Here is a 71,103-nt window from a genome sequence, read left to right on the forward strand (position 1 = left end):
TATATATACACACATATATATATATATATATATATATAAAATGATAAACTATTACATATTTTAGAAATGTATAGTTTGAAAAATGTGTAAATTAATACCATGTATAATTTGAATAGTGTAATTGTTATTGTTTTTAATTGTACCTATGCATATGTACGGGGTTGCACACTAGTATATATAAAAGCTGATATCTCATGTTGAAGAATATAAGGTTGTGTCAAGTGGCGCATTACTTGAAATTCTCTTTATTTAGGCTTCTACTTTAACAAAGTTTACATTTATATCAAGGTATTAGTTAATTGAATTAGTCAATAAAGTAAATGTATATATTAATTATCTATAGTTGTGCATTAGTTATTTATATTAAATGAATTTATATGATTATTTTTATAAACTCTATATAAGAAATAATTTTTAGTTAGAATAAAAAAAAAAAATAGAATATGACATTTTCCCTCATGTTTAGTTGCTTTGAAAACAATTGATGCAAAAGTCTTTAAAATTAAATATTTATGATTCTAAAATTAATCTTAACCGTTTAAATTTTCTAACTCATTTCAATGACATGTTATATATAACTATGTGTGTGTGGATTGGGGATGTGGGGAACTAACATTGTAGTATGTATTCTATGTAATTAGATAGTTTACTAATAGAATAAATATGTTTATTTTGTTATATTAATTATTTCTAAGATTTATATGAGAAACAATTGATTTTTTTTTTTTTTTTTTTATGTGAGAAACAATTGATTTGATATATGGTATTTTTGCTCAAATTTATTTTTTTTTTTTTTTTTTAAATTTTTTGAAACAATGGCCAATAAAAAGGGAAGAAAAATAGTAATACACAATCAAGAATGTAAAAAAAAAAAAAAAAAAAATTAACTGAAGAATATTTGCATTTTTTTTTTAGTAGGCATGAAACATGCCTATCTATATTAACCACTATGTCATGCACTTTTCAATTTGTAAACACATATATATTGTATGATCGAATCACTACACGTAATTACTTTTAGTATCTTTCTATTTTGTCTATAAAATAACTAAATATTACAATTTTTTACAAGGAAAATTATTGAAATAATTTTTATTATACATTAATAGTTGGGGGTGGGAAATTTGAATTTTGGATGTATTTGTTAGAAATGTGCTAACTATAGTTAAGTTATTGGCAAAAATTTTGAAATATTGGAAAAAACTAATAATAGTTTTCGTCCACAAAATTCACACTGAAGCATTTAGTTTAATTTGAAAAGGGATATTAAAAGTATCTATGCAATAAAAAAATCAAAGAAAGTAATCAAATTGCATACCAGTACAGAGATGAGGCATGCCATCCTTGCACATTAGGCCGTAGCCTAGTCAACCCATTTGTATTTGCAATCACTCTCATGCAGTGGCAATAGATTGGTACTCTTTCGAGAGAGCGTGACATGACTCCAATTTGGCTTAAGTGAAGAATTTTAGAGTGAAAGAATGATTAGGGTGAATGAATGATTTTTGATGGAATCAACTAATATATTTAGTATATAAATATATACAAACTTAAAGAATGAGATGATGTGTTATATGCTTATACGTTATAATACCATCTTGCTTATTATTCATCATGATGATCATGAGGATGATAGTGATGATGCTATTAGCTATTACTGGGATATAGGAATAAAATAAATTTGGCTGATGATCATGAGGATGATGGTGATGATGCCATTAGCTATTACTGGGATATGGGAAATAAAATAAATTTGGTTGATTAACTGAACAACCACTTAAGATTAAAAGTGAATCACAAGTAATCGTTTTGAATCTAAATATAAAACATAGATACCTTTCCTCTTTTTCAATACAAACAACAGTTGTGATAATGAACACAATATCCAAAGCTAGAGTTGGTGCAGCCAAAGTAAGGACTAGCAGGCAGGATAATTATATACATGGGAAATTAAATACAAAAATAAATGAAATGAAATGAAATTATTATTTTACCAAAAAAATGAAATGAAATGAAATTAAAGTACTTTGTAATATCCATATAACCCATGGAAAATTATTAGGTACTCCCGGAGTACCATAAATGCGTATTTCCCCTCACATAAATGGTGAGTCCCACCATGAATTTTATTAGTGGGACCTACCATTCATGTGAGAGGATGAAATATGCATTTATGATATTCCGGGAGTATACAATAATTTTCCATAATCCATATATATATATACACACAAAAAGAATTCTAAATTGTTTGACTGGATAATTATACAAATTGATTGTGGGGTCATTAGTGGAATTATCTATGTTTGAAGGGGTTTTCTATCATCTATCATATTAATAATGAAGTGCATCTAATTAAAAAAAAAATAGTAGTAAATAAATAATCAACAAGAACAACAAAGTGATTATGCAATTACCAATTTGATATACGTTCATAGAAAATTCTAGATGAAGAGCTTCTCAAAATTTTTAAAGGAAGATTGAAGGCCAAATTCTCCACTCTAGAGTTCAAACACAATTCCAACACAACTCATTGACGAACTTAAAGGAAATAGTAAAGAAACCACACTCGATGCTCTCTTTGATGGACAGAAATTAAATTGTTAGCTTCTGGGTAGTAAACCTCGAATCCACGAGATGTTCCTTGAATCTACAATATGATAAACTGGAATCCACCAAGAAAGAAAATTTGACAAAACGTCTGTGTTCATTGATAATAGTCTATTCTGCCTTTGATAGCTACAAAACAAAAATGTCTAAAACCCTAATTCACATTAATTACACGATTAAGTATATGTTTGGATTTAGATGAAAAGCCAGCGTCTACGTCTGGCATTTTTTTTTTTTTTTTGATGCACGCGGATTACACTGTTCAAAAGACATTATGCACTGTTCACGGGACCCACAACCACTTTATTCAGAAAAAATATTAAAAATGGGTCCTACGGCACTATTCACACATTTAAAAATTATTTTACTACAGTGTTTTCAGTTTTCAGCAAAATAAGTTGTATTCAAACGGACCCTAAGTAACAAAATACCAAAATTTACCAAAAATAGAAAAATTGAGTTAAATGCAAAATCATAAACTACTGACCTTAAGGGTCGTCCCAAAATAAGCGAGACCTTATTTTGACTTTTGAGCAAAAAGTTATTAACTAAACAAAAATTACTATATATGGTAAAATCATAGTTTTCTGGGCCTAATGAAGGAATTCGTCATTTTCAGGGAGTACTTTGTGGCAAAACCATGACTATTACTCAGAAGGTCATTTCGCTTTAGCCTACCAAATTTCATGCGATTTCGACTTCGAGGCCCATGATTTCTACTAGTGTTTTTTTGCCTTGTGCAACGATTTTCAGGCACACGTGAATGTCCAGGAAGGCTATGACGGTTTGTTTTACATCATAAGACTAATTGTTTTAATGAGTTAAAAAAAATAGTAAACTAAAACCTAGGATGCACGGACATGGGTATAGGTTCGGGTACGGGTACAATACCACGACAAGAGCAATTTTTGAGAAATTATAACATAATATAAATTGAACGCCGTTACGACATGAGTACGGCACCTCAAATAAAGTGTCCGTGCATCCTAGACTAAAACTCACCATGATTATCTCCTCCCACTAGATCACTTGAGTTATAATAAAACTTTTGAGTGGAATACCTCATGTAAAAACTAGCATTCAAGACCCTTCCTTCTTCCTTTGGAGTACATGAACCAATGTTAGAGACCGACTTGGCCGAGCAATCCCGCTTACTGATTCCCAATACAGAGCCAACCCATAAACCTTTGTAAGCGTGAGCAGTGGGAGCTTCAGGTAGGTCACACTCACACAGAGTGACAGATCCAGAAATTTTTTTCAAGTTGGGGCTGAACTGTTATGTCTAAAAAGTGTTTTATTTTGTAAATTAATTTTAAGTCAACAAAGTTGTGTGTATTAAAGTCATTCATAATTTATGCTAAACTAATTTGTTTGACAATCGCTTTTTCTTTATTCACAATTAAACAATCACTCAAAAACTCATTCTCCATCTTGTTCAATAATAATAATAATAATAATAAAACTAAGTCTACAATAAAACTTTTACATGATAATTTATATGTTGAATGTTATGTTACATCTTTCCCCTTCTTGGGCTGAAAATTCTTATAGACTAATTTGCGACTTCAAATGGAACTAGAAGCCCAACATCAGATTCTATGAAAATGGAATTTTCTCTATACTGGAGCACTATGCTTTAGGCCAATGTGGACTCACCACCTGCACAACCCGTCAATTCATCAAACAAACATTCAATATATCCATTTAAAAAAAAAATCCCACAAACATTATTTTGGGACACCAAAGAGAAATGTTCTTTCACTTGTGCGGTTGATCTATTATCACATTTGAGTGGAGAACCTAATTTAATGTCATCAACACAAATGGTTGGAGCAAGGATCATAATACTCCGCAAAGTAACTTTTAACATAAACCAATTAATTAACAGAGAGGATAGATCGGTAACATACAGAGTCTAATGCATTGATGTTTCTTCTTATGCTAAATCATTAAAGACAGTAGACCTTAGTTATGTCATCATTGATCTTCTCCAGTTATTAGAAAAATGAGATACAGATAGCTAACCTCAAGTGTGGTAAACACTAATCGCATTCGGCTAGCAACAATAGATGGCTTCTCAGCTCTACCTACCACTGCCATTTGCTCTAGTTGAAGAGTCTTTACCGGAAGCCTTCATTGAACATATGAAAGAATTAACTAAATGTTGTGCCTCCACCAAGGATTTTAACATTATACATCAGCCAATATTGCTTGAAAGCAGATTAAAAATACCAAGAGGAATTAAACAAGTATATTCACATATTGAGGTAATGAGCAAAGTTACAAATTACATGCACTGGTGCACACAAAATATTAAAGATGCTGGTTTAAGTGCAAGAGTAATAACAATGTAAATAATTGGCAGGTAATAAGCATTATCATATCTAAGAGAAATAGTAATATAGAATTTCATTGGCTTGGTGCTCCATCCATTTTAGAAAGCTCCCTGCCTAAATACAACAATACAAGAATGCTTGATAATATTCGTGCAACTAAAAGAGGAAATGAAATATGCTAAAAGCAACACACCATGCCATTCCCCTCACAAAGTATGCATTTGCTATAACAGCACAAAAGCCTTTCCACAGAAACCTCATGTTATCTGACACCGGAGGTGTAGACGACCATCTAACAATAGTAGGTTGTGGTGTACACAAGACGGTGATGAATATAATGCTCAACCAGAGAATGCACTCATCAACCTGCATTGTGAATTAGAAAAATGAGATTCCAATTCCAAAACCATTCAGCAGATTTAGTGACCACCTAAATAATCGTAACAAATGTTGCCTTTTCATCACAAAGGGTGGAGTTTGCATCTAGAATACTATATCATGATTAAATTTAAAAATGACATACTTCTATAACCCACAGTCTACAAAGATGAACCTCTTTGCTTCAAACGAAATTGAACAAAGTTCTTAAGAACTTCATAACCATAATTTTTGGGACAATAACATATCCTGTGACAGTAATTAAGCTCAAGAGCCATGCTTTGACAAATATTTCAAGTTCACTAGGAAGAAGTGACTTACCTCCTCCAAAATAATCTTGGATTTCAAACTGGTGGTTCCGCCATAACTTTGCATTGCTTCAATTTCAACACCATATTCCCTCATATCATTAAGTTCTTTCCGTAATCCTTCATCAGTACATCCCAGTGCATATGCATTCACCCCAGCACTTATGAACTCCTGGTCCAAGTAGCTAAATGTGTTATTTGAACTAGATTATAGGACTGATGTTGTAAGTAATGGTTCAAGCAACCAAAGTATGTACTTTTAGGTTGTCACCTCCTCCCCGCTCAACAGCATTCTTGAATCGCTTAAACAAACTGATTGCTATGTTGCGTGATGAACGGTACTCAATCATCTGCAGGAATGGAATCATGCAACCGGCACTATGATGCATAGGACAGTAAATATATCAAGCACTGAATTACAACCCCAAAAATTGAGTAAAAATGTATTAGTTCAACCAGCAGTTGCAACACCATGTACCAGCCATCTCTTTGAAGCAGTGTGATGCAAAACATGATGTCTTGTAAGTTGATTACGGCCTTTCCAAGAAAATGAGGAATTATGCAGTATATTACTACAAGGGTTCCTTAATAGGTTGGGACAGGTTGAAGTATTAATCAAGGAATTCACATGTGTAATCTTGCACTGAGATGCTTCATGCAATGTATTGGAGTCTAGATATATCTGGCACTTTGTTAAAGCTCCCGGAGCATACGCCATCAGCATGATTGAACCATGATAATATCACCTTTAAAAGGAAAAAAAAAAATAGAGATAAGCAAACACCAAAATGAGTACAGGGAATATATCAGTATCCCAAAAAGTACGGAATTCCGTTATGAGAAAAATTGCTACAACTATCCTACAATTGTGATCCAAAGTGTGTCATTCAACTCCTTTTGGACTCTCTTAACGTAAATTAACTTAAAATACAAGTGAAGTGAAGGGAGAAAGGAACAAAGGCCTCTGCAGACCCAGTTCACAAAAATCAAACTAATCCACTTGATTACATCTTATGCAATTAATTTCCAATAAAAAAAGTTGTTTTTTTCTTTTTTAGTTTGCTTAGATAAAACTTCAATCCCTTTCTCTTCTTAATTCCTCAACTTAGTTGGCAACTAGAAACAGAAAAACTAAAAGTATGCAGTCAAAAGTCATCATATTCCTATGATTCTATATTCCCAATTCAAAACAAATTATCCAAGAACACACACAGCTTATTTGTCATTTGGACCAACGCTAATCACACATACAGTAAAAGTATGCAGTCAAAAGTCGTCATATTCCTGTTTGCACCTTGCACTCGGTTTTTTTTTTTTTTCTTCCTCGAACTTTTTTTCAGGACTTGAGAAAAACAAAACACCCATATCATCACTGATAACAACATTAACAACAGCCCAGTTTTTAGCTCATAATTTTGATCACCATTCTTAATACTAAGCTCAAATCATATTGTTATTCCAAACCCACCTCCCAAAATAAAACACATCAGTATATTATATTTTAAAAAAAAAAAAAAAAAAAAAAAACAGAAAACAATGTGAATATGTCTTGCCGTTTCAGGGTTTAGATAAGCTCATTTGGGAGAGAAATGCACCCAAGACAAGGTTTTTAGAGAGAGAGAGAAGAAGAAGAAAGAGCACTATGAAGAATAGAGTAATAGTGTATGATGAAGAATCTTGTAAGGGTGTGGAACATACTGAAGCCACCAATCTTTTGAATGGTCCCAAATATTATTGCTTTTGAATCAAAATTGAACCTTTAATTTTTGGTCTTGGAAATTATTTGGCACGTCTATTATTTTACTACTACGTTGTTGCTTTCAAGTTTTTTAATGATTTCCATTTCTTGCTTCTAGGCATAAGAGTTTTGTTTATAGATAAGATAGAATTTCAACCTATGATTATCATTTGATCAAGATACTAATTAGTTTTTGCAAGTTTGAATTCACCCAGATCTTTTATTAGAGGCTAACAAATTTTACCAGTTGAGTTAAATGGAACTCGCAGATACCCTTGTACACATAAAACATAGGACATCTAAGTGACATTTTAAAGAGAGAGAGGAGGGAAAGAGTGAGATGAGGTGTAGTCTTCTTGTAGAACCACTACCACTAACTAACGATGAGGTTTTGGAAGAACAGAAATCCTTTTCTTTTACCCACCACATACCCAACAACCAACATTTTTTTTTAATTTATAAATTCCCATTTATTTAATTAATTTAACAAATAGTATATCAGATAAACACAGAGTATATATATATATAGAAGGCAGACTTCTTTTTATTTCGTGTAGATATGCTTTTTTGGATCTCTCTCATATTTGCTTGTTCTTAAAACAGCTCAGAACAAAGAAGAAGAAAACCAATATCTGTAAGTGCCCTCTTCCTCTCTTTTCTCATTATTTGTTTATTTGAAATCATCATATATGTAATGGGTTTATTTATTAACCATTGATCTCTGCTTCAATGTTGTTATATTTTGTTCATTGGTTGCTTACTCTTACAATGTTGTAGATAGAATTGAATTGTGTGAAAGAACTCTCATTCAATCTTCATACACGCATAACCCACTTCATCCCAAAATCACACACACAACTCACTGGATCCACAAACCCCATGGCCTTCACTTCACGGATTTTTTAATTATTTTTTGCATTGGCAATAGATTGATTTAGTTTCTACAAAAATACCCTTTAGGAATTTTTGACAAGTTTCATTTTTATTTCCAGAACTCATTGGTAGCTCATTTTTGTAAAAGTAACAAGTGAAAAGTTGGCATATGGTGAATATTGTTTTTCATGAATTATAGGGATAATAATCTCTTTATTTATTCAGTATAAATTTTTTGCGCATTTGTTTTAATGAAGGTGCTACTATGAGTTATGCTGGCAATGAGAAGCCATTGGTGCTTTGTTAGAGACTATTTGGATTATTCTATTTTGTTATCTGAAACTTCCTCAATTTCCTCTGATCAGGTATTTTCTGCTAAAAGGATGAGAGGGGCTGGTTTGTGGCAACTTGGGCAATCAATAACCCGCCGTCTTGCTCAGTCTGATAAGAAGACTGTAGCTCGTCGATACTTTGCTTCAGAAGCAGAGCTCAAAAAGACAGTTCTTCATGACTTCCATGTTGCTCATGGTGGGAAGATGGTGCCATTTGCTGGATGGAGCATGCCCATCCAGTACAAGGACTCAATCATGGATTCTACTCTAAATTGTAGGCAGAATGGTAGCCTTTTTGATGTCTCCCATATGTGCGGGTTGAGCCTCAAGGGGAAGGACTGTGTACCTTTTCTTGAAAAGCTTGTCATTGCTGATGTTGCTGGGTTAGCCCCCGGAGCTGGGACGCTAACTGTCTTTACAAATGAAAAGGGAGGAGCAATTGATGATTCAGTGATTACAAAGGTGAAGGATGATCACATATACCTGGTCGTCAATGCAGGGTGTAGGGATAAGGATCTGGCTCACATTGAAGAGCATATGAAGGCATTTAAGGCTAAAGGTGGGGATGTCTCATGGCACATACATGATGAGAGGTCTCTTCTAGCTCTCCAGGTCAATGCTAGATTCCTCATTCCATGTTCTCCTATGTCTTAAATTTTTGCCTTGGAATATGCATGTTAACTGCTACAAGCTTAATGCTTTTTGTTTCTTCAGCTGCTCAAATTTGTTCTTATGTATGTCTATATATAGTATATAAGGAAGCTGTAAGGACTTATTTTCTTTTCTCCCTAATATGTAGTTATCCATATTACATGGGTTGACTTCTTATAACATGATTTGGCCTGCTCAAATGTTATGACAGATTATTGACATTAAGAGTACTCCATAAATTGTGTTTTTCCTTTGTTCCTTCTTGTTCTTTTCCTTTTTTCGTTTCTCCTTAATTATATAAAAATTAAAATTCTCCTACAACAATATCATAAATAGTAGAGCTGAAAGATAGTGGGGTTGATGTTGAATTGAAAGATGAAACTTATATCAAAATATGAATATTTTCTGGAAAGTCATTATCATTACAACTAAGAGATACTGGGTTTTAAGTTCAATTGAAACATGAATTATATTTGTGTATGAGCCATTTAAACCATATTGCTATGATTATGAGAAAGAAGAGGGCTTATGGTTTTACTTTGATTGAAAGATAGTGATTGTTTAGTTGGTTTATTTTTCCATTAAGTGAAAAAAGAGTTCTCTTTGATTTCTATGGTGCAGGGTCCTCTAGCTGCTCCAACTCTTCAGCACTTGACAAAACAGGACTTGAGCAAGATTTACTTTGGGGAGTTCCATATCTTGGATATCAATGGAGCACATTGCTTTCTAACTAGGACAGGGTATATGTTTCTTTTTCAATTTCTTTTCTCTATTGACAATTTGTCTATCGATTTAGTCCCACAGTGATTAGTTACTGGGCTTTTATGCATTTCTCTATTGAATGAGAAGATGAATGAAGCATGATTAAGTTTTGTTTTGTACCTATCCATCCAGAAATCATAACAAAACATTGTTATTGAGAGCATAAGGTTGCATGAAAGATAGATGATTATCCTTTTGTCTCTCTTATGAGATTTTCAGGTACACCGGTGAAGATGGTTTTGAAATCTCTGTGCCTTCAGAGAATGCAGTAGATCTTGCCAAAGCAATTTTGGAGAAATCTGAAGGGAAGGTAAGGTTGACTGGTCTAGGTGCTAGGGACAGTCTCCGACTTGAAGCTGGGCTCTGCTTATATGGTAATGACATGGAACAACATGTAACTCCTGTAGAGGCAGGACTCACATGGGCCATAGGGAAGAGAAGAAGGGCTGAAGGTGGTTTTCTAGGTGCTGAGGTGATACTTAAGCAACTTGAATCTGGCCCACCTGTCAGGCGTGTTGGATTTTTCTCTTCAGGACCACCTCCCAGAAGCCACAGTGAGATTCAGGATGACAAAGGAAAAAGCATTGGGGAAGTCACCAGTGGAGGATTTAGCCCTTGCCTTAAGAAGAATATAGCTATGGGGTATGTGAAATCTGGATCACACAAGGCAGGCACCAAAGTTAAGTTTGTGATTCGAGGAAAGGCCTACGATGGGGTAGTCACGAAAATGCCATTTGTACCAACAAAATACTATAAGCCGGCTTAATTTATGCTTGGTATATCAACTCTAGGAATTTCTAATCGGTTCATTTTTTAACATGTTTTTGATAAACTCGACTGCCAGTCTATTGTAACTTCTATTTTCTATTTGCAATAAATCTGAGATGAAATACAAAATTTTATTTTTGTCATTGCTTTATGAAGTTTTGTAATTACCAAAATGGTGTTATTTGGGATTTATAGAACATACTAAAATGCTGTTGGGGGAAGGGTAAAATACTAAAATGCTAGAGTGAGAGAGATGTCAGGCTAACCAAGAATCCTAAACTCAACCCAGGAATATAATATAACAAGTCTAGTATATGCCACGCTGGTATTGAAGAACTTGCTGACAGGTCATACAACTGAAAAGCCCGCCACTGAAATTGATTTATGAAAGTTAAATCCTTATCTCAACGCTTCACCAAAACTAAATACAGCTTCACAGGAAAGGGATATCAGAAAGAGTTTGGGATTCTATCATGAGCTTTTGTCTAGTATCTGGTCCTAAGTCAAACTAGCAGGAGTTGATCGATTGGAGTGTGGTTCACCATAAGGGAAAAGGCTTTAGATTAGTTAGAGTAAGTTAGCTTGGTGCGCAACTGTGTACCATTTGTGGAATCAAAGAAATGCTATCATCCATGCAAGGGGGTTCTACACTAAAGAACAACTCATTAGAGTCATTAAGAAAGATGTCCAAGGACAAATTGAAGGCCAAATGTTATTGAAAGACTCAATATTGAACTGTGTTCTTTGCTGTAGATGGGGGATCAATACTGCCTTGTTATACAGAGGCCCAGCTGGTGTTAATTGAGTATCTGTAGTTTGAATTATAATCACTTAATCAGTCCACTGGTACTTGTTTGGTTCTGTTCACGTAAAGTGTGTGCCTGTTCACAGATTGGTGCTGCAGGTAGCTTCTGCAGTAGTGTGGTTCTGTTTTCCTGTTGGTCTGTATTGGTAGGGTATCTCTGTTCAACGAAATTCTGATTCTTTCAAATATGTAATATCAGATAAAAAGACATCTAATGGTTTAATTATTAGACAAAGTTATCATATTACTCATAAATGTTATACATACATCATACTCTTCATCCTTGCCTAAAAAAAAAAACGCTTTTAAGGGAAGAAATACAGATGAAGCAAACACAAAGTACTAGAGTTCAAAATGTTCTGCATATACACCTGATGTTTTGTTTCCACCATATATTCAAACAATTTCAACAGCTAAAGGCAACAAATTAAGGAACAGATATTCTTCTTCCAACTGAAGGTTACGAATTACAGAAAAAATGTTATTCTCCGGGGATCCAGTATGCAAATCCAGAGCTGAGAGCTCCATGCCATTTTGCCATTCATCATGGAGTAAATTCCACAGCACCTAACATATAACAAGACAGTCAAGCATTGCATTGCCAAACTCCCTTATTGACAGAGAAATTTTATAGTCTGCACTCAGATCAGTGTTCAGTGCAAGTGTAACCCAATATTCAGGTTAAAATATCGTTATCTGCCATGTGCCAACCAAATTTTGGAAACAAGCCAATCATATACACATACACATACACCATTTGTTGTGCTCAACTGCTAAAGACCCAATAAATACCTACTACTATCTTCATTATTTGAGTATTTCATATTTTGGAGCTAGAAGATCTTCTTCTTCTTTTTTTTTTTTTTTTTTTGGGGGGGGGGGGGGGGGTGGGTGTTGTACTTATAGATGTGTGTATCAATTATAAATTGTATGTAATTACTTTAACTCTAAAAAGCACATAACTACAAGCTTAAAAAAAAACTAACACTATCATATATATGTAGAATAATTTTTTTTTTGTAAGCAAATTTATACCTAGAATAATTTTACATTTTATGTACTTATTAAAAAATCTTTACATGGAAAAGAATAATATATAAGTGTGTATATGGACTGAAACTGATTGAAATTAACCAAATTGGACCGAAATAAACTAAATGGATTGAATGGGCCGAAGTCGACTAAATTGGACCAAAGTGAACCAAACTAGACTGAATGGACCGAAGTGAACTAAAATAGATCGAATTGGATTGAAATAGACCAAACTGGACCAAAATGCTACGCTGATGTTGCTCAACAAGACAATAAATTATATTATATGCTTAATTTTTAGATGTTATATAAATATAGATTTCTAAAGAGTATGTATAGAATGTGCAATAGTAAGCGTGGGGAAAATGGACTTTTGCCCTTATTTTTTTAAAAGTCTAGTACAATGTTCTTATTTTGAAACTATTTAGCAAGATGTCCTTGTTTTTGAAACTCAATTTTGACAAAATCGAGTTTTGTATAAAATTTGATATCCTCAAAATCAAGTTATATGAAAATTTTTAAGTGAAACTTGACTTTGCTAAAGTCGAGTTTCACTTAAAAATTGTAACTTGATTTTTTAAAAATTGACTTTCAAAATAGAGACACGATACTTAATAGTTTCAAAATAGAAACATTATGCTATATTTTTTTTTAAATAAGGGCAAAAGCCCATTTTTCCCAGTAAGCATATATAATAATATTTTTCCATAATACAATATTGTGGAATATTTAGCAAATTGTGTATTATTGCTCTCGCGCCTAGTAATTTAGCCAAATAGTACTCGGTATTTACCATTTAGCCAAATAGTAATTTTATCACATTCACTGATAATATGTGCAAGAATCTTGAAATGTACTGACATTCAGGCCCTTAAGAGTTAAGAGTCTTCAATAAAATATATAAGAAAAGATAAAGTTTGAAGCAAACTCCTATGCTAGGCATATGTAACTAAGAAAATATAACACCTTTTCAAAGTTATCCTACGTTTCCAACTCCTCTACTTTCTTCTGCTTATTCCTTGGATGCTATCTCTCAACTATTTACCACCCTAATACCATCTCGTGACTTGTGCATATAATTGTCACGAATTCACAATGCAATTAAGAATTTAAGACCAACTACTTACATATGTAAAGGAATTCAAGTTCTTTAATAAGAAGATTCGATTTTAGCCCACTATTAAAACTAGCTTGTGAGGGTGGAAATCATGATGAAAGGAGCAGCACAACTAGTAACCTAACCACAAATCAATTTTTGGTTTATATATATATATATATATATATATTTTGTAGGGGTGATAGGCCCAGGAATGCATATATATATATATATATATATTGAGTTAGGGGCCCAATCCGAGGACATTAAGTAGTCCGAGGATGGGTAAACACCTTCCTAAGAATTTGTGTTGGTAAGTAAAGAGGTGAAGTCTAATTATGATCATCCGAGAAGGCTATCTGAGGAGGAATACTTTCTCAACTGAGTAGAGCAGAGGTCATAATGTGTGGTCTGACACCAGGAGCAACGTTCCGGACAATTTCATTGATGAGGATAAGTATCCAGAAGGAACAAGACAGAGGGAGGTCATGAAATATCTCAAGGGAAAACTGCTACCATCGCATTAAATGCTTTGCAGCTAACTTTCTGGCTGCATTAATGTGGAGAAGATCCCTGAACAGTGCTGCCTTGACTACCCCAACTCACAGAGGGCCTAAAGGGTGACCAATGGGATAAACATTCAAGTAGTGGCTTAGATGATCAACAAGTGGAGGGCCAAGATCGTCTAAAGGGAACTATATAATATAAGAGATCCTCCATGGAGAGGGGATCAAAAAATTAAGAGAAAAACACTGTAGCAATCAAGAGTTGAACTTGTAATCAAACTTGAGAGAAATATAATAATTGATCTCCTTGGACTGTGCCGAGGACGATTTTCTTTAAATTAAACCAGACTGTTTTCATTTTCTTGTCATTTGAACCCACCTTATTTGTTGTCTGATTTATTAAAATCTAGTTTTCCAACTCACTCTCTAGAAATTCATTGTATTGGGCTTTTTGGGTCTAGGTTCATTCATCATTTGGGCTAGGGAGCCAAATTTGGTCCTTACATATATATATATATATATATATATATATAAAGACAAAACTTAAGTACCGCATTTTAAGTGCTGTTCTTTTGGTTCTCCTGTTAAGATTCAACCATATAACTACTTAACTAAAAAATGCATTTTTATCCCACATGACAGAATTTTAAGGAGAAAACTTAAAAAACAACACTTAAGTACTGTATCTAAGTTTTTCCAAAAAAAAAAAAAAACACCAACAATATTAAATATGATTTATACTTAAGGAACAAATTGAATATTTTTGAAAATAATTGGTAGTGTTTGGATTTAGCCCAAATACTAGGGGTGTTTTTCTATTTAATCTGGTAAAAGTACAACTTATATATATAACTAGTTATGGCAGCACATGCTTACTGTGAAAAAAGAACAATGATTAAGGTCAATTTTAGATTTTATTTGTATAAAAAAAAAAGATATAAACCATTTAATTTTTAAAGTAGATAAAGATTTACATTATTTAAAAGAGACATTAATTTAAAGAATTTTGATAATTATGTTATAAAAAGTTAATCTCATTCGTATAAGAATTTCGATTAACCACAAAGTTATAGGGTAGCTATTAAACATATAAATATCTATTTTACTATAATAGTTTTTTAGTACCTATTTGCTAAATTTAATATATTCACTCACTAAAAACTTTTAAGAATGATAATGAATATCATCATCTTCTAACAATGAACAACTGAGTTTTGCTAAGAAAAAAAAAAAAAATAACAAAAGGCATGTGTCATCGAATTTTCCATTAGATAAATTATAAGTTTCGAAAATTTAAACGAAAAAAATCAATGTTCTTTAGATAAAAATTGTTGGGGAGACCATAATTTGACTCCCTACAACCACTCTAAAAACAGGCCCGAGTGGCGTGATGTCGAATGCTATAAAATATTTGAGTGTGTCTTCCTCATCATCAATTGGTTTCGAGGTAGAATAGCACAGCTCACGGTCTGACAAATGGTATCAGAGTCAAGGTCATGGTTTCGAGTCACGGGAGTATCATTGTGAGGGAGGGATTGTTGGGGGGACTATAATTTGACTCTCTACAACCACTCTAAAAATAGGCTTGTGTGGCGTGATGTCGAATGTCATAAAAGATTTGAGTGTGTCTTCTTCATCACCTATTGATTTTGAGGTAAAACGGCACAGCTCATAGTCCAACAAAAATAAAACACCTTATATCATCCTTCCAAATTTTCAAGAATTACTACTATCTTAAACTCAAAATATGTGAATTTTTTTTTAGATGTTAAAATTTAGTGGGAGTATTCTAAACATTACACAATAAAATATTTTAAGAATCATAAGCTTTTATTAGGGTTTAGCTGAGAGAATAACAATATATATTTGCTATTTTCCAAAATATAAAGGGAAAAATTGCTAGAATTTAAAATTTAAGAAGAAATTGTAAACTACCTCAAACATAAAGGATGAAAAGTTTTTTTTTTATGCTAAGTTTTTGTTTTTGTTTTTATGTGTAAAACTATGTGGTTTAACTTAAAAATGGTGCGCAAAGAAAAAAAAATTCAAAAAGTCAACCTAAGAAAATTGTATGTGAAACAGTGAATTTTGGCTCAACAAAGCTAACTAAACCAACAAAAAATTTCTAAAACACAACATAATGGCACAACATTTTATATTACCTTTATAATTTTTTTATATTTTATTTTGAATTGTAAAGAATTGACAGCTCAATAGTTTTGAAAATATTGTGACGAAAACAAGATGTCTTCGCATTTTCACAAAAAATCATAAGTAGTAGATTGTTATGGGTTGTTATTGGCAGGCAAAAAAGTTGTTTCATTGGTAAGTTTAAATTAGAACCAAAAACAATATACTACCTATAATTTGTAATTAAAGTATTGTGAAAAATATTGTGGATATAACACTTTTTTTTCATAATAACTTTATTTTTAGTTGTGGTTGGTTCTAATATGATATTTTATCATTTAATTTCTACTTATAAAGAATTAACATCTCAACAATTGTAGAAATATTGTGCCAATTTGTTGTTTAATATTTTATTATAATGTGAAATGACGCGAATTGGACAAACCAAAAATAATGTTTAATAATCATCAGTAAATATTAAATGCCAGTACTTTCAGAGAAGAAAATTCTACCCTCTTTGATTTTAGAGTATTGCTACAAGTACAAACTATTTTACAACATTTTTCACAAAGTATTGATGTGGTCAACCTTTTATTGGTTTTTATCTAAATTCACCATTAATTTTACTTTTTTATTTACTAATAATCACTTAACACATCAACTTATCCTATTTCTCTTGGGAAGAGGAGGTATCGTCCAAAGATTCCAAACTACAGCATTCAATGGTCACTGTAGGATCAGTTTTGTTCTTTTCGCATCCCTAAAGATAAAATTGTCCTATTAATTTGGACTTATTCAACAATTTAAAAATGAAGGCAAATTTTTAATAGGCAAAGTTATCCTCCAAACTGATGTAGAGGAATGCCCTTCAACTCGACTAATAAAATAATTCACATCAATATAGTCCTGTGTGAAGCCAATCTAATGGTCATTGTTGCTTTCAAAATTCTTAACTCCTACTCCATCTTTTCTTCAACCAGCTATAAGTAGAAAAGTGAAATAAAACAATGTCACTGATAATCTTTTAATTTATTTTTGTGGCGTTTTTGCTGCTAACTATCCTAGTTATAATGTGGGCTATTAAGAATGTTTAAAAACCAAGAATTTATGGTATAAACAAAACAACCTCATTCAATTAGATGTAGAAAAACTCAGAGGAGAAGAAGAAAAGGGAAGGGTCCATTAATTTTAAGTAGAAAGAAGCAATAAATGAGACACTGACAGAGCGTGAAAGAGAGAGACCGAGAGACTTGAGAGAGAAGAGAGACCGAGAGTCAGTGAGAACGAGAGATTATGTGGGTGTATGAAAATTACACGGTACTTGACCTTGCAGATATAAAGTTTAAAAAAAAAACACCACGGTACTTTATCTTTCAGATCTAAAGTATTGTTAAAAAATTTCGCGGTACTTCATCTTTAGATATAAAATTTTGTTAATAAATACACGGTACTTTATCTTTCATATATAAAGTATTGTTAAAAAAATTACACGATACTTTATCTTGCAGATATAAAGTTTTATTAAAAAAAATACCATTCTTTCAGATTTAAGTTTTGTTAAAAAAATAACTGGACCATTTTTAAGTTTTTTGGGGTAATTATCATATTATATGGGCTGAATCGCAGTTGTGGACGGAACAAACTCAACAAAGCACTGCTATCAAAAAAAAAAAATAAAAAAAAAATAAAAATTCAACAAAGCACTGATTTTACAATAATGTAACTCACATTCAACACTTTTATTTTTTTAAAATAAAATTGGATTCAATTAAAACTTTCATTCAACACTTATATTGTTTGAACTAGTTATGGCAGCATGTGGAAGACACTTGCTTGCCGTGAAAAAAGAACAATGATTAAAGTCAATTTTAGATTTTATCCGTATCACAAAAAAAGAAGATATAAATCATTTAATCTTTAAAGTATATAAATATTTACATTAATTAAAAGAGGAATTAATTTTAAGAATTTTGATCATTTTGTCATAAAACATTAATCTCATTCTTATAAGAATTTTGATTAGCTATTTAACATATAAATATCTATTTTACTATAACAATTTTTTAGTACCTATTTACTAAAGTTAATATATCAACTTACTAAAAACTTCTAAGAATAATAATGAATATCATCATCTTCCAACAATAAACAACTAAGTTTTGCTATAAAAAAAAATAATAAACAACAGAAGTCATGTGTCATCGAATTTTCTATTAGATAAATTATAAGTTTTGAAAATTTCAATCTAGAAAATCAATGTTCTTAGATAAAAATAAAACACCATATATCATCATTCCAACTTTCCAAGAATTACTATTATCTAAAACTCAAAATATGTGAAGAAAATTTTTGAGATGTTAAAATTTAGTGGGAGTATTTTAGACATTACACAATAAAATATTTTAAAAATTATAAGCTTTCATTAGGGTTTAGCTAAGAGAATAACAATATAACATATTTGCTATTTTCCAAAATATTAAGGGAAAAATTGCTTGAATTTAAAGTTTAAGAAGGAATTGTAAACTACCCTAAACATAAAGGATAAAAAGTGTTTTTATGCTAAGTTTTTGTTTTTGTTTTTGTGCGTAAAACTATATGGTTTTACTTAAAAATGGTGCACAAAGAAAAAAAATACAAAAATTCAACCCAAGAAAATTGTATGTGAAACAGTGAATTTTGGCTCAACAAAATTGACTAAACCAACAAAAAATTTCTAAAAACACAACATAATGGCATAACATTTTTATAATACCTTTATAATTTTGTTATATTTTATTTTGACTTGTAAAAAATTGACAGCTCAACAGTTTTGAAAATATTGCGACGAAAATAAGATGTCTTAACATTTTCACAAAAAATGCTATGTCTACGACATTTTCCACAACAAATCATAAGTAGTAGGTTGTTACATGTTGTTATTGGTGGGCAAAAAAGTTGTTTCAATGGTAAGTTTAAATTATAACCCAGAACAATTTACCACCTATAATTTGTTATGAAAGTATTGTGAAAAATATTATGGATATAACACTTCTTTTTTCACAATAACTTTATTTTTAGTTGTGGTTGGTTCTAGTATGATATTTTATCATTTAATTTAGACCTATAAGGAATTAACACCTTAACAATTGTGGAAATATTGTGCCAATTTTTTGTTTAATATTTTATTATAATGTGAAAAAGCGCAAATTGGACAAACAAAAAATAATGTAGTAAATCTATTGCAGATTTACGCATTCACAAAAAAAAAAAAAAAGTGGCCAGCTAAACAATGAAAATTAAACAAGTCAAAACTACTGTAGTGAAGCTATGGTAGCTTTTCCCATTCACTCTTTTTATATATAGATTACTAAATTTGACTAAACCAAAAAAAAAAAAAGTCCATGAATTCAACAAAATATTACAAAGTTTCCACAATACCTCTATTTTCAACCTTAGTGGATCTTAGTCTAATATTTTGTTATCTTATTTTGACCTATAAAGAATTTACACTACAGTAGTTGTAAAAATATTGTAATAACAACAAAATGTCATGACATTTTCACAATACGATACTATTATTTTTAGTTGTGTTAGATCTTGGTATGATATTTTATTATTTTATTTTATTTTGATCCATAAGGAATTGACACATGTGTCACTCAACATTTTTACAATATCTCTATGTTTACATTGTACTTACAACGTAAATTTATATTATAGACACATAAAAATTGGAAAATTTTGTACACATTTGCAAAATTTGTATAATATTTACCACTTTTTTTTTCCTTTCAAATGTGTATAATATTTGCCACTTTTTATATGTCTACGATGTAAGCTTACATTGCATGTATACAATAAAATTTTAAAGATCCTTAAAAAACAAAAACAAAAACAAAGCTCAAACCAATTGTGTATTTGAAGGGGAAAAAAAAAAAGAAAAAAAAGGAAAAGAAAAGGTGCAGCTCACCAATTGAATAAACCAAAAACACTATTCATGGGCCTATTACCTCTTTTTATATAGTTAATAGAAATAAATTAATTACTTAAAGAAAGTTTTTAATATTTTCAACCATTAGTTCTTTTGGGTGTAGTTATTAACTTATAAAATCTTGAGTTTGAATTGTATTAGATGCTTGGTTTTTAAACTTTGATTTTAATTATTAGTAATTTAAATTTTTTTTATAAAATATTTACATATTTATGTTATGATTTTTCATACTTTTTTTTTTAAATTTTTTATTTGCCCTATGATTTGACCACTATTGATCCAGTAACCCAACTAATAGTATATGTTTGTGAAGCTCCTTTCCTGGAGACTTAAACCTCGGCCCTTGCCCCCCATATCTTATAAGCACTTATACTTGTGAAGTGACTACCGCACTACGAGTGTGCGGTGATGAATATTTCATAAAAATTAAATATGAAATTCCTGGAGATTTAAACCCCGGTCCTTACTCCCTACATCCTACAAGCACTTATACTTGTGAAGTTACTACTGTACCAAGAGTGTGCGGTGGTAAATATTTCATAAAAATTAAATATGAAATACTCTATATATATATATATATATATACCCATTATTTATTTATTTAATTTTTGGGAGAAGAATATACCCATTAACTAAAAGAACCGTACAAATAAATTCTACATAGACATGAACATTGAACAAACAACTGACCTCAAAGCTTTCCTAGCTTCGCTCTGTTACTTTAAGTCAATCTCTGTCTCTCTCTCTCTCTTCGAAGACTCTGAGTTCTAAACCCTAACCCTAAAATTCCAACGGAATCGAAAAAATCGTCGATAATTCACAGAGCTCCCACGTTTGAATGCGCACAAAGCTATGGAGATGCAGTTCACTCACACTCTATTCGAAAGGCGCCCCATTGTCAAGTCCAAAACCCCCGCTGTTAAATGGTTCAAAGAATGGTAATTTTATATGACTCTTGCTTCTATTTGTATTACAAGTTTTTTACCCTTGAATTTACTGTTCTTTGTTTGGTTCTTGAGAAAATTTGTGTAAATTTAAAGAATGAATAGGAAAGAAAAGGAACAAATATTGGATTTTTTTGTTTTTGGTTTTAAGGGTTAATACATTGAGTATTATAAATTATATTCATTGCAAGGTTGTAACTTTGAATCTTATTTGCTGTTTGGTAAGGTTTCCAAATTATGAAAAGTAATATCTTAAACCCAAAGTTTTCTAAATTTTAAGACAGGTTAGAGGGGTATGTGAGAATCAAATGGGTAATTTGAACAAGGGACATAATTTTCTGTTCTCTATATATATGTTGGAACCAAAGGCATAATTAGGAATAGATTATATGTAATATATGTATAACATAAATCTAAGTAGTAGTGCCAATATATATATAGTAAAAAATGATATATCAATTAAGGAAGTGACAGAGAGTATGCCTTCTGATTTAGAATAGAATGGAATAGTTGAGAAGAGTACATGTGCATGTGGCCAGCCATGACTAGTTAGTTTAGGAGCCTCAACGAACCTAAATTTTTGGGACTAAGGCTTGGTTGTTGTTGTGCACAACTTGATTGGTTTTTCCTATTTGCTGTTTTTCATGTGGTATATGCTAAATATATGACTGTTATTTTTTTTCTTATTAGGGTTCCCCAAGATGTTGTAGCGACTGGTGGGAAATGCTTTGTCATGAAATGGGTCACTGGTAAGTCTTATTACTTGCTCTTGATCTTGTCTTTGTCATCTTTTAAAGTTCTTTTGTGATTATCTTTTGTTAAGATGATTTTTATGCGCTTTTAGTATTGTTGGATGTTTATGTTTCTTTCCAATTTTTTTAAACTGAAAGAAGTTCACATTAAAGAGGTGTGAAGTTGCATTCCATGTGAAATTTCAACTTCAACTTCTGGTGTAGATGGATTTATGAATTCTAAATGGAATTTATCTTTAATTAAAGGAATTGAAAAACTACGTTTCAAATTTCTGAACGCCAGTATGTGAGGTTAAATGAGTCTACACCAGAAGATCAAGTGCAAGCTCATGTATTTAAATCTAAGATGAAGTATATTTTAAGTGAATTGGAATTTTGGCTCATTCATAGAGAGTTGGGAGTTGAGAGGCTAATGGTCTGTTCTTTTGGGCTCTTTTTGAGGTGTTTTAGTAATTACCCCTTGAAAAACATGGTTTGTTAGAAATTGAATAAAATCAGGTTCTTATGAATGGAAACAGACATGCAGACTTAATTTAATTGCAAGGAAAAATAACTTGTACAGATTGTCAATTTTATATGAAGAATGGTGAGTGGGCATTTGAAAAAGAAAAATGAAAATCTAGTTCGGATACATTTTTTTTCCCATTTGATTCTTAGATTTCTATGTATGTGCCCAACTAATAAGGTCTTGCATTAGCATGAAGATTGGTAAAAAGTTATACAAAAATTTCCATAGGTACTTAATTGTCCTAACATGCACAGCTCTTAGTGTGTATGTGTATTTGTTACTAATGATTTCACACTTCCTAATTTCTTTCTTTATGCATGTTAACATCTTCTGAAGATCAATGGTTACTGGTTTCTATCCTGAAAACAATTTCATTGTGTTAGAATACATTTGGATTTTTTAATCTTTTGGATTATGGTCTTTGCATTCTTATCTTCTTGTGCAATATTCAACTGATGCCTTTAGTTATGTATTTTATTTGATAATGCATGAATTAAAGTTTGGGCTTATTATTGTTTCAATCAACAGATGAGTTTGGGGAGCCATCTTGGATTGTATATTAGGATGACTTAGCTCTAGTTTCTTTTTGTTTGTATCTATTCCACACCCTCCCCTAACCCCCCCCCCCCCCCCCCCCAAAAAAAAAAAAAATTCCCTTATTTCTTTTATTTCTTTGTATTATGGTTTAGTAATCTTTCTCTTTGTTATGCTTTGTTTAGAGGAAAGCTTGAAGGCCTTGAAAGAGAAGGCAAAAGAGCCAGAGCCACCAGAGCCAGAACCAGAACCAACGACTGAAGTACTTTTCCTTTGCAGTTATGAAGGCTGTGGCAAGACCTTTATTGATGCTGGTGCTTTGAGGAAGCATTCCCACATCCATGGAGAGAGACAATATGTTTGTCACTATGAGGGTTGTGGAAAGGTATTGTATTTAATGTTTTTGCTTTGACCTTTATTTTTATTATTTATTTTTTGTCTTCCTCGATATTTGTTTTAGAGTAAGATGGCAAAACTGTGGGTTATCTGGCTGTGATCGAGTCCAGTCAACATTGCAATTTTCAGTAATGTATCCTAATATAATTTCCTAAGAACAACTTTGTTATGTTGTCCAAGTGTTCATCCTCATGCTTCATCCCTTCATTGTTTTTTTCTATTTTCCTTCTTTATCACAATTATTTAGCTTTCTTAAAAGAGTTGTGTTTATGTTGCAGAAATTTTTAGATAGTTCAAAGTTGAAAAGGCACTTTCTAATTCATACGGGAGAAAGAGATTTTATATGTCCCCATGAAGGCTGTGGCAAGGTGATTAATCTGTCCACTAAGATTCTTCTTTTTGTTTCTAGGAGGGAAATTTGGAAAAAAAAAATTATCAAAGATTTTGCTGAAATAATCATTTTAGTTGATCAGATTTATATGTGTGCGTGTTGTTTTGAGATGTTAATTTTAGACAATGTATTGGATATGGGAGTTAGGAAGGTTGTTTTCTTCCTTCCCTCCTTTTGTCCTTGTTTTGTTCATGTGCAAGGTGTCACAATTTCTGAATACTGTCCACCAAAAAAAAAAAAAACTTGAGGTGTTAGTTTCTGTGTAAATGTATCTGTCTCTGGCTCAAGTTGTGTATTAAAAGTTTAAAACTGAGATGGGATATGAATATGATCCTTTTTGTTGAACAAAATATTATTCAATGAAGAAAGGATTTACAGACATTGGCCCATAGTCAACTAAGCGTCTCCTTTATTCTTCAGCCTGATTATCAATGGAAGATTCTTGAATTTTTGTTATGTAATGCTATATACCTTTTTGTATTGTGAGATAAGCTCAGATTTTAATCATATTTTTATTTCTGCTTCAAATAGCTTCATTAATGTGTATGCTAGTTTGCAGTCACACATGCAATCGAGTGTGCAAGTGCAATTCTCACGCACACATTTTCACATGACGTTTGTTTATTCTAAAATATTTTAAATGTGAAAATTGCAGGCATTTTCCCTGGATTTCAACCTAAGGTCGCACATGAAAACACATTCACAGGAAAATTATCATATATGCCCATACCCAGATTGTGGAAAGAGATACGCTCATGAGTACAAGCTAAAGAACCACATTGCATCTCACCATGAAAAGGTTGGTGGTACCACTCCCTCATTATTGTTGTTTCTGACATTTTTGCACTATCTGGCTTTGCAATTTCTTTATTTGATCTTAACAAGACATAAAGCATATTTGGTCTTTTAGAGCATCCATCCACGTTCGATAATCTTGAAGTATAGGTCAACTTTTCACTACTAATAGTCTTCTATAGTTGTTATTCACATGAATGCTATCTCAACTTAACTAAGCCTCTAAGTCTATTAAATTGGGGTTCCTCTTTAAATAATACATGTCTGCAATTATACTCTTTTGTCTCTATCCTAAATAACAAATCCTTCAATACGGAGACTTGAATTCATATATTAGTAAGATGACATATTTTGTACAAAAATAATCTTCTATGTTATTTTCTTCGCCATAAGTATAGACATTTGATTACTAATCTCTCAATGTTAATTCACAGAACGTGCCTGTGGATGTGGCAAAATACACCCCACCCTCAGAAAAGCAGAACAAAACTCCTAAGCCTTCTTCTGGGGTTTATGCATCTGCATCATCTGACCGCCCTTATGCGTGTCCTTACGAAGGGTGTGAAAAGGCCTACATCCATGAATACAAGCTTAAACTCCATTTGAGGAGAGAGCATCCTGGGCACACATCTGATGAGAATGCAGAGAATGCTGCTGCTAATGCTGATAATGAGATGGATGAAGCCAGTGATCAAGATGCTTATGTAGGAAAACGTGTAAATGGAAAAAGTCAGAAACAAAGCAGGCCCAAACCAAACTTGAAGTTGCCTCCTGCAAAAATTACACAGCGCAAAGGCTCGACTCCATCTCCTGCACCTGTAAATGTAATTAAAAAACCATGGCCTGCCAAAGAAGAAGCTTATGAGGAAGAAGATAGTGAAGAAACAGAGGAGGACCGTGACAATGTTGAGGATGGTTGGAGGTACGCAGAAAATAATGAGGATGATGATGAAGAAACAGAGTATGAAGACTAGATCTGCGCACCTGTTATGTAGCATACTTTTTCACCCTTTTTTCCCCTCTTTATTTGTTTATTTTTTTGAATTGGCAATGGGCATTAATACCCATTTTCTGTTCGAAGCATATAAAGAAATGATAAAATACGAGTAAAATTATAATTTTAAATTGATGTATCATACCATCCTCCCCACCCCCTTTTTCATACTTTCAAGAATTTATGCTATGTTTATATTACATTCCTGTTCCCGGCCCTAAATTTTCTCCCCTGTTTTTGATTCTCTGAAATTGGCTCATGTTTGCTCAGTGGTTATACATGAAATTCTGGATGTTGGAATTGAGTGGTCAAATTATTGTAGTCATGGGGTGTAACTACTGCCTGTTATTGAACCATGGATTTGAATGAGCTCATAGCGTTAATTTTAAGTTTCAACAGATTCTAGTACTATATTCAATAGGTAGGCTAATTTGAAAGATGGATGAACATTTGATTAAAGTACTTTTGTGGTGATTTTTCAGCAAGTTGAACCATTTTGATTTTTAATACCTGAATTGACTGCTACTGGTTAGCTTATAGCCTGGCTGAAAATCTAGAGATGGATTCTCACATAAAACAATATTATTGGGGTGTTTGTGTTCCATTAAAAAACCTCTAGGTTAAGTATTACTCGATTAAACCTTTCATATTTTTTTTTTTATATATTTTATTTTAAATAGGGGTATTACACAATCAATGGTTTACCAGTAAAACAATATCACATAGTGTTTAATTGTTACATTCAAAACTTTAAAAGTGTTTTATGTTGTCGTGGAAAATAGTCATTCTATTCATCTCCATGACTGATATAAACAAAACAATGTTGTTTTTATTAGTTTTGCTCTCTAAATAGCCAAATTAATCACAAATATAATATATGAACGGTTATTTTGAAAACAAAATTAAAGTTAGTGAATCAAAATGAAAACAATCCTAGACAGTTTAATGTAAAATATACTTAGGGTATTCTCATTAATAGCTTGAAAAGTGCTTTTATGTTTAGAATCACCAAACATTCATGCCTTATCATTATTATTTTGATTGATAATAACATGGCCTATTTTAATCCCTAAGATTAAATTTTTTTTTTTTTTAATGATTTTTGTAAGGGGTAGCTTTAGTTTAGCGAGTGAATTTTGATAGAATATTTTGTACAAGACTATAGCTACGAGGCACAAAACCCACAAAACAAAACATAAAGACATAGAGGAGGTTTTTGTTTTGAGAGTTAACAAGAAGGCTTTTTAGCAAACAACAAACAACCTAAGCTTAGCAAAAGTAGCAATCAATGGCAGCTTCTGCTTCTGCTTCTGCTTCGGCTTCGGCTTCGGCTTCGACAGTAACATCATCGTCAGTGTCCGAGGAAGAGCTGACGCTGACAGTGAAATGGAGTGGGAAGGAGTACAAGGTCCGAGTTTGTGCGGACGACTCAGTGGGCGAGTTGAAACGCCGAATCTGTGAGTTAACCACCGTGTTGCCCAAACGCCAAAAGCTTCTGTACCCAAAACTCATTGCCACAAGACTCGCTGATGACTCTGTGTTGCTCTCTCAACTCCCCCTCAAGTCCTCTCTCAAGATGACCATGATTGGGTAATTACATTTACATTTCACTACCTTGATTTCCAATCAATTTCAAATAGAATTTTTTTCTTATTGAATACAAAGAAGGGAAAGTGTTTGATAATGGGTTTCTTTTACTGGGTCTAGATGGTATTGTTTTTCTTGTAGCAATTGTGGGGGGGTTGTTTGTCATTCGAATTGAGCAAGTTAGAGGCTCTTTGCTACCTGGGTTTCTTATTTTGGTTGGTTAAATAAATTGGTTTTATTTTATGGGCAAAGCTTAGGTACAGTTCCTTAGGTGCTATATCTTAGGTTCCCCAATTGAATTCAAACACAATGTTGTGTTTGTCCTTGGGAAAGATAAAGTGGGGTTTAGAAGCAACTGGTGCATAATATTGTGTTTTTGACACTATATTGGTGTAACATTTTTTAATTTTTCAAAATTTTTTTTGTTGATTTCCAGAACATTACTCCAAAATTACATTTAAGGTGCTATTAAAATTGAAAAATAAATTAAAGTAACGACATGTATAATTGTTATTGATATAACAATTATACATTTTACCTATCAAAAATGTATAATTGTTATTGATGAGCCATTCAGTCAAGTGCTGACTGCTGAGATTTGCCATGTCGTTTGGATTTTTGAACAAAGTAATTACTTTGTATTGATTTTGAGTTCAACTGAATCTCCAGTACCATTGAAGATGATCTACTTGTGGAGCAAGGTGACTCTCCAGAGGTTATCGATGATTTCAATCTTGGGAATGAGGAAGCTGTTGAAGTTCAAATTAAAGATAAAGATGTGAATAAGCAAAAATTGAGGAGACGTATTGATCAATACAAGGTCAGTTATTTTATTTTTGTTCCCCTCTTCCTATAACAAATCTTGTTGCAGACACAAGTTACAGGCCTCTAATTGCCCATACATATGGGCATGGACACAAAAAGAAAATGGCCTGACTTGTGGCTTATAGATGGAGCTGTTAATAACTAGGCCTAAGGCCTATTGCTTAATGATTAGGGTTATTTTATGTGATTGGTTATTCTCTTTTCCTATTTGGCTTAGGAATATAATTCTTTTTCTAGGTTAGTAAAATTATTTCCTATTCCCACCAGGAGAGTTTGGAAATCTATTTAAGGATCCCAGGATTCAGATTTGTTTTGCAATATGGTTGATTAATAAAATTTCTCTTGGAAATTTCCAATTGTTTGGTATTTGATTCCTTTATTTTTATTTATTTATTTATTTTTTGTGGAATTGTCCTGCATCAGTAAGAGGATATTGTATTGTGTTGTAGCAGACTGCAAGTTGCTTGTTGGTAGATGGTGACACTTTACATTGCATGCATATTTAAGCATAGTATGGTATTGAACAGACTGACCTGCTTGTTGCTAACCTTGGTGATGATGTTAACTTTCTCATTTGTTGAATTGTAGATTGAACTTAAGAATCCATGTCGTGAAGGAAAAAAGCTGCTTGTTCTAGATATTGATTATACTCTATTTGATCACAGATCAACAGCTGAGAACCCACTTGAACTTATGAGGCCTTGTAAGTGGGCTGTTTGTTGCATGTTATAATTTTTTATGCATATTCAACTAAAAGTTAATTCTGATATTTTCTTGTACAGATCTACATGAGTTTCTTACAGCTGCTTATGCAGAGTATGATATCATGATATGGTCTGCAACGAGGTCAGATTTTCACTTTATGTCCCCCAGGCGCCCAAATTCTTTTATTAGTATAATGCCATGGAAAGAGCAAATCATTCTCTTTTTAGTGTTTCTCATAACTGATTCAACAAGCTCTCACTAATTAAAGTATTTGATATCTGCAACTGTTTCTTTTGGCTCAAATGTTACAAGGCATTCCTACCAAACATGCCCATGTGTATGAGGCTTTTTAATGATGTTTTCAAGAATCCTAATGATTATTTATGGGATTAATAGCATTAAATGATTGGCTTAGGTAATCAGATATGTGGAACTAAATGCTAGAATATATATCCTTTCTACAGCATCAAGTGGGTTGAACTAAAGATGGGACAGCTTGGGGTACTCAGCAATCCTAACTACAAAATCACAGCTCTTCTAGACCACTTAGCAATGATCACCGTGCAATCAGATTCTCGTGGTATCTTTGATTGCAAGCCACTAGGCTTGATTTGGGCTCAGTTCCCTGAGGTAAAACCATAATAGAATGTTTTAAATTATCTCCATACGCTTCTTTTTCTAAATCATTTAAAGGTTGCTTCCACTGTCATAAAATTGTATGATGAAAGAAAGATAAAGAGAATGAGAGAGCCTTCCACAAATACTGGCTGGCTCACACATACACACACTAATGCCCAAGTAACCCAACTCACTTAGCACTGCCCCTCAAACTGTAGCAAAGATATCCATCATGCTCAGCTTGTTCCAGAGATTTGAAAACGATTCTTAATGCTTTTGTGAAAAAATCCCTCAACTGACCACGGCTTGGATGTTGCAATTTGCTCTTCGTTACAAGTCTCACCCAAAATGATAATCACTTTCATTGTCTTTGGGTCTCTAGCAAATCTTGGGTATATTCATTACTCCTTTAGCATCACAAAATATCTTCATGGGCTTCTTATTGGAAAAGCACATCTTCTACAAGACAGATCTCACCTATTGTATGGGTCATTCCTGTTCTCCACTTCTACACTAGATCTTACCACCAAATTTTCTACTTTCTCCTCCCATTAACACAATTATCTCCTTCAAAAGTGCAGAAATCCTAAAATAGACCTCTCATCAAGATGATCAACCGTCCATACTCCTTTCTAGATTTGAACAGCCAACAAAATCGAGGTTATTGGAGGTTATGAACACGAAATACTTTCGAGAAGCTTCCATTATATACTCTAGAAAAGAAAAGAGATACAAGAAAAATATTATTGCTTTTGAGCTTGCATGATCTGGCTAACTACTCCAATATAAAGAATTGATGTTAGGTTGAGTCATGATTGAATAAAGAAACTTCTCCACAAACCTTCTATACCTTTCAGGATCCTCAAATACTTAACCCTCTCTACTAAATGTAGGAGGGGGATCCATTGGGCTTGGCATCCAACAAGACCTGCCTCAACAAGGAAGGTCAGTCACATACTTTGTGACAGAGAGATACACTTAGTTTTGTACCTTGCTACTTCAATGCCAAGAAAGTTCCTTTGTTACCTTAAATCCACGTGAAAATATCTACTCAGAACGGCCTTCTAGACCCTAGTACCCTACTACCATCGGCATTACTGCTAGTTATCACAACATTATTTCAAAGACAGCAATAACAAGACACATTTGGAGCTCTAATCACTTGGAGCTCTAATTAACAAAAACTGAATGATTGGACATTGTCCTCAATTCATACATGCTAGCCACTGGACTGACCCTATGAAACCAGAATCTAGCTAGGTGATGTTTTAGATACAATAAGGAACTAATGAACCGTTTTCATCTCTATAAATATCCTTAAATATTACCTGCATGCTTCCAGATAATCTTAATCCGATTGTAATGAAAAAACAAAGCAGCAACTCCCTCCATCTCATGTTTTTCCTCTATTCCATTTTGGGATCTCCCAAAACATGGTCATCTTTGATAGGTCAATGAACAAAATATTGGTAACTTTCCTATTTCATATTTTATTTTATTTAATAAGTCATGTATCCCTTTTTCACTAGTTCTATGTAATTTTAAATTAAGGAGGGTAGTTTTGGAAACTTATATCTTTTTATTTGAAAGTCAATTCATTAAATTAGGGGTGTGCAGAAAACCCACCGACCCGTCAAACCCGACCCAACCCAACCCGACCCGCCGGGTTGGGTCGGTTTTTAAGGCTTGGTGGGTTGGGTTGGGTTACAAAAAAACTTTTTATGGCGGGTCGGGTTGGGTTTGAGTCATAAAATTACAAACCCGCCAAACCCAACCCGACCCACCCATATTTAATATATATTTAAAATATATTATATATTTAATAATTTTTTTAAATCAATTGTAGGGCACTTTTATATATATATATTCAAATATATATTATATATTTAGTAATTTAAAAAAAAAACAGCTATAGAGCAGCATTTCCTCAGTTCCTCCTACTAATACTAATTTAATATATATATATATATATATTTATATATATATATATATAAAATATATTATATAATTAATAAATTTTTTTAAATAGCCAGTTCTTCCTATCCTATATAAAAGCCAATTAGTTCACACAAATCCTAATAAATTACTATTGTTGTTTAGTCATTAGTGTTGTTTGCCTTTAAGGAGTTACATTGATACTAATCTTTAGGTTTTTTTAATATATTAATATATATATATATTTTTTCTACTTAATTTAATAATAATAATAATAATAAAATTTTGTCAAACCCATGGGTTCAACCCGACCTAACCCGACCCATGTGGGTTGGGTTGGGTTGGACTTATGTGACGGGTTGGGTTGGGTTGAATTATTTTTGACCCACCATAGTGGGTTGGGTCAAAAAATCCCCTCAACCCGACCCAACCCGACCCATGCACACCCCTACATTAAATGATGATCCCTTAAAATGTTGGATGTTTTGAACGAGACCAACAATATGGGATGGAGGGAATACCTTCCAATTATATATAGAACAGAAAACTATTGCTCAAGTAGTTCCATTCCAAATTCTGAGTAGAGTGTAAGTGTTGCTTTTTCTATGCTGTTTCCAAATATGACCTACTTGACAGGTTGGTAGTTTCTGTTTTGTTTCAGTTCTACAGTTCGAAAAACACTATCATGTTCGATGATTTGCGAAGAAATTTTGTGATGAACCCACAAAATGGTTTGATAATCAAGCCATTCAGGAAGGCTCATGCAAATCGGGACAATGATCAGGAGCTTGTGAAGCTTACCCAATACTTGCTAGCCATTGCAGAACTTGACGACTTGAGTACCCTTAATCATAATCATTGGGAGAGATTCACCGAGGATAATGTCAAAAGACCTAGGCACGCTTGATGGTCTTCAACAAGCTTTGAAGTTCCAAAACGTTGCTTATATCAACTTTTGAGGTACATATCATAGTTATATCAACTTTTGAGGTGCATATGTGCATACTTATATAAACTTTTGAGGTACTTATGTACATACACAAAATGTTAGCTGTCCTAAAGTTTTGGAACTAAGGATTTGTTGTTAATTTCTATCATTTGGGTTGTTCCGGTCAATATCTGCCAAACATTGCCATTTTCAACTACCAAGGAGTTGCCATGTTGGTAATGTGTAATAGTGATAAAATATTTTATAGCAAAAAATAGCTTCCAGTCTACAGAAATTGCAAATTAGAATTTTCTTTTTCTTTTGTTTCTTCCAACATGCAACTTATCAAACAAAAAAAAAAATGTAAGGTATATGTGACAGTTGATCTAATTTATAATATTATCAAATTGTGACACAGCATATCTGTGCAGAAGCTAATCTAATGCGTTGATGATATGTTTAGAAATGGTTATCTTATATTTAGATTCATTTTATATATGTACTATAACAGATAGTTTTACAATAATATTACTTTATTATTATTTTTTAATCTTCAAGTCTTTTTTCCCATTTTCTGTTCGGTTGGAATATTATCCTTGAGTTCTGAAATCTTGCACTACATTTTTAACACTTCCTCTTTCTGTTTCTCTTGTGGTGTGCCTTTTGTTGTGGCTGGGGAAGCAAAAGTTTCTTAGCTTATATTCAAATTCATGTTATAATGCAGTGCGATTTGTCTACCCTTTCTAATAATATCTGCTTTCATTTCAGGGGTGCTAGTATTGGGTTCTGATACAGAATAGCTTTTTCGTGTTCCTCTGGTGGGCATGTGCTTAATGATTTCATTTCTGTCTCTAAAACAGTTAAAAGCATCTTATATTTGTTCCTCTGATGGGAAGGAGTTAATTTTATTTTATGTGATAAAGAGTTTACTTGCGATGACTCATATGACATATGCTATGTTGTACATAATACTATTTGTATAATTTTGTTTTTCTAAGTTTGATCATTTGCATCAGGAGGGGACAGATTTATGGAGCTTAATTATATTAAAAACGGAAATGACTATTAGACACACAACGCACACACAAATCACTTTTTGCAAAAACTCACAAATTACTTCGTGCAAAAAATGATTTGTGTGTACATTATTTGCATTAAGTGTTGTGTACTAAACAGTAAACACCACTATTGCCTTATTTTGTTATAGACGTAATTCCAAGGGCTCTCACATTTTGATTCATATTTGGACAAAGTTTAGCTTCAAAATTGGTTGTAGTTTAAAGTTACAACCTTACTTAATATCATTAATATTACTATATATTATGGAAATCTAAAAATTGGATTACATGTTCTTTATGCTCTTAATATATATGTTAAATTTTGTATCAATCAAATATTATTTACTATATAATCTATAAGATTATATTTTATGGATAATTTTAAATTACAAAAACTTACAATTCAAACAATTTATAGATGACATAGTTATTGATTTTTAATTTTCTAGAAATTTTACAAGTTTAGAGGATATAAGAAAAAAATGTAATTCAATGGTGGATTTGTCAAAATTCATTTTCAATAAAAAAAAATATTGAGTAAGATAGTAGTTTTAAGTTACAATTAATTTTGTAGTTAAATTTTGTCCTTCATTTTTTTTTTTTACGTGATGTTAAACCAAATTCTGCCCTGGATTACCTATTTGGTGTGTGAATATATAAGTACTTTATAAGGGAACACATAAAAAGTGAATTACATAAACAAAAATTAAATCCAAGAGTCTCATAGATCAAGTGGTGTGGGAAATGAGCTAGGGTTCAAATGCCCTCTCTCCATTGTATTGCCAATAAATAAATAAATTAATCAATGTTGTATATACTATATAGTATATACACAAAGCTTCCATTTTTAAGGAGTTTAAAAAGGTGATTGGTAGACAATCTTATTTCCAATTATTTTTTAAGAGCCAAATTACATAAATAATAATATGAAAAATTAAAAGATACATCCCTCCAATGAGAATGTATTTTATGGGATATCTCTCTTATAATGTGTGAAATGCCATTTGTGCAGAATCCACATATATTTTGAGAGGAAAGTTTTATAAGACTGACTCATAAGATAATTTTTGTAGTCTTAAATTTATACATAAAATGCGTATTAAGAATATAAAAAATATGAAATCTAACAATTAGATTTTCAAAATATATAGTCATATTAATATTTTTAATAAGAGATAAGTTTGTAGTCAAATTTTGTCCGTACAAATTTAGTTATTCATGCAATGTGGGCTTTGCACATTGGCTGCCATGGGCTTGAATTGAAAAAAAAAAGAAAAAAAGTTCCATCTATCAAAAATATATAGTTTATATAAAAATAAAATGATATAATAAATAATTATTATTAAGGAACATAATTATCAAATTTAATATCTAAAAAATAAAACAAAGAAAAAATATAGGTTAAAATGTAAAACTTTTATTCAATTAAGAGTTTTTCATTAATTTTTGTTATATGTTGTGGTTAATTTTTTTATTAAAAAATTTAATTAATTATTGAAAAATATTTTTTAGATTAAAATTTTTTTTTTAATAAAAATTGACAAAAATTTCTTAATTAAATAAATCTGAAAATTAAATAACTAAAATAAATACTCCTATACCGGTGAAATAGATGAGTTATGCATTTTAACTAAAAATATATATCATGTCAAAATTGAATACTTTCTTTATTTAGTTTTCTCAGGATCCAAACACATACTCTACTTCACAGTCTCTTCCTCAGCGATCCGAATAGGTTATATCAATGGCTCTTCGGCGAGCTTCATCGACTTTCTTCAACAAACTCGTTCACTCTACGACACGCCAATCTGTCCACAACAACGTTGCTCCTCATCGCAGTTTCTCCTCCGGTACTTTTCTTATTTCACAACTCTCTCTTTTTTACCCTCTGTTTGGTTTCCGAGAAAACCGTCGGAAAATTAGTTTTTTTTTTTTTTTTTTCCTCTTCTTCTTATTAGTATTTGGTTGCTGAGAAAACTGAGGGGGAAAATAGAAATGAAGTACCTAGCTCAATGGAAACTGAAAATGAAGGAAATGAAAAAATTATAAGCGTAGTTTGTGTTTGGTTGCTGAGAAAACTGTGGGAGAGAATGGAAACTGAAAAATCTAATCTTTTTTTTTTGGGGTCAAATTTACTGTTTTGTTGCAAAGAAAAAGAAGGGAATGGAAAAAAGAATGAAACTTTTTTTTTTTGAATTTCTGAATCTGTGATGAACTTTTATTTACTTCGCCCTAATTGCTGTATTAATCTCATTTTGGGGGGGGGGGGGTTGAATCTAAGTTTCTGTTTGATTGCTGTGAAAATCGAAAATAAAATTTGAAACTTCAATATTATTGTTGTTTTGGTTCTTGGGAAATTGAAGCTCTACTTAACTAAGTCAAAGAGAAAAAAGAATAAGAATTCAACCCAAGTAGCCTTACATGTTGTGTTAGGCTTCTATATGAGTGCATTGCTTTATTATCAGGAAAGTAACTAATCAGAATACAAAAATATTGAACAAAAACTTATTTTTCTTTGTTTCACTTTTCATAGATTTCGTTGGAAGTGGTACTCATAGTTTGCGTGAGAGCATGATGAACCAGATGCTTCATCTTGATATAAATTCACAAATTGGGAGTTGTATGCCGCTTGCGGCTATGCGTATTGGAACAATGATCCACAACATTGAGGTCAACCCGGGTCAAGGTGGCAAGCTAGTTCGAGCTGCGGGAACCTGCGCAAAGATCTTGAAAGAGCCGACGTCTAGATACTGTTTAATTAAACTGCCTTCAGGTGCTGAGAAGTTGATTGATTCTCGGTGTCGGGCCACAATTGGTATGGTGTCAAACCCAAGTCATGGGGCTCGAAAGCTCAGGAAGGCTGGGCAGAGCCGGTGGTTGGGTCGAAGACCAGTAGTTAGAGGAGTGGCTATGAATCCGGTTGATCATCCTCATGGTGGAGGTGAGGGTCGAAGCAAGAGTAGTGGGAATCATGGAAGGTGTTCTCTTACTCCTTGGGGCAAGCCATGTAAGTCTGGGTACAAGACTGGACCCTTGAAGCGCAGAAAGTAGTGTCAAAACATTTTCTTTGTTTTGATACCCTACAATGGAATCTAGTTTTTCTTTTCATGCTTCACAGATGCGATTAATATTTGCACACACTCTGACCAATTAGACTGTTTTAGGAAATGTTTAAATTTCCTTTCAAGTGAAGTCTGTTTGTGGATTTAGTTGCTTATTGTTCAATTTTGATGGTTTTTTAGATGAATGTCATCGCCTTGCCATAAGAATTTGAAGTCTATTCTGTTATCTAAAATAATTGAATGAGTTTTGCATTGCTATAATTTCTATTGGCCATTTGTGTTCTTAATCTGATCATAGACCATGTATATGTTTATACTTTCTATTAACTCCTCTCTCTCTCTCTCCCCATTTGTGTCTGTATTCTGCACCAATACTGGCATAATCAAAACGTTCAAGGTAGGGTATCAATGAAAAAAAATACGTTTTTAGATAAGCAGGGTAGATTGTCTTCCCTGCTTCTATTTTTGAAATGTAAAGGCTGCAAATTCATTTTCATGTAAGCTACCTTACCATATCTTCATTGATGCATAATTTTGCAATTGAAGTATACTTTCCTCCTCATAGACCTGTCATTCACTTGTAATTGCAAATTGCTAATGGCTGCTAGGTTTCTAGCCAAGGGTAATTCGTCTAGAAAAGTATCAAGTACACACAAAAAGTAAAGGCTTACCTCTAGTGATATGGCTTTGCTATTTGTAGTAAAAATGATTGTGGAATTAGGTGTACTTTATGATTATGGAAAAATTGAAGGTTTCTAGCTAAGGGCATCTCAGGGTTTACAAACCCCCTTAATGCTTTGATCTAGTCTTGCTTTAGTGTTACAAGTTGCTGGGAAGGTATCAATAATATTTTTCACTTCTTCCTTTTCCATGCCCATGTTTTATTAGAAAGCCAACATCATTTTTTTCATTTCGGATACATGAACATTTTTGACAGTGTCTCCTCTCATTTCCCATGGTCAAATTTAACAGGTTAAATGTCATATTATATCACCTCCTTTCAAAGTATCAACTAGTGTACTTTTGCATTAAGCATTTCAAAAACTTTTTCTTGTTTCACAATTGGTATTTTCAACAATCAATCAACACGAAGAAGAAAGGCAACTGCAATAGGGGGTGGTCATCAGCCTTCCCCAAAACCATGCCAAATTGGTAGATTCAAAAGAGAGAAGGGCACACATTATTATTTAATTTTCATTCGGGTGGAGGAAATTAAGTAATTTGGAAGTAGTAGCTTTATCTGAAAGAGATACAAAACATTTGCAATAATGTAATAGCTTAAGAATTAATTAATTATCACAGACAAGATATTTAAAGCCAAGATTGAGGAGGTATTGGGTTTTCTCCAATGTCATATTTCTAAAAGAAGGGATGCATAATATTTAATTCTACCAAGGATCTGATAGATGAATAAACAGTCTATTCCTCATTTTTACTTGAGGTTTCTAACAATAGGACATCCAGATGGAAGTATTTTAGTAAAACCTGACATGCAAATGTTATTATACCTGAATCAACAATTCTCTTAATGCTAAAGAGTACTCTATAATTTGCTTTTCTACTCTTACTGGTGACAAAACAAGTTATGGATTAAAAGCCTAACAAAACTTAGAATGCCTAGTATAAATCCAAGTAAAGTAATCCAAGAAATTAAAGCTAAAATCCAAGATCCCATTAAAAAAAAAAAATCTGAAATCCAAGATAATGCTAAAACCAATGTAGCACATATCCAAACTCATAATATATACCTAGAAGGCTAGAACCTTTCTTAGTCTTCATTTCAACTCATTGATGTTGTTAAACTCATCCATTGGAAGACGATTGACAGGATTTGGAATTATACTCATGAGATCAATGAGATTGATATCCAGATATTTCTTCTTAGAACATACTGATTCGACCCCATAAGCGGGCCCACCACCCTGTAGCTTAAAGTTGCCAGAGTAATGCTTAACCTCTGGATCACTGCTTACCCTGCAATTGAGAAGAAACAGTTTGCACATTGCTGTCCATAGGCCACACTATCATTGTCCATAACCCCATCCAAGTTGCCAGTTACCATAACACTGGGCATGCCCAGGCAGCACTGAAGGAAAAGCAGAAAATCCAGGAGGAGGAAGCAAAGTTTCTGAGGAAGACAGTCTCCTTGAAATTGATGAAGAACAACCAATAAGGCGAATTTTTGTAGATGTCAAACATTCAGTTTCACTGATAAAAGGATGGTTCAGTAGCATCTCAGCAGTCCACCACTTTCTGGGATCTCTTACAAAACACTTCCTCAAGAAATCTTTCCCAAGTTCTGACATAGTTTCGGGTATTTTGGGTGGCTCCTTTCCAAAAACAATTTGAAACATTAAGTCTTCTAGACCTTTACAATTCCATACATGCTTTCCAGTAATCATCTCAATGACCGTACATCCCAAAGACCATATATCCAGAGGAGCTTCAATTTCACCTAATGCAACAGATTCTGGAGACATATATATAGGAGTTCCCCGAAAGCAAAACTTTCTATTCACAAAACCATACTCCTCTCTCGTAATTTTCGATATTCCAAAATCAGCAATCTTAACAGCATTGCCTCTACCAGCTTTGGAACGAAAAACAAGAATATTTGCTGGCTTCAGGTCGCAATGTACGTAACCCTTTTCATGAATGCAGCGAAGCCCTTTAACAATCATCCGAGTATACCTTTGCACATCGTATTCCACTAATTTTCCTCCAGTTTTCTTGATTAAAATCTTCGAGGGTGCCTCCTGACGCATACTCTAGCTGCAAGTTATAGAACCCTACGTCACTTTCAATAGTGTCAAATCGTTTCCAAAATAATGAACAATCTCAGGGCAGTCAGCCAAGTCTTGCAAGATTTTGGCCTCCTTTTGAAGCGATATAGAGTTTTGAAAAACCGCTGACTTGATAGCTATCAGGCCAGAAAAAGGAGACGAGAAAGCGGAACCGACTCGGTTTGCAATTGCTAAATACACAGTTCCGTAGGATCCTTTTCCAAGAACTTGAACTTTTGACCACTTCATGTCATGTGCCATATTGAATTGATAAAGAAAATTGTGAATGAAGTATGAGGTATGAAGTATTTGTGATGCACGAACACAATGAAACTCTTTTTTTTTTTCTTTGAAGTAATTGTGAGGTTATTGAGTATTGATTTATCTTTTTTTTTTTTTTTTGAGAAAATTTCAATCTATGACGTCCACTCCTGATGATAGTTCTTTATTATCAGACCAAAACACCAATCAATTTTGGGTGTAGGCGGGGATTGAACTCCAGGATTGATTTATCTTGAAAGAGCTTTTTGTTAATATATAAGTTTGTGAGGTCGGTCATTTGTGAGGTCGGTCAAGATGACCGTTTGGCCTTCGGATTCTAAGATAGAAGGTAATTTTCTTTTGAAAGTTTTTTTTTTTCCTGTTTTTTTTTTTAGAAGTTTTTATGGAACCTCACTATACAAAATACAAAATATTATAGAAATAATATTAAAAACAAAAGTAATTACGAAGATAAATTCATGTAAAAGATACCTTGAGACATGAGGATGAAGAATTTGTAGAAATAAAAGAAATCGCATAGAGAGTGTATATATATATTATAGTGGGTCAGTTTGGTTTAAAGTTCTCTAGTTGCTTAATAGTAGTTGGTTTAAAAGTTTTCTAGGTTGCTGAATTATATAGTTAGTTTAAAACTCTTCAGTTATAGTAGTCCATTAAAACTCTCCTTTGGCATAATAAATAAATAAAAAGTGATGTGAAAAATTGTGAGGCTAATAAAGTTTATGTGGTAAAATATTAAAAAATCAATTAATAGTTAAACGTCTTTTGTTATTATAGACTGTATAGATATTAGGCTATGCGAATGACTCTTTTAACATAAAAATTCATACAATCCGCATAAAAACCTTGCCCTTCTAAAAATTGTAATGGAGTTGTAAATAAAATCCAAATATAAAATTTAATTTGAATTTTGCAATCTAAACAAAGGACTTTAAAAATAAATAAATGTAATATAGAAGGTCAAATAAATAATATTTAATTTTTATTTAAATAGTAAAAAAATTCCAAATAAAATTTATGCCCTTAGGCCTTTATTTTTATTGAAACAGCCATGACCGTACAATCTCGATATGTCTTGATGAACTGGATTGGGTTCTAAATTTTTTTTAAAGCTTAACTCTGACTTAAGTTGACAAAATTTCAGCCCAAATGTCTTGATCCAACCATATTAGTATTTAAAAAAAACATATGTAATTTAGATTTTGGGATTTAGTTTAAATTTTTGGGTTTAATTAATTAATTAATTATTAATTTTTTTTTTCTGGATTGATACTTAATTGTGATGAAATTGGAAAATTATGCCTATTGTAAAAATTATAATAAAATTTAAATATATAATAATGGGTTTAAAGAATTGAATGAAAACTTTTAAAAAAAAATTATTTTATGTTATAACTGACAAAATAGCCTAACCCAATTTAATTTCAAAAGATGATTGTGGCGTGGTTTTATATTTTACCTTTTTGCTAATGTGTGAGTAAGGATGATAGGAAGTAATTAATATAGAGGAACTGCATGAACTCCATTATTATTCAGATCTCATGTTTTTTACCAGAAAAACGAAGAAGCAAGTGAAAGGCAGAGATCAATACTAATAAGGAGAGAGATAAGTTGTCTTCTTATTCTCAAAGGTCAACCTAGCTAGCTCCTTTGTTTTTTCTAATAAACGTATGTTTTCTATTCATGAAATTGGAGGAAGTGAGGTGCTTTGTTTGATGAGTGCGTAGCTAATGATTGCTTGCTGGGAAGTTGTGTAATATAATCTCTAATGTTTCTTCTGTTGAAGTGGGCCATGTGTGGCTTGAATTGCCACAAGCCCACATCCACTTTAAGTCGGTCACTGTTGACCGAATGCAACTAGGAATAGTAATTCCTAAACAGCCGGCTTGACCTTAATATATATATATATATATATATATATATTATATTAGGTTTTAAAAAGTATGTGCAGCCGTGTGAGTGTATAGAAAAATTCCAATTAACCTAGTGAGCAAGCCGCATGAGAGAAAATAGAGAAAAGAGAGACAGTCAGTTTCTATTCTTATTTTTCTGTGAGAGAGTGCTAGGGTGTAATTGGGATTTGGGTTTCTTGAGAGTGTTCTTGTGCACTATTGTATTTTTCCCTGATAATAGTGAAATCCCTGCAACTCCGTGGACGTAGGCAAATTGCCGAACCACGTAAATATTGTCTTGTGCGTGTGATTATTTTTCTTTGATGTGTGTTTTCTCTATTTGTTTTGTTTCTCACAGGTTAGGAATTTTTGGTTAAATTCCCTACATCTTCAATGTTCTACATTTTGGTTTGCCTTGTTGTTGCCTGTTGGCTATGATGTCTAATGTCTTGTCTTTGCTTTGTGTACAAGTTGCCTCGGTGCTTTTATGGGTTGTCATTTGTCAATATGGTAGTTCTTGTGGTACAGAGATACTCTTCAAGGAAAAGACTTTACATCTCCATCAGAAAGTTCTCTATGGTAGAATTTTACATCTTCAAGGAAAAACTTTTTCTTGTTATCACAATTGGTATTTTCAACAATTAATCAACACGAAGAAGAAAGGCAACTGCAATAGGGGGTGGTCATCAGCCTTCCCCAAAACCATGCCAAATTGGTAGATTCAAAAGAGAGAAGGGCACACATTATTATTTAATTTTCATTCAGGTGGAGGAAATTAAGTAATTTGGAAACAGTAACTTTATCTGAAAGAGACACAAAACACTTGCGATAATGTAATAGCTTAAGAATTAGTTAATTATCACAGACAAGAGTAAAGCCAAGACTGAGGAGGTATTGGGTTTTCTCCAATGTCATATTTCTAAAAGAAGGATGCATAATATCTGATTGTACCAAGGATCTGATAGATGAATAAACAGTCTATTCCTCATTTTTACTTGAGGTTTCTAACAATAGGACATCCAGATGGAAGTATTTTAGTAAAACCAGACGTGCAAATGTTATTATACCTGAATCAACAATTCTTTTAATGCTAAAGAGTACTCTATAATTTGCCTTTCTACTCTTACTGGTGGCATAACAAGTTATGGATTAAAAGCCTAACAAAACTTTGAATGCCTAGTATAAGCCAAGTAAGGTAATCCAAGAAATTAAAGCTAAAATCCAAGATCCCATTAAAAAAAAAAAAAACTGAAATCCAAGATAATGCTAAAACCAATGTAACAAATATCCAAACTCATAACATATACCTAGAAGGCTAGAACGTTTCTATCTTAGTCTTCATTTCAACTCATTGATGTTGTTAAACTCATCCATTGGAAGACGATTGACGGGATTTGTAATGATACTCATGAGATCAACGAGATTGATATTCAAATATTTCTTCTTAGAACGTACTGATTCGAACCCATAAGCGGGCCCACCACCCCATAGCTTAAAGTTACCAGAGTAATGCTTAACCTCTGGATCACTGCTTACCCTGCAATTGAGAAGAAACAGTTTGCAGATTGCTGTCCATAGGCCACACTATCGTTTTCCATAACCCCATCCAAGTTGCCAGTTACCATAATACTGGGCATGCCCAGGCAGCACTGAAGGAAAAGCAGAAAATCCAGGAGGAGGAAGCAAAGTTTCTGAGGAAGACAGTCTCCTTGAAATTGATGAAGAACAACCAATAAGGCGGATTTTTGTAGATTTCAAACATTCAGTTTCACTGATAAAAGGATGGTTCAGTAGCATCTCAGCAGTCCACCTCTTTCTGGGATCTCTTACAAAACACTTCCTCAAGAAATCTTTCCCATGTTCTGACATAGTTTCGGGTATTTTGGGTGGCTCTTTTCCAAAAGCAATTTGAAACATTAAGTCTTCTAGACCTTTACAATTCCATACATGCTTTCCAGTAATCATCTCAATGACTGTACATCCCAAAGACCATATATCCAAAGGAGCTTCAATTTCACCTAATGCAACAGATTCTGGGGACATATATATAGGAGTTCCCCGAAAGCAAAACTTTCTCTTCACAAAACCGTACTCCTCTCTCGTAATTTTCGATATTCCAAAATCAGCAATCTTAACAGCATTGCCTCTACCAGCTTTGGAACAAAAAACAAGAATATTTGCTGGCTTCAGGTCGCAATGTACGTAACCTTTTTCATGAATGCAGCGAAGCCCTTTAACAATCATCCGAGTATACCTTTGCACATCATATTCCACTAATTTTCCTCCAGTTTTCTTGATTAAATCTTCAAGGGTGCCTCCTGACGCATACTCTAGCTGCAAGTTATAGAACCCTACGCCACTTTCAATAGTCAAATCGTTTCCAAAATAATGAACAATCTCAGGGCAGTCTACCAAGTCTTGCAAGATTTCGGCCTCCTTTTGAAGCGATAAAGAGTTTTGAAAAACCGCTGACTTTATAGCTATCAGGCCAGAAAAAGGAGAGGAGAAGGCGGAACCGACTCGGTTTGCAATTGCTAAATACACAGTTCCGTAGGATCCTTTTCCAAGAACTTGAACTTTTGACCACTTTATGTCATGTGCCATATTGAATTGATAAAGAAAATTGTGAATGAAGGAAGGGGCTTCTGTTTTTCTTTGAAGTATGAGGTATGAAGTATTTGTGATGCACGAACACAATGAAACTCTTTTTTTTTTTCTTTGAAGTAATTGTGAGGTTATTGAGGATTGATTTATCTTGAAAGAGCTTTTTGTTAATATATAAGTTTGTGAGGTCGGTCAAGATACTGTCTGGCCTTTGGATTCCAAGATAGAAGGTAATTTTCTTTTAAAATTTTTTTTTTAGAAGTTTTTATGGAACCTCACTATACTTATAGTCAACTTATTTAAATTAATTGCTAACCAATGAAGCAGATAGTTAGCAAATGTTAATAATTAAAAAAAGAAAAAAAACACAAATACGAAATATTACAGAAATAATAGTAAAAACAAAAGTAATTATGAAGATAAATTAAAGTAAAAGATACCTTGACACTTGAGGATGAAGAACTTGTAGAAACAAAAGAAAACGCATAGAGAGTGTATATATATTATAGTAGGTCAGTTTGGTTGAAGTTCCCCAAGTTGCTGAATGGTATAGTTTGTTTATCTTTTAAAAGGTTTTCTAGATTGCTACGGTTTAAAACTCTTCGGTCATAGTAGTCATTTAAAACTCTCATTTGACATAATAAATAAATAAATAAAAGGTAATGTGAAAAATTGTGAGACTAAAAAAGCTATTTCTATTACAAAATATTAAAAAGTCAATTAATAGTCAAACGCCTTTTACTATTATAGATTATATATATATATATAGATATTAGGTTATGTGGATGGCTTTTTTAACATAAAAATCACACAATTCAAGTTGCATAAAAACCTTGCCCTTCTAAAAAATTGTAAACGAGTTGTAAATAAAACCCAAATATAAAAAATTAATTTATATTTTGCAATCTAAGCAAAGAACGACTTTTAAACAAAATAAATGCAATCTAGAAGGTGAAATAAATAATATTTAATTTTGATTTAAATGGTAAAAAAAAAGCCGAATAAAATTTATGGCCTTAGGCCTTTATTTGTATTGAAACAGCCATGACCGTACAATTCCGATATGTCTTGATGAACTGGATTGGGTTCTAATTTTTTTTAAAGCTTAACTCTGACTTAAGTTGACAAAATTTCAGCCCAAATATTTTGATCCAACCGTATCAGTTTTTATTTTTATTTTTTTTTAATATATATATATATATATATATATATATAAAATTCAGATTTTGGGATTTAGTTTAAATTTTTGGGTAAATTTAATTATTATTTTTTTTTGAGAAGATTGATACTTAATAGTGATGAAATTGGAATGTTATGCTCAATTGTATAAATTATAATAAAATTTATTTATTTATATAATAATGGGTGTAAAGAATTAAATGAAAACTTTTTTTTTAATTATCTATCTATCCATCTATATTATATATATATATATATATATATAAAACCGAAGCCTCTAAGTTCTCACAATTTTTCATGTCATCACAATATTTAAATAAAATTATCATTTTATTCAAATAATATTATTTTTGTTTAGTCCAAACTCAACAAGAAGTGGAATTTTATCTCTCTAACAAGTCCAACTTAAACTCAAACTCATCATTATCATTTAAAAAAAAAAAAAAAATTTGTTTAATTCAAACTTAATAAGGAGTGAAACTCTATCTCTCAAACAATTTTATTGACATGGTCAATCACTTGTTAGATAATTTTTTTTCATTAAATGCCAAATAATTTTTTTTTTCATCAAAAAAGAAAAAAAATATTTGGCATTTAATGAAAACAATTTATCTAACAAGTGATTTACACACGTGAAAAGGAACTAAACTATGAATACATGTACTCCTGTGTCTCTACCTAATCTAACCAAGAAAAACAAGAATCCTTATTCTACTAGAACAAGGTATAATAATGGTAGTATATAATATGGGCTATAGTTCCTGATTGAGTCAATAGTGTTTTGAAAGAAACCCTAATCTATATTCTCTCTCCCTCTCTCTCTCTCTCTCTCTTTCTATCTATATATATATATATATATATATATGTTAAGGACATATTTTTATGTAATTGACATATCTTTTGACAAAACACACTTTACTTGTATTTGGGTAAATCTAAGAAGGTTCAAGATGATCATTACAAGTGGTTAAATTGAAGACATGAAGATTACTCAAGAACTACTCAAGAAAAGTGCAATCTACAGGTCTCGATACCTCCTCGATAGAAGCTCGATCTGTCAAGATTCATTAAAGCTTGACACATGTCTCAATCTATCGAGCTTAAGGGATTCAGACTATAGCCAACAACGTTTTTATTTTAAAAGGTTATTTGTTTATGGGTTTGTATAATCCTTATAGGACTAGAAAAACCCAAGGTTTGTGGGTTTGTAAAATCCTTCTTGGATTAGGAAAGCCCAAGATTCGTGTAAACCTATTTGGAATAGGAGAGCCCATTAAGCTCCTATTTAAAGGAGGTGGAAAAAGAAAAACCTAACCTTAGAGAGCTTTATAAGGTTTTCTTTTTGAAAACCCTAGCCTTCTTCTATAGAAAAAAGAGTTATTGCTGCGTTTCTTGTATGTCTTTGGGTTCTGTAACCAAGCAAAGTCTCTTGAACCAACATTGAAGATCTTATTGGTGTTTTTATGTGAAACTGCTGCAAATCAACTACAACAATCAAAGGATTGCTATGGAGTTAGTCACGTACTGAGATCCGTATATCATTGGTTAGTCACGTACTGGGAGTCGTGTATTGAAAGGAGAGATCGTCACTACATCATAAGTCCAATTAAGTATTGGGGTAAGGGTTCAACTGTAGGTTGGTATTAGGTACTGTAAAGATTGAAATTGGATTGGACCTAAAATAGGATTGAGTTTTAGCCCAAGAAGCCCAAACAATAAATTTGTAGAGCGTGGATGAAAGAACTAGACCCACTCAAGAAGAAAAACGATAAGATTTGCTAATTTAAGGCTATTAACACAAGTAAGAAGAGAAAATTTGTCCTCGGAGTAGCTTGAGGAGCTTATGGTATATTGTCTGGTTTTATCAACAAAGTTCGAGAGTTCACAGTTTTATCGTAAAAAATTGCTTAATTACTCTCCTCCTTTTTTTAGTTCATCTTCTCATGCTATATACTACAATCTTGGTATCATCCCTACCATACACGTGTAGGTTAGATTCTGGGAACTCCTTTTTGTCCCATCCAACACCTCCCAGAACAATCAACTAGTAGCTGTAAGGTTGCTTGACCACTGTTCAAGCATTACCTTCACATTAATGTGGCCAGAGAGTTGGTTAGGAGGCATTTAATGCAGATGTAGCAGCTTTTGAAGATATTTGTTGTCCTTCTCCTTTCTTACCCCTTGTCCAATGTTCAACTCTTAGTTGTGATGTAACTTCGAAGAAAGTCCATGATGATATGATACTCTTACTGACCTTGGACCCTTGTTGCCAAGATGGCTTTTCTTCTCGGATATTCGTAGGATTTATCTCATATTATCCCACTTTTCTCTTTACTCCGTTCCCCTTATAATCTTATTTGGACATCCTCGAATTGACTAATGTCCTCGAATTGGGCCACAGGCCCAATTAGTACAGCCTTAATAGTACCTCCTGATTAACTGGCCCTCACGGGTACTAAGATTCATTTTACTTGTAACCACTTGTTTTGATAATAGTGGATTTTCAGGAGTAGTGACTTTAAATTCACCTAGTGAGGTTTTGTCTCGGTGGTTTTTCTCATTCGTAAACAAATCACTTGTGTCAAATTTATTTTCCGCTGCATTTAACTTAGTTAGTGATTTGTTTGTGTTACCATGCTTATTGCATGTAATTGAATATAATTAATTTCACTTGGCTAATTAATTTGATTAAGTTACCAAAGAGGTCAATACATTATTGGCCTATCAATATATATATATATATATAACCAAAACTTTTGACTTTTTATTGATCTTTTCAAAGCTTGCCACATCATTATCATTTTTTTAAAACAAAATTATTTTTTTTTAAACAATATCAACAGCCAAGTCCAAACTTAACAAGGAGTGCAGCTCTATTTCTCTAACAAGTCCAACTTAAACTTAAATTCAAATATTGATAATTTATCTCCAAAAATTGCGAGGTTAATCATGAACACTATAAAAGTAAAGCAAACCCCAATATATATTTTTTAAAGCTGAGTGGAGGTATGAGCTCTTCTTTTGTTATTTTCTTCTTCTCTACCTTGTTAAAAAAAAAAAAAAAAAAAATTATTTTATGGTTTTTTTATGTATTTTTTAAAAAGTAATTTTTGTACATGAACCACTAAACTCTCTTTAGCCATTTTTTACAAGATAAAAAAGCTTACAATAATTGAAATTATTCTTTCGAATGTAACCCATCTTTCTCTTATATTTTGTTTTGTTTTAATAATTACTAAGCAGTGAATCATCTGATTCTTTAATATTTTTAGGTTTTTTAGAAGTTTTAATATATGAATTTTTGAAATTTTTTTTTTTTTTTTTGTAGTATCTGAAACTGTCTGAAATTTTTTTTGTAAGTCATTGCACTTTCAAGCAATGGCTTCTTCATCAAATTATAACACAAATTGGAGTTATACAATAGTAAATCATGCAATGGTGTAGTTTCTTAAATTTTTTATAAAATTATTTTAGTTTATCTCACAAATAAGTAGATTTCTGTGCATAGCAAGGGTTAGCGACTAATCAATATATATATATATATATATAAAACCAAAGCTTTTGAAGCTCTCACAAATTTCCACGTCAGCACAATGTTAAAAAAAAAAACATTAAAAAAAAAAAAAACGTAATAAAAGACACCCTTTCACGCCGCTTATCCACAAAACAAAAAAACAAAAAAAACGCAGACCCTAAAACCCAAATCATATTTCCTAATCAAAATTCAGACTCAAACTTGCGATTCTTCGCTGCACCTCCATATACACACAGATCGAAATAGAGAGGCGATGAAAGAGAGAGAGAGGCGACAAGGAAACGGGGAAAGAAGCAGAGAAAGAGAGATAGAAATACGATACACACAGAGATGGAAATAGAGGGAGGCGATGAGGCCTGGGACATGGAGAGAGAAACAGAGAAGAGAAAGAGGCAAAATACGATTACTGTCAGATTTTCCGCCACCATCCTTTCCCTCGCCAGACTCAGAACACAGAAACCGCAAGCACACACAGGAATTGAGATTGAGGAAGAGAAATCTAAGTGCCATTAACTCCATTCAGGCCATTTACCTGCCATCATCAGATCGTCGAAACTGCCACCGGTTATTTTTTTCCCCTTTCTTATATCTGGGTATTTAATATGACTTAGTTTTTGGGTATTTTGGTTGGATAGGTATAGATTTAGATATTTGCTTAGATGTTTTGGGATTTTCTGTTATGATTTGTAGATTTCAGATTTTGATATTGTTTGTTTGGTTCTTTCCTTCTTGCCCTAACTCACTTTTTCTCTCTTGCTTTCCATCTCTGTTTCTTTCCCAAGAAAGCTGTGATTATATATGCTTTTTTATTTGTTATTTTTCTTTAAAGAGTATAACTCAAGGGATTATTGAGTTTGCGTAATTAGAAACAATGAGGTTTTTGATTGGTTGAGAAAATGGAGGATTAAGTGGGGGAATGATGAGGGAAATTGGAATTTGTTTTTGGTTCAATTAGGGACTGATTGAATGAGCAAAGTTTGAGTTTTTGAATTTGTTAGAAACTAAACAGTAAAAAATGTGTGAAACGTTATTAATTTGATGCTTCATTTGTTGCTGGAATTGTACTGGAAAAGAAATAAATGTGAACAATATTAAGGTTTTTACTATTGTTCTTATTTTAAATTTTATGCTTGGTATTTGATGCGACCTTTTTTTTTTTTTTTTTTTAATTCAAATACTTATCTTAGGAATGCTAATATATCCCCCCCCCCCCCTCCTTCAAAAAGAAAAAGAAAAAGGAATGCTAATCTTAGCAATTAAAGAAAGTTTACATTTTTTTTCACACATATATAAAAATGATAATCTTCTCTGTTGCCTATGACATTCACATCAAATGGTATTTCCTCACCCATCTATCATCCGCTTCTCTCATCTATATCTCCAGTCACGCTTCATTGCTCCTCTAATTTTCTCTCTCTTTTTTTTTTTTTTTTTTTTTTTTTTGTGTGTGTGTGTGTGTGCAGATCAAGCATAGATTGTTTCATTAGCTTCGAAATTCCTATCCACAATCCATCTTTTCTGAGTGAGTTATTTTCTTAAAACAATGCTTACTCCTAAATCAGTTTTATATATGTTCATGATTATTGATATGCAGATTATTGATACATCGTTTCAGTAATCTTAAAATTTTAACTTTTACTGCTACAACACCATTTGAAAGCCTCTTACTATAAAAAAAAAATAAAATAAAAAATAAACCGCTTAAATTACAATCAAATGCTTGCTGAACATTGAATTTACATTTTAAACCAATTTAGTCTTGGTCCTATGAGCATTCGACATTACAAGTTTTTTTTTTTTTTTTTTTTGCTTCTCACCAAATTCTGCACATGCATGTTTTTGCTGCATTTTTCAAAATTTTAAAAAGTGGAAGATACAAAGTTGTAGATATAAAGGGAAGGAACCAAATTGATTCAATAATGCCCCCCCTGTTATAATACTAACAGTTAAGCTGCTGGTTTATTAAAATGTTTCATGTTATGCCACGTAGGATAAATACCCACTTAAACTTATACCTCATGTACAGTTAAAAAAGAAAAAACATGTTATTCTGCTTAATGTAATAGTAAGTTAACAGGTATTTCCTATTAGTGTAGGGAGCAGAGAGTATTTTTGGAAATGGTTATTTTGAATTCGTGTCTTTTGGAAATCCAAATTTTGATATGTGATTATTATTATTAAATCTTTTTTTTGTCAATGGGTATCTTTGATCACTTGGTCTTTGTTAAATTTCTTATTCAAAATCTTGGTTTCTTTGTTTAAGCTTACCTTTTTGGTAGGGCTTCCAAATTTCCATAGACATTGATTTCATGTCTAACATTGAAAATTTCATTGCAATGTGGCAACTGTGGAATGACAATGGTTAAACACACATGCAAATGTGGATTTAGCCCTATAGATTTTTTTTTTCTTTTCTAAATGCTTGATGCAATTATTTCCCACCCCCTTATTTATGATGCTTTGATATTGAGTATTTTTTCCTGTTATCTATTATTAATTTCTCAATATGCCTAGATAGCAAAGAGTAGATGAGAGAATCAAAAGCATGTCCAACAAAAGTTAATAGAAGATCTAGGAAGCAAAAAACTCATTCCAAGTTTGCTGTACTGGACAAGGGAATCGAAATCTGTTCTAATTTAAAAGAGATCAGTGACTCAAATATGTTGGTGCCACACCAAATTCGAGATAAGGTTCTGAAGGATGGCTAGAAGAAGAACGAGAAGACTATATCTAGGTAATACTATCCATTATGCTCGCATCTGAATTGGTTATGAATAAATAGTTTAGAAGAAGCTATAATTTTCGTATATATTAATAATATATATTTTTAATAAACCTGAGTGGTTTTATCATCTGTTACTTAGATTTGGAAACTTGATCCTATTGATACAGTTTTCTGAATACCCGCTCTGTTTGTTTTGCTGGAAAACCTTCTGTAAAGATAGTTTTCCACATTTTCCAGTGTTTGGTAGCACAAAAAAAACCTGGTCAATAGAAAACTATCTTTGGTCAACGGAAAACTCTAATAAAAATAAGGCTTAATTTCTATAAGCTGTTTTCCAATTTTTTTTTTTTTGGAAAACAATCTTTCTCTCATGTGTTGCATCTCCTATAAATATTATCTTCGTCTATAGCCGTGGGAAACATAATTTTTTGGCGCCTTCTCTCTCTCATGGTAAGTTTTCTCACTTTTTCTCTCTTCTCTTTGCTTTTTCTCTCCTCACACCCTCACCGTCACTAACTCTGGTCTCTCCTCTTCCCATAGATCTCTCTCTTTAACTGTCTCTCTTATCTCTTTTCTCCATGTTTCTCTTCCCCTCTGTAACACAATTCTCTGATTAGATTTTTCTTTACTTCACTGATCAATCAATAGCTCCAATTTGCAAAGGAGAACAAATTTTTAGCTGTAATTATTTCATTCCTCTCTACCAAAATCCCAATTCTTTGCTTTGAATTTCAAGCTCGATTTTCTTTTTTCTAAGAAATTTTCGATTTGATGGATTCCAGGCAAAAGTTACTTCTTTTTCGTACATAAAGTGCAAAAATAATAATAATAATAATAATAATAATAATAACAATAGAAGGAGAAGAAGAAAGAATGAAAGAAGTAAAAGATGAAAATTTTAAACATAGTACCTATATCGCTCTAAATTGCTTTTACATGGGACAATCTTTACCGTGGACTAATAATATTGTTATATAATGAATGATAATTGTTTAGGAGAATTGCATTTGTTGGCAAATACATTTTTTGTTGGCAGATACTATGTAGTGATGATATATTATGCAGTATATTATGTAAATACATAATTTAGAGTAATATTGAAGACTTGTGGTTGACCATAGTAGACAAAAGGTTGATATGTGTGTGTGTGTGTGTGTGTACGTACGTTACTGTCTATATATATGAGCAAGATGTGTGGTAGAGATCATGAAATTTGACAACTAATTAATTTTGATTGTATCTATTGTCAAAATTTTAGATTAATTAGTATGAAAACCAAATTCATTCTTGGTTTTTTATTTATAATGATTACATTAGTTAGTTTACATAATATACATGTTTTAAATTATACAAGAAATATTTTAAAAAAAATTGCATATCAAACACCAGAGAACATTCTTAAGCGCATTTTCAAGGTCGTTACCAAACACTGGAAAATAAGACAGTTTTCTAGAAAATGCTCTTTGAAAAATGAACCATTTTCCAGAAAACGTTAATGTTGAAACAAACAGAGTGGTATATTTGACTACATTTGTTTCTCCTAAGTGGTTCTGTTTGAAAATGTATGAAGGATTTGTCACTTTGTTAAAACTGTGAAATTTGAAAGTATAATGTTATTTACTTTTACGTTTTGATAGAGATTTATTTCTTAAAATATTTTTAACTGTTGATTTGATTGTTTACAATGCTCGATTTTATAGTTTTTTTAAAGTTGTATTTCATTCTTAAAATTAGATTGGCAATTTGTTTGGTGCTAAGAATTAAAAAGTAAAACAAAGGTAACCAGTTCTCAAGTTCGTTTTAGCGTACCCTTTTGTTATTTACTTTATTTTTTGTTTTCTTTCAGATTAAACTTAACAAGGAGTAAAACTCTATCTCTCTAACAAGTCCAACTTAAACTCAAACTCAAACTCAAACATTGATGTTATTATTATTATTATTATTATTATTATTATCTCTCTACTTCACTAATGTGATATTTTATGATAGGGTGCAAACCTATAGCCATGGATTATTCTTTTGAATGTAACCCAATTTTTTTCTTATATTTTTCTATTTTTTAGTCATATATATTTTGTTTTGTTTCAATAATTTCTAAGCAGTGAATCATTTGATTCTTTAATATTTTTTGGTCTTTCAGAAGTTTTAATATTTGAATTTTTGAGTTATTTTTTACTGTATTTGAAATTGTCTGACAAATTTTTTATAAGCCATTGCACGTTCAAGTAACGATTTCTTCATCAAATTGTAACACAAATTGAAGTCATAGAAGAATAAATCATGTAATGGTGTAGTTTCTTAGTCAATTTAAGGCTTTATAAAATTATTTTAGTCTACCTCACAAATAGGTAGGTTCCCGTGCTATTCACGGGTTAGCGACTAGTTTTATATTATAACTAAGAAAAAAACCTAACCCAATTTAATTTCAATAAATGATTGTGGCGTGGTTGCATATTTTTCCTTTTTGCTAATGTGTAAGTAAGGATGATAGGAAGTTAATATAGAGGAACTGCATGAACTCCATTATTCAGATCTCATGTTTTTTAACCAGAAAAACGAAGAAGCAAGCGAAAGGCAGAGATCAATACCAATAAGGAGAGAGATAAGTTGTCTTCTTATTCTCAAAGGTCAACCTAGCTAGCTCTCTTGTTTTTTCTAATATACGTATGTTTTCTATTCAGGAAATTGGAGGAAGTGAGGTGCTTTGTTTGATGAGTACGTAGCTAATGATTTCTTGCTGGGAAGTTGTGTAAACTCTATCGCCCACTCCATCAAAAGATGGTAAACTGAACGAATACATTTTGACAGAGGGAAAGCTAGTAAAGACCATTATCAATGATGTTAGGTGGAGATATATATGTGGATTTGTATTCCATCTAAGGTTTCTATTATGGACAGGATTCTATGTCATTAGTTAAGGATTTGAATTTAAGGCTTGCAGGTTGGCTGTGTTAGGCTAGGTAGGTTAGGCGACTCAAACAATTGTCTGGACTCTGGAGTACTGCTAAATCTATGCTGATCCTGAAGCTGCTGAGAAGTTTGTTGTGCACTGTGGGAGAGCTATGATTAATGAAAGTTCATGCATGGAATTTATATACTTCTATTATATTGGTCATGAAGTGAAAAAAAAAAAAAAAAAAAAGTTTACAGTTACCACTGTTCAAAAGAAGAATAAACCTTAAACATTATCACACTAGCTAGCAGGGGCGGAGCCAAAGGTGGGGGTGTCTCCCCCCCCCCCCCCCCCCCCGGCGAAAAACCATCTATATACTTCTATTAGTGTAGCTTTTTGCCCTTCTTGACGTTAAAATTAGGGGTGTCCACAGGCTAGTTTAGGTCGGGTCTGTGCCCAACCTATAACCAACTCAACCAAATCGAGGGGAGATTTTCCAAACCTGCCACAAATTGGTGAAGGAGTTGGGTCGGACTGGTTGGGTCTGCATTGGACGGCGGTTGGTCCCAGTCGAAGTTAGGGAGGAGGAGATCTGGCCAAAACTCGTTGGATATAGCCTCGAATCCGCCGAATCTAGTCAAAATTCTCCATATCTAATGAGATCTTGTTAGATCTACACAAGATCTCGTCGGATCTCAATGAGATCTCGCTGGAACTAGCGAGATCTAATTGAGGAATTACTTATACGGTTGAGAAAAGAGGCCTTTTGTGTTTGGATATGTGCCCTTTAAATCCTATTGTATGATGCTATGTATGACATTATGTATGATATTATGTTGTGATTAATAAAGTTGTTTTATTATTATCTAAAATAATGACAACATGAATATTTAGACATTATCATATAGTCCATGAGATGCATAATATGTGATTTATATGATTTAGTCACAAAAGATATAAATCACAAGTTCTTTGTAAATTTAGAATTTTAGTTCGTAGTCGGTGATGAAATTGGACATTTCTTCTGTGAAGACTATAATACTAAGATGATTTGTCTTGATCATGGAAGTGGAGACTTTTAGTTGATATATTAATATGTTTTAAGCGTTAAGACATATTGAACTGGACCACTGTGAGATTTATTATTCTACTAACGACTGTCAAATGAATAATAAATCTCGCGACTTCTATTTAGATGAACTTTCAATCCTGAGAGAATAATGAACTTGATCATGAAATGTAGATTGCTTTGATATATCAGGAGTGAGATCTAAAGTCACGATCACAATCTCAGTATGTTGGACAGCCATATTTAATATTGAAGGAACATATATTATCAAGATGGAATTCATAATCTCTTAACGGAGATATAAAATATTCTCTTGAGATAAGTTTAATAGGTTTCATAAATATACAATGAATAAGTTAAAGGATTAGACCGGGTACTCAAGAATTAAGATGTAGTAATTTTCAAAGTGGCAGTCAACATTCATGACTTTGTATTACTACGAATATTTTAATGAAGGGGTTGTATGTATAATAAAGTCTTGAGATATAATTTATTAATAAGACTTAGAGTGTAATTATATTTATATAGTGATATTAAATATAATTAATGGTAATTTTGGACTTGTCAAGAGTTGATAGAAAGGCCTAAAACCCATTGAAGTTAGTGTCTTATTTGTCCATTTTGGTCCCACTCCAAGCCACATACTAAAGCTCAATTGGAATGTCTTAAAAGGATAGCTCAATTAGATAATCAGTTATATATAAAGAGAGAAACACACAAAATTTAGTAATGTATGAAAATAGTGTGTATGTGAGTGTAAGCCACTTTTTTATTCTCCCTTGAACATATACTTATAAACTGATTGAAAGACCACACTTCTTGGGCATAAATGGAATTGGAGTGAAGATTAAAAGTGTTTCCAAGTACTTCTAATCTTTGATTTTGAATTTCACTACACCAAGGTACGCTCTCTTGTTCTTAAATTCTGAAATTTACATAGTACATGTTATCAATTATGAATGAAGTAGATTCGTTAATTTTCCGCTACAAATGTTTTGTATGCGATACAAATTATGTTTTTCCTACATTTTGGTGGTGGAGATCGGTCAGGTCAGTTGGAATAAGGTTTTGATGCAATGATCTGCCAACCAACCCACTAAAATCGGGTTTTAAAGGACGTAAACAGCCACAAAAAGTCACAACAGTCGAATAAGGTGGTTTTCGGATCGACTTGATCAGTCAGTGTGGGTGGGCCGGGTCCATGGGTGGGTTGGACAACCCTAGTTAAAATAGTAAAACAAAGAAACATTTTCCCATTTCTAATATACACAAATTGTACCCTAATATTAAAAAAATTAAAAAAAAAAAAATCTCCCACTTAAGAAAGTCTAGAGACACAATAAAATTTCGCAATATTTTCACAACACTGTTATTTTTAGTTGAGATGAATCCTAAAATAATTTATTTTATTTTATTTTGACCTATAATGTATTAATACCTTAATTTACTGTAATCATATTGTGATATTTTTTGGTGTACGTTACTAAAATAACTCCTCCCACTTTTATCAATTAGCCCGACACTGAAAAAAATGGCCACCAAACTCTTACCTTTATTTTTAATTTAGGCATGTGTCCACTTTGACCAATATTCATGAACCCCAACCCCCCCCCCCCCCCATTAATCCAAATTCCTTCCTTTCAAACTCATACTTTGCACCAAAAAATGGCTAATTTAGGCATGTGTCCACTTTGACCAATATTCATGAACCCCAACCCCCCCCCCCCCCCATTAATCCAAATTCCTTCCTTTCAAACTCATACTTTGCACCAAAAAATGGCCACTTTTAGTTACAGCCTGTCAAACTCAAACTTTGCACCAAAACAACAGTACTGTATGGTACTAAAGTAGTAAAACATCAATTTTTTTTTTCACCTCTATCTCTCAATTTTTTTTTTTTTTTAGTTTCAAAATTTGAATATATAGATTAATCTCTTACTTTAATTGTTAGTAACTATGAATTGGTTGTTTTACAATTTTTTATGTATTTTACAATTGCTTAAATTTTAATAAATTTTTTAGGACAATTACCATTGTTTATAATTTTACTAGTTGCGGATCCCGCACGTTGCACGTGATTATATTTTTATGATGATGTCATTAATTTTTTTAAAAACAAATTTGGACTAATTTAATAAATAACAATGTAATTCATAATCATAGTTTTATTTATTATAGGAACAATCACAAATGTAATATATATAATTTCTACTGTACCAAAATCAAAACAATACAATAAAAAACACCAAAAACATATTTAAAAAATTAATAAAACTCAACAAAAATAAAATTAAAAATAAAAAAAGAAAGGGAAAAATAAAAGATTGTAACTCTTTTTCCTTAAAAAAAAAAAAAAAACCAAGAGTACAATTCCTAAGGGAAAAAAATAGAGAATTTTTTTTTTTTGAAAAAAGAAGAAGTATTGTGTTTATGTTGTCATAATCTAATGTAACATCTAATTTAACATATAAAAAATGAACAGATGAATAAATAATTTAAAACAAAAAATTGTATTTAAAATCATGATACTTTCATTTAGGCCAATATCCACTATTGGTCCCTAAAATTTATTTACGTGTTTATGTTTATTATCATTTTTTTTGTTGAAAAACTTATTCTAGATGAATTTTTTACATATGAAATAAAATTTATCACATATAAACATAAGGAACATAAAATATTTTACTGATATATTTTGAAAAAAAATCAATAATAAACATAACAATTTTTATGTACTAGTTTGTTACTCCGTGCATATGTACATGTATAATTAAAAACAATTACAATTACATGGTTTAAATTATATCATTTTTTGATAAGATGTTCAATTTATACATGGTATTGCATACACATTTTTAAACCATATATATATATATATATATATGATTTAGAATTTAATTGGATTTAAACTCATCAGTTTTTGTATCCAATAATTCACTTGCCACAAAAATTAAAAAGTTAGATAGACACGTGGTACAAAATTGGATTTAATGAGCATGATCACCAAAATTGAGTTAAGAATATCCAAAATTTTAGGAAGTAATGCAATGCGGTCACGAACTTTGTTAAACCTGCATCTTGTGTCGTTTATGACGAGAGGTCAAATATCATTATAACCCCGTGCCGTAAATGCTGCAAAAGTTGCATTAGAGCTGCAACAAGAAGACTCCAAACTTAAGGGAGGTTGGTTGGCACCTCATTAAGGATTTCTTGCCTTGCAAGTTGTTGTTGTCCAACTAATATTGTTTCTCAAGATGTCAGGGGTAAGTTTATTTTGAGAAACTATATTTTTTTAATTAACTAGTGTGTAACCCACACAAAGTAAAAAAAAAATACTTTTATTTATTTATTTAGAATCATGATACTTTCATTTAGGCCAATATACACTATTGGTTCCTAAAATTTATTAACTTGTTTGTGTTTACTATCGTTTTTTTTTTTTTTTGGTTGAAAAAGTTATTTTAGCTAAATTTTGTGAGAATGAGAATAAAATTTATCATGTATGAACATAAGGAACATAATATATTTGACTCTGAAATATTTTGAAAAAATAATTTGGGAATAAACATAACAATTATTATGTATATGTTCATGTTATGATTTAAGACAATTCGCCAAACTCCTTTTTTTGACTATCTCAGATTCTCCCACTCCACCCATTTTACCAAGTAGGAGGCCTAAGCCAATTACACTAAAAAAGATTAAAACCAAGGTTGTCAATATGATTTTCTTTCTTCCAAAGAAATTAATGACCATTATCACCAAAATTAAGCTAAGAACATTCAAAATTTTAGGAAGCAATGCTGTCATAGACTTTGTTCAACCTGCAACTTGTGCCATTTGAGATGAGAGGTGAAGAACAGAAAGTAACCCATTAAGTGCCGAAGAAATTGTATTAGAACTGCAACAATAAGACTCCAAACTTGAAGTAGGTTGATTGACGCCTAATTTTAGGATTTGTTGCCTTGCAAGTTGTTGTCCAACCTAATATTGTTTCTCAAGATGTTGAGTTAGGTTTATTTTGAGAAACTATCTTTTATTAATTATCTAATGTGTAACCCACACAAAGTAAAAAATACTTTTATTTTTTAATTTAGAACCATGATACTTTCATTTAGGCCAATATATACTATTGGTCCCTAAAATTTATTAACTTGTTTATGTTTACTATCTTTTTTTTTTGTTGAAAATAATTATTCTAGCTGAATTTTCCCACACAAAGTAAAAAAATACTTTTATTTATTAATTTAATTAGAACCATGATGCTTTTATTTAGGCCAATATATACTATTGGTCCCTAAAATTTATTAACTTGTTTATGTTTACTATCTTTTTTTTTTTTGTTGAAAAAAATTATTCTAGCTGAATTTTGTGAAAATGAAAATAAAATTTAATTATCATGTAAACATAAGGAACAAAACGCTTGTGATAAAGTAATAGGGGGTAAAAAAAAGGCTATAAGTCTCAGCCTATAGGGGGTGAAAAAACACAGCTATATGGGTACCTGTAGCCACGTTTATAAAAAAGCGGCCATAGGTCCCTGCAGGGGGGCTATTGTCGTGCAGGATAGGCTGCATTTGAAAATGTGGCTATAGAAACGCAGCTCATAGCCTATGGCTGCGTTTTTAGGGTCTATAATTGCGTTTTTCAAACGCTGCTATAGCCTTTGTTTTTTGTAGTGCATAAATACATACTCTCTCTTCTCACATGAATAGTGGGTCCCACCATTCATGTGAGAAGAGGGAGTACGCATTTATGGTACTCCATGAGTACACAATAATTTCCCGTAATAGCTTAAGAATTAATTAATTATCACATACAAGATATTTAAAGCCAAGATTGAGGTATTGGGTTTTCTCCAATGTCATATTTCTAAAAGAGGGGATCCATAATATCTAATTCTACCAAGGATGTAATAGATGAATGCACAGTCTATTCCTCATTTTTACTTGAGGTTTCTAACGATAGGACATCTAGATGGAAATAATCTAGTAAAACCAGACTTGCAAATGTTATTATACCTGAATGAACAATTCATTTAAGGTTTTAGAATTGGGATAAATGAAAAATAAAAAATATTAACATAAAGAGTACAAAGTAATAGCTATTCGTTCATCAAAAAGAAAAAAAGTAATAGCAATTCGACTACTCTATAATTTGTCTTTCTACTCCAATTGGTGACTTAACAAGTTATGGATTAATAAAAGCCTACAAAACTCTGAATGCATAGTATAAATTCAAGTAAAGTAATCCAAGAAATCAAAGCTAAAATCTAAGATCCCATAAAAAATAAAGCTGAAATTCAAGATAATGCTAAAACCAAAGCAACACATATCCAAACTCATAACATATACCTAAATGGCTAGAACCTCTCTATCTTAGTCTTCGTGTCAACTCATTGATGTTGTTAAACTCATTCACTGGAAGACGATTGATGAGATTTGGAATGATACTCTTGAGATCAATGAGAATGATATTCAAATATTTCATAGCGTAAAATTGGCAGAGTACGCTTAACAACTGGATTAGAAATCATTGCTTACCCTGCAATTGAGAAGAAACAGTTTGCACATTGCTGTCCATAGGCCACACTATCATTTTCCATAACCCCATCGAACTTGCCAATTACCATAATAATGGGCATGCCCATGCAGCATTGAAGGAAAAGCATAGAATCCAGGAGGAGGAAGCAATGTTTCTGAGGAAGACAGTCCCCTTGAAATTGATGAAAGAACAATCAAGACGGATTTTTGTAGATGTCAAACATTCAGTTTCAATGACGAAAGGTTGGTTCAGTAGCATCTCAGCAGTCCACCTCTTTCTAGGATCTCTTACAAAACACTTCCCCAAGAAATCTTTCCCATGTTCTGACATAGTTTCGGGTATTTTTGGTGGCTCCTTTCCAAAAACAATTTGAAACATTACTAGACCTGTACAATTCCATACTTGCTTTCCAGTAATCATCTCAATGACTGTACATCCTAAAGACCATATATCAAAGGAGCTTCAATTTCACCTAATGCAACAGATTCTGGAGACATATATATAGGAGTTCCCCGAAAGCAAAGCTTTCTCTTCACAAAATCATTCTCCTCTCTCAGAATTTTCAATATTCCAAAATCAGCAATCTTAACAACAATGCCTCTACCATCTTTAGAACGAAAAACAAGAATATTTCTGGCTTCAGGTCGCAATGTACGTAACCTTTTTCATGAATGCAGCGAAGCCCTTTAACAATCATCCGAGTATACCTTTGCACATCATATTCCACTAATTTTCCTCCAGTTTTCTTGATTAAATCTTCAAGGGTGCCTCCTGACGCATACTCTAGCTGCAAGTTATAGAACCCTACGCCACTTTCAACACTCAAATCGTTTCCAAAATAATGAACAATCTCAGGGCAGTCAACCAAGTCTTGCAAGATTTTGGCCTTCTTTTGAAGCGATAAAGATTTTTGAAAAACCGCTGATCATGACTTGATAGCTAACAGGCCAGAAAAAGGAGAGGAGAAAGCAGAACCGACTCGGTTTGTAATTGCTAAATAAACAGTTCCGTAGGATCCTTTTCCAAGAACTTGAATCCACTTCATGTCATGTGTCATATTGAATTGATAAAGAAACTTCTGAATGAAAGGGGTCTTGTTTTTCTTTGAAGTATGAGGTAAGTATTTGTAAGGCACGAACACAATGAATTTTTTTTTCTTTGAAGTATTTGTGAGGTTATTAAGGATTGATTTATCTTGAAAGAGCTTTTTGTTAATATATAAGCGTGTGACGTCGGTCATTTGTGAGGTCGGTCAAGATGACCGTCTGGCCTTCAGATTCTAAGACAGGTAATTATCTCTTAAAAGTTTTTTTTTTTATTCCTTTCTTTTTTTTTGGAAGTTTTTATGGAACCTCACTATACTTATAATCACATGACATCTTTAATGAGCCATGCGACTTATTTAAATTAATTGCTAACCAATGAACGGGATAGTTAGTAAATGTTAATTAAAAAAAACATAAATAAAAAATATTAAAGAAATAAGATTAAAAACAAAAGTAATATTTATGAAAAACAAAAGTAATTACGAAGATAAATTCACGTTAAAGATACCTTGAGACTTGAGGATGAAGAATTTGTAGAAACAAATGAAATCGCATATAGGGTGTATATATATCATAGTAGGTCAGTTTGGTTTGAAGTTGTCCAGCAAGTTGCTGAATAGTAGTTGGTTGATCGTTTAAAAAGTTTTCTAGGTTGCTGAGTAATATGGTTGGTTTAAAACTCTCCGATCATAGTAGTTATTTAAAACTCTACTTTGACATAATAAATAAATAAATTAAAAGTGATGTGAAAAATTGTGAGGCTAACAAAGTTTGTGTGGCAAAATATTAAAAAGTCAATTAATAATCAAACATCATCAAACGTCTTCTATTATTAATAAAGCGCAAATAATCAACCATAGTGGCCCCTTTATCCGGAGCAATGCTATACAGAATGGGGAAAGCATCCTTTACAACTCTATTCCCCACTCCATCAAAAGATGGTAAACCGAACGAAATTTTGAAAGAGGAAAAGCTAGTAAAGACCATTATCAATGATGTTAGATGGAGATATATATATATATATATATATATGTGGATTTGTATTCCATCTAAGGTTTCTGTTATGGACAGGATTCTATGTCATCAGTTAAGGATTCGAATTTAAGCCTTGCAGGTTGGCTATGTTAGCCTAGGTAGGTTAGGTTGCTCAGACAATTGTCTGGCCTGCTGAATCTATGCTGATCCTGAATCTGCTGAGAAGTTTGTTGTGCACTGTGAGAGAGCTATGATTAATGAAAGTTTATGCATGGAATTTGTTGCCTTGAAATAGATGAGAGAAGTAGATTGTAAAGTTTTGTTTTCTTTGTTCACAGCTATTGCTGCTAGTTACGGTGTTTTGAACTCTATTGTAATTGTTTTGTTGCTTTAACAATAACTTACTCTTTCATTCAAAAAAGAATAAAAAGTAAAGGAAACCTACCAAACACCATGTCGATTATAATAGTTCCACATATATTTAAATATTTTGCTTACTCTAAATCACGATTGCAAAACATCTTCCAATATTAAACTTATTCCACTCTGATCTTCTCAACGGAAGCCATCTTGTTGGAAAAGACATAACAACAAAAGATTTAGTTCTAACCCACAATGTTGATCGGACCTGTATTTGCCCAATGAATACAATATGCTCGTGGCAAAACTTTAAATGGGTTTGATGTTCTGGTAGAGCTTTACTTCTTTCCACATTAGCATAGCCATCTAGTGCTATTTGAAATTCAAATCGTCATTAAATGCATCCATACATTTGTATGGGGCTACAAGTTAGTATTGTTTTTAAAAATAAGCTGTTTAAACATTAAAGGCACCCAAAACAAATATAAGTGGTCACTAGAACTTTAATTAGGAAATGTTTAAGCTTTAAATGCAAGTGATTATGATATGATGAGTTATGCCTAACCTTTAGCAATCATTTATAAAATTCTTATAAAATTATATCATAAATTAAAGAAAATAATGTTAGAATTTCAAGCCTTAGTAATGAGTCCAATAGGTCAAACATAGCTATTATAATTTTTTTTTTTTTTAAAAAGGCAAAGATCAAATGGGTATGTCTCAATGTCCATTGAATTAAATTATCCTTTGTTTGGAGCCTACAAAGCAGTGGCGGAGATAGGAATTTGTTTCAGGGGGGCCAAATTCTTAACTTAAAAAAAAAAAAAAAAAGTTAAGTGACTAAAAAAATTCTTTGTTTTGCAAATTAAATCTAACTCAACAAAGTTCTTCCTTACACTCTTTCATGGAATTGAAATCATTTACAAATAATTGATTCTGAACTAAAATTTTAACCATCACTTTTTCTATATATATAGTTAAACAATCACTCAAGAACTCATTCAACTTTGAATTTTGGAATGTTTTTTCTTTTAAAATATGCAATTGATTTCTCCATGAATTATTCACTATTTGAAAACTTGAACAAGTATATAAACTCTATAATCATAATACCTAGACTAGAATTGATAGAGTAAACAAATATATAACAATAATTTAATTTAACCACTCAAGTAACTAAATATCAATTAAATAAAAAATTAACAAAAATTACTACTGTAAGGACTCGATTTGTAACGATCCCAAACTCGTATTGGGTTCGAACATTTAAGGGCCCAAACAATAAATTTGTAGAGCGTGAATATAAAAGAACTAAATTAATTTCAAAAGAAAAACAATCAAACTTAACGTTGTTAGATGGATTAACACAAATATTACCATCAATTTCTTCTTTAATCAAGCTTAGTTCATATTTTATAAGGTTTTCTTCTAAGTACTATTTGTTTAGAAGTCCTGATCCCTTTTTCTCAATGCATTCTTCCATGTTATATACTGCCCTTTTGGTGTCATCTTCACTACACACGTGTAGATTGGGTTCGGGGGATCCCTTCCTGTCCCATCCAACACCTTCTGGAACCTCCAACCAGCAGCTGTAAGGCTGCTTCATCACTGTTCAGGCATCACCTCCACATTAATGCGGCCAGAGAGTTGGTTGAGAGGCAATTAATGCAGAGGTAGCTGTTGTTAAAGATATTTGTTTTCCTTTTCTTTCTTACCCTTGGTCTCATGTCCCACCTTTAGTGGTAATGTAGCTCTAAAGTGTGTTTGTAACAATATGGTGCTCAGATCGTCCTCGGACACATATTGCCGATAAGGATTTGGTCCTCGGACGAATACTGAACTCACCTCACGTGATATCTACTCTTCTTTTCATTTGGTTACCCTTATAACCTAATATGGGTCTCCTCAGACAGTTTTACGTCCTCGGATGGGTCACAGGTCCAGTGAACACGGTTTTAATAATTTATTGATTAACCGGTCCCCACAACTACTATCAAATTATAATAAATTACTACAGTTGCCTAGTAGAAAACCACAAACTCAATAAGCCTATAAAAATAAACTAATGCCTAGTCTAGTCTAACTTTACACTACTTTGCTTTAGTAAAACGTCCAAGTACACTCAAGTTGCAGAATTTATTTCACAATAAAACCATATAAAATAAAGTCTACTTCGCTTGTTTCAACTTTCAAACTGAAAGTTGCAGAAAATATATTTCACTCATGAAAAAAAGTTACAGAACAGAGAGAGAGAGAGGCATACACATTGACACCGGAGATAGATCAAGGTGGCAGCGGCGGTGGCGGCAAAAGTGGCATTAGTTGGTAAGTGAATGGGGGCTGATTCGTTGTTGGCAATTGTATATATGTTGTGAAGTTTGGATCTTTGGGGTTTTGAAGTTTGGGTTTTGTTTGGGAAGTATGATGTTAAAAACTTAAAATTTATTTCTATTTATTTGGATTTTGGAGTCTTGATTTAAATATTTAATTACGACTAGGAATCCTGATTATGAAGGAATTTAAGTGTGTATGTTTTTTTTTTTTTTTTATTGCAAATTTGTTTATGGGCTAGATAACGGGCTGGATTAGGACTGAAATAAGTACATATATTTTGTGTCAAAATCTAAAGGGGGCCGGTGATTGAGTTTGTTAAGATAATTTCTTTCTTTAGCACTATTAAGCCTATTATTAAGGGAATTTTTCAAAAGTGAGGGGGGCCGGCCAAGGCCCCCCATAGCTTCGCCTGTGCTACAAAATTTACGATAGGCAGTTGTGACCGTATGGAAAAAAAGCAATTGTGTTGAGATTCTGCAAGTATAAATACCTCTACGAGAATCAGATGTGGTCAAAGCACAAGTTGTGAGGATGGTTATTGAATTGGCGTCCCAGTTGAATTTTGAAAAGGTGAGCATTGAAGAGTGGTGCTGCCTAGATCATTAAGATACTTAAAAACCTTAAACCTTAAAAAGAAAATATAAAGTAAAAAAAATTAACCATTCAAGGGTTTGGGTTTACAGTTCGTTGTAATCATCATTCAAAAAAAAATCTAATTATAGATAAGGGTTTGATTAACGGACACCATTAGGACATTTGTTAATAAACAATTTTAGGAAAATTTTTATACTATTTTATGGGAAATATAAAAAATTCTATATAAAAAAAACTAGTTACTTTTTTATTTTTTCATAAAATGTTTCTAAAAATATTTTTTAAAACAATGTTTTTAAGGTATTTGTTAACTATTCCCAATAAATAAACAAGCAGGAGAAGTGCGGATAAAGTTTTTAGCACCAAAAACATATAAAAATGACAATAGAGTATTAAGATGAATTTTCACTCATTACTAATACTAATAAAAGAGTTATTTGTCCATAACTTAGGACAAAAGTTAACACCATTTTAAACAACACTCTATATAATATTACTGTCTTAAATTATAATATGAACATATACATAATAATTATTATGTTTGTGGGGCCCAAATGATTTATGGGCCAGGCCCATCTACCCGGGGAGAATCCGAAGGCCCAAGCCGAGGAGGGCTATGGCCCAAGCTCGACAAGATAGCCTATGGATACCGTCGAGGACAGCTCAGTCCTCGGCAGACCCAAAGTTCCCCCCCTGAAAGAGGGGTAAAGACGGTATAGGACTGAAACTGGGAAGAAAGATCTAAAATATCCTGGGAAAGCTGCTGTTACTGCCATTTAATGCTCTGAACCTGACAGAGCCGCATTCTTTGGCTTTTACAACCATCCCTAACGACTTTGAGCATGGACTGATGGGACAAGTATCAATTTTGGAAAGTTTAAACCCTACGCGTGGACGAAGGACAGTGGACGCGAGCTAGTATAAAAGGAAAAGTAAGTAATCTATGGAGGAGGCTGGGAAAAATAGCCAAAAACGAGAGCCTCCCAGCCCACCTCCAGGAGAAGTACTCTAGGGGTGACGATCGTTTAACCTTGTATGAACGCCATGAAAAACCCATCGCCTATCGATCAAGGCCTAGCCTTTCAAACCCACGCTCTATAAATGATATTGTTAGGGCCGTTTTACGTGCGAACCCGACACTGTTACGGTCCGTCACGAATCGTGACCCTACAATTGGCGCCGTCTGTGGGGAAGGCTTGTGTGTTGGTATAGGATGTGGGTCGATAGAGTTTCTTCGTTATTTCTAACCGTTGGTTATAGAGTTCTAGTATAAAGTTCTGCTAGGGGCTACGTTTCTTGACTAGGGGCTTGGCTGAGGAGCTAACTCCCTTAAAGCCAAGGTCTCCCGTAAAGAGCAAACTAGGCACTTGATAGCGTTAATCGTATGGATTAACTCTAGGGGCTTGGTTGAGGAGCTAACTCCCCTAAAGCCAAGATCCCACACAAAGAGAAAACTAGGTTTTAGACAGAACCAGGGCATTGTATGGTCCACGGACTCAAGCCTATGGGGAAACCAACTACTTGGATGATGGAAAACTAGGTTTTGGACAGAACCAGTGCATTGTATGGTCCTCGGACTCAAGCCTATGGGGAAACCAACTACTTGGATGATGGAAAACTAGGTTTTGGACAGAACCAGGGCATTGTATGGTCCTCGGACTCAAGTCTATGGGGAAACCAACTACTTGGATGATGGAAAACTAGGTTTTGGACAGAACCAAGGCATTGCATGGTCCTCGGACTCAAGCCTATGGGGAAACCAACTACCTGGATGATGGAAAACTAGGTTTTGGACAGAACCAAGGCATTGCATGGTCCACGGACTCAAGCCTATGGGGAAACCAACTACCTGGATGATGGAAAACTAGGTTTTGGACAGAACCAGGGCATTGTATGGTCCTCGGACTCAAGCCTATGGGGAAACCAACTACCTGGATGATGGAAAACTAGGTTTTGGACAGAACCAGGGCATTGTATGGTCCACGGACTCAAGCCTATGGGGAAACCAACTACCTGGATGATGGAAAACTAGGTTTTGGACAGAACCAGGGCATTGTATGGTCCTCGGACTCAAGCCTATGAGGAAACCAACTACCTGGATGATGGAAAACTAGGTTTTGGACAGAACCAGGGCATTGTATGGTCCACGGACTCAAGCCTATGGGGAAACCAACTACTTGGATGATGGAAAACTAGGTTTTGGACAGAACCAGGGCATTGTATGGTCCACAGACTCAAGCCTATGGGGAAACCAACTACTTGGAGGAGGAAAGCTAAGTTTTGGACATTGGTCTAGCGTGCATCGCGCAGCACTCAGCAGTTATCCCGGTTAGTTCTAAGAGTTTAATTTACTGAGGATTACCATTGCTATACTTGATAATACTTGTGAGTTTAAACCAATAGGAATCTGTGTTAAAACATTTTTCTGCCCGGAGTATCATTAAGGGCAAGCTTATATTTAATATTCATGCATAAAGTAGTTGTTAAGGAGAAGAAAGATATGTATAGAGAAATAGACACATATTTTATTAAGACAAAGGAACAAGTACAGTGTACAATGAAAAGCTGAAACAAAGCCTATATTGAAGCTAACTACGTATGTAACGAAGAATACAAGAGAGTGAAGATAAAGCCGATGAGGTAGCACAGAGGAGAAGTTGGCTACTGCCTCGAGACCTTATTCCTCCTCAATGCCTTTGCATGCCCATAACTCAGGCAGCAAAAGAACCCAACGCGGGGCCTGCACCGGTGGAGAAAAGGTGCAGGGAACCTGACCTCAGGTTAACACCATCTACAGAAAGGGTGCAGGGAGCCGGAAGTTGGGAAGCCCCCGCAAAAGTTTGCCTGCCACGGGGCAGACGGCGCTGATCGTGGAAATTCCTTTTTCTGACCTACCAAAAATCTGGCGTGACCAGAACCTGCTTCGGATTTTGACTAAAAAAAAGAGGAATATCATCTTCCTCCTGTCAAGACGGAGGACTGGCTTAAATCTGTGCCATCCTTGTCCGTACCATATCACCTTGAGGATTCGGTGCCTTTGGAGCGTGCGAAGACCTTTCATCCCCATCCGCGCCTCAAACCTCTTGCTTTGAGGCAGTGGCACTAGAAAGAGAGATCGCGGATATGGAAGAAATATGTTTCTGAAGGGAACAGGAGAGGTCATGTGCAAGAGAAGTGATCCTCTATCCCATTTATACCCAGAAGTAAACCGGTGGCATTTAATTCACGCAGCGTCCCAAGGAACGCTACAGACAAAACGTCTCTGACTCGATTTCCCACGTCGTCTGCAACCCTGAGGTTAAAGGAGTCTCGAGAAGGCGCACCTCGAACACTGGGACGTCAAAAAGTACCGCGTGATCTAAGACTACGGAAATACCTCTCAATTCGTGGGCCCAGTAAATTCGCGGCCCAGACCCGTTCAGCATATGGGCCCAGGGACAGAACCAAGGCATTGCATGGTCCTCGGACTCAAGCCTATGGGGAAACCAAGTACAAAAAAGGAAAAATCACAAGTTTTGGACAGAACCAAGGCATTGCATGGTCCTCGGACTCAAGCCTATGGGGAAACCAAGTACAAAAAAAGAAAAAATCACAAGTCTTGGACAGAACCAAGGCATTGCATGGTCCTCGGACTCAAGCCTATGGGGAAACCAAGTACAAAAAAGAAAAAATCACAAGTTTTGGACAGAACCAAGGCCTTGTATGGTCCTCGGACCCAGGCCAATGGGGAAACCAAATACTTGGGCAAGGAAAGGTTTGAATTTTGTAAGATGGGTTACTTGATAAAAATGTCAGGTCACTTCATCCACGGCTTAAACACCATAAAAAGGTTAAGACCAATAAAGTTGTGAGGAAGGTGATGAAACGCCCCAGCATTTAGTCGTATAAGAAGGTTGCTCATTTGGTGGGTGATATATCTTCAAATGGTTATTCCTCACATGGCATCAAACCTTCGTTTTACTCCTCGGCTAGTATGGGGTAAGTATTACTTTTCACTGATCGGCCTTATTGTGCCAAGCGTTTCTGTTAAAGTTATGGCGACATCTTTTTATTATCAAGTATTTTGGTCTTAGTCGTCATTGATTTGGATGTCATATTATTGTGCCGAGTAGCGTTTGTCAATAAAAAAAAAAGAAAAGGCATAGAGACAAAACATGCGAGATAAAATAACAGCAATTTTTATTAATACGAAAAATTATTACAACGTACAAAGAGGGGCTCAGACGAGCCTATACAAAATGAGAACTGCCTAAGCAACAATTACATCCGTAGTACATATAAGTAAACTATCAGGCGTCTTTTAAACTCGTCTTCAAAGTCCCTCCAATCTCTGTCTCAATACTGCTCATATTACGATAAGAACCTGCTTTAAAAAAAAAAGAAGAAGAAAAAATGGCGGAGAAGGAAATAGTAAGGAAGAAATCAATGAAGAAGATGGAAGAGATGAATGAAGAAAATGGAGGACATGAGTAAAGAAGGAGGAGAAGAAGAGAGAAGAGATGAAAAGAAAAAAAAAGGAGCAAAAGAGGGAGAAGTGAAAGCACCAGGATGGATCTGGTGCTGGGAAGACTAAGAAAGGGAGACGGAGGATAACCCCAGTGAAGGAAGAGAGGAAGAAGTAGAGACACTTAGTCTCTGCCTCGATCCTGACTCCCAACACACTGGAGCCATACTAGGTATGCTCATAGGAGAGCGGTTGGTACTGATGATAGGTGTTCTCGACTCAGTCACGCCGAAAGTTGGACGTAACAAGTCCCTGCTTCGGATTTTGACTGAGAGAAGGGTGAGGTTGATTTTGAGTCTTCGCCATCCCTGTCCCGATCGAGCCATAATGAGCTTTATTGGAACATGGCGTTTATGGGAGGGGTTTGGCTTCTGCATCACTCGTTGTTATGATAAAGTATACCACGATTTAATTTGTGAACCAGTGGGTAAAACGAACCCTAGGGGAGGCCAAGTATTTC

The 71,103-nt window shown here is 33.0% G+C and overlaps 8 protein-coding genes across 10 annotated transcripts; 4 read left to right on the forward strand and 4 right to left on the reverse strand.

Annotated features, from left to right (window-relative positions):
- Positions 1-4,076: 4,076 nt before the first annotated feature.
- Positions 4,077-7,344, reverse strand: LOC115977526. Of its 2 annotated transcripts, XM_031099415.1 has the most exons (7): positions 7,183-7,344; positions 6,108-6,375; positions 5,887-5,979; positions 5,643-5,801; positions 5,137-5,309; positions 4,633-4,738; positions 4,077-4,266 (listed from the first exon to the last, which is right to left on the reverse strand). In XM_031099415.1, the coding sequence occupies exons 2-7, from the start codon at positions 6,351-6,353 to the stop codon at positions 4,237-4,239; spliced, it is 807 nt and encodes a 268-aa protein (XP_030955275.1). In that variant the 5' UTR covers positions 6,354-6,375; positions 7,183-7,344; the 3' UTR covers positions 4,077-4,236. The 2 variants fall into 2 exon arrangements, with proteins under 2 accessions (XP_030955275.1, XP_030955276.1); XM_031099416.1 differs by lacking the exon at positions 7,183-7,344 and having other exon boundaries at positions 5,887-6,007; positions 6,108-6,238.
- Positions 7,345-7,759: 415 nt separating this feature from the next.
- LOC115977525 (aminomethyltransferase, mitochondrial-like) lies at positions 7,760-10,896 on the forward strand. The gene is made up of 4 exons (XM_031099414.1): positions 7,760-8,001; positions 8,606-9,184; positions 9,845-9,963; positions 10,205-10,896. The coding sequence occupies exons 2-4, from the start codon at positions 8,624-8,626 to the stop codon at positions 10,749-10,751; spliced, it is 1,227 nt and encodes a 408-aa protein (XP_030955274.1). The 5' UTR covers positions 7,760-8,001; positions 8,606-8,623; the 3' UTR covers positions 10,752-10,896.
- Positions 10,897-20,961: 10,065 nt separating this feature from the next.
- LOC115977527 (zinc finger transcription factor YY1) lies at positions 20,962-25,812 on the forward strand. Of its 2 annotated transcripts, XM_031099417.1 has the most exons (6): positions 20,962-21,230; positions 21,927-21,985; positions 23,216-23,415; positions 23,705-23,794; positions 24,473-24,616; positions 25,047-25,812. In XM_031099417.1, the coding sequence occupies exons 1-6, from the start codon at positions 21,145-21,147 to the stop codon at positions 25,584-25,586; spliced, it is 1,119 nt and encodes a 372-aa protein (XP_030955277.1). In that variant the 5' UTR covers positions 20,962-21,144; the 3' UTR covers positions 25,587-25,812. The 2 variants fall into 2 exon arrangements, with proteins under 2 accessions (XP_030955277.1, XP_030955278.1); XM_031099418.1 differs by lacking the exon at positions 23,705-23,794.
- A 959-nt stretch (positions 25,813-26,771) lies between these two features.
- LOC115977528 (ubiquitin-like domain-containing CTD phosphatase) lies at positions 26,772-33,229 on the forward strand. Its single transcript, XM_031099419.1, has 7 exons — positions 26,772-27,196; positions 27,863-28,013; positions 28,607-28,721; positions 28,801-28,864; positions 29,188-29,353; positions 31,938-32,236; positions 32,973-33,229. Exons 1-6 carry the CDS (start codon positions 26,895-26,897, stop codon positions 32,181-32,183), a joined length of 1,044 nt encoding a protein of 347 aa, XP_030955279.1. The 5' UTR covers positions 26,772-26,894; the 3' UTR covers positions 32,184-32,236; positions 32,973-33,229.
- Positions 33,230-34,924: 1,695 nt separating this feature from the next.
- LOC115963499 (60S ribosomal protein L2, mitochondrial-like) lies at positions 34,925-36,598 on the forward strand. The gene is made up of 2 exons (XM_031082507.1): positions 34,925-35,112; positions 35,796-36,598. The coding sequence occupies exons 1-2, from the start codon at positions 35,007-35,009 to the stop codon at positions 36,311-36,313; spliced, it is 624 nt and encodes a 207-aa protein (XP_030938367.1). The 5' UTR covers positions 34,925-35,006; the 3' UTR covers positions 36,314-36,598.
- Positions 36,599-38,348: 1,750 nt separating this feature from the next.
- On the reverse strand, positions 38,349-39,089 carry LOC115974029 (mitogen-activated protein kinase kinase kinase 17-like). Its single transcript, XM_031094254.1, has one exon. The coding sequence runs from the start codon at positions 39,087-39,089 to the stop codon at positions 38,349-38,351; it is 741 nt and encodes a 246-aa protein (XP_030950114.1).
- Positions 39,090-42,619: 3,530 nt separating this feature from the next.
- LOC115974030 (mitogen-activated protein kinase kinase kinase 18-like) lies at positions 42,620-43,885 on the reverse strand. The gene is made up of 2 exons (XM_031094255.1): positions 42,912-43,885; positions 42,620-42,818 (listed from the first exon to the last, which is right to left on the reverse strand). Exons 1-2 carry the CDS (start codon positions 43,883-43,885, stop codon positions 42,620-42,622), a joined length of 1,173 nt encoding a protein of 390 aa, XP_030950115.1.
- Positions 43,886-60,911: 17,026 nt separating this feature from the next.
- Positions 60,912-63,306, reverse strand: LOC115974031 (mitogen-activated protein kinase kinase kinase 18-like). The gene is made up of 4 exons (XM_031094256.1): positions 63,297-63,306; positions 61,538-61,751; positions 61,303-61,490; positions 60,912-61,216 (listed from the first exon to the last, which is right to left on the reverse strand). The coding sequence occupies exons 1-4, from the start codon at positions 63,304-63,306 to the stop codon at positions 60,912-60,914; spliced, it is 717 nt and encodes a 238-aa protein (XP_030950116.1).
- Positions 63,307-71,103: the final 7,797 nt, after the last annotated feature.

Source organism: Quercus lobata, chromosome 2 (assembly GCF_001633185.2).
Source record: "Quercus lobata isolate SW786 chromosome 2, ValleyOak3.0 Primary Assembly, whole genome shotgun sequence".
NCBI lineage: Eukaryota > Viridiplantae > Streptophyta > Magnoliopsida > Fagales > Fagaceae > Quercus > Quercus lobata.

Bases quoted from the DNA above. Each gene is read 5' to 3' on its own strand.
- LOC115974030 (XM_031094255.1), bottom strand. From the start codon at position 43,885: ATGGCACATGACATAAAGTGGTCAAAAGTTCAAGTTCTTGGAAAAGGA. The intron at 42,819-42,911 runs GTATTATGGTAA...TCTCAATTGCAG, and splicing joins GTGCTGCCTGGGCATGCCCA to GGTAAGCAGTGATCCAGAGG.
- LOC115977528 (XM_031099419.1), top strand. From the start codon at position 26,895: ATGGCAGCTTCTGCTTCTGCTTCTGCTTCGGCTTCGGCTTCGGCTTCG. The intron at 28,014-28,606 runs GTCAGTTATTTT...GTTGAATTGTAG, and splicing joins GACGTATTGATCAATACAAG to ATTGAACTTAAGAATCCATG. The intron at 28,865-29,187 runs GTCAGATTTTCA...TCCTTTCTACAG, and splicing joins ATGATATGGTCTGCAACGAG to CATCAAGTGGGTTGAACTAA.
- LOC115963499 (XM_031082507.1), top strand. From the start codon at position 35,007: ATGGCTCTTCGGCGAGCTTCATCGACTTTCTTCAACAAACTCGTTCAC. The intron at 35,113-35,795 runs GTACTTTTCTTA...CACTTTTCATAG, and splicing joins TCATCGCAGTTTCTCCTCCG to ATTTCGTTGGAAGTGGTACT.
- LOC115977526 (XM_031099415.1), bottom strand. From the start codon at position 6,353: ATGCTGATGGCGTATGCTCCGGGAGCTTTAACAAAGTGCCAGATATAT. The intron at 5,980-6,107 runs GTACATGGTGTT...CCATTCCTGCAG, and splicing joins CTGCTTCAAAGAGATGGCTG to ATGATTGAGTACCGTTCATC. The intron at 4,739-5,136 runs GTGTGTTGCTTT...TGTTCAATGAAG, and splicing joins TTTGTGAGGGGAATGGCATG to GCTTCCGGTAAAGACTCTTC.
- LOC115974031 (XM_031094256.1), bottom strand. The intron at 61,491-61,537 runs GTATACTCGGAT...TTCATGAAAAAG, and splicing joins GTGGAATATGATGTGCAAAG to GTTACGTACATTGCGACCTG. The intron at 61,217-61,302 runs GTGAAATTGAAG...GGAATTGTACAG, and splicing joins TCCAGAATCTGTTGCATTAG to GTCTAGTAATGTTTCAAATT.
- LOC115974029 (XM_031094254.1), bottom strand. From the start codon at position 39,089: ATGCGTCAGGAGGCACCCTCGAAGATTTTAATCAAGAAAACTGGAGGA.
- LOC115977527 (XM_031099417.1), top strand. From the start codon at position 21,145: ATGGAGATGCAGTTCACTCACACTCTATTCGAAAGGCGCCCCATTGTC. The intron at 21,231-21,926 runs GTAATTTTATAT...TTTTCTTATTAG, and splicing joins GTTAAATGGTTCAAAGAATG to GGTTCCCCAAGATGTTGTAG. The intron at 24,617-25,046 runs GTTGGTGGTACC...GTTAATTCACAG, and splicing joins TTGCATCTCACCATGAAAAG to AACGTGCCTGTGGATGTGGC.
- LOC115977525 (XM_031099414.1), top strand. From the start codon at position 8,624: ATGAGAGGGGCTGGTTTGTGGCAACTTGGGCAATCAATAACCCGCCGT. The intron at 9,185-9,844 runs GTCAATGCTAGA...TCTATGGTGCAG, and splicing joins GGTCTCTTCTAGCTCTCCAG to GGTCCTCTAGCTGCTCCAAC. The intron at 9,964-10,204 runs GTATATGTTTCT...TGAGATTTTCAG, and splicing joins TGCTTTCTAACTAGGACAGG to GTACACCGGTGAAGATGGTT.